Source organism: Amblyomma mixtum, chromosome 8, assembly GCF_055824585.1.
Source record: "Amblyomma mixtum isolate Tamu chromosome 8, ASM5582458v1, whole genome shotgun sequence".
In the NCBI taxonomy this organism is placed as follows: Eukaryota; Metazoa; Arthropoda; class Arachnida; order Ixodida; family Ixodidae; genus Amblyomma; species Amblyomma mixtum.
The window spans coordinates 127,545,797-127,617,885 of record NC_143019.1 but is presented as its reverse complement, the minus strand read 5'-3'; the positions used below and the strand labels follow the sequence as shown (position 1 = coordinate 127,617,885).

At 46.3% G+C, this 72,089-nt stretch overlaps 1 protein-coding gene across 1 annotated transcript; it reads left to right on the top strand.

Annotated features, from left to right (window-relative positions):
- Nucleotides 1-45,585: 45,585 nt before the first annotated feature.
- LOC149334269 (uncharacterized) lies at nt 45,586-63,430 on the top strand. The gene is made up of 5 exons (XM_089556229.1): nt 45,586-45,811; nt 50,962-51,091; nt 54,036-54,181; nt 58,522-58,654; nt 63,064-63,430. Exons 1-5 carry the CDS (start codon nt 45,760-45,762, stop codon nt 63,302-63,304), a joined length of 702 nt encoding a protein of 233 aa, XP_089412355.1. The 5' UTR covers nt 45,586-45,759; the 3' UTR covers nt 63,305-63,430.
- Nucleotides 63,431-72,089: the final 8,659 nt, after the last annotated feature.

Below are 72,089 nucleotides of genomic sequence, written 5' to 3'. Positions count from 1 at the left end.
TCCGTGGCGTTCAGATGTTGCCTTTACTGTTTCATCGTTTACTGAGCTGTGGCAACTCTAACCATCCAGCGATCTACTAATTTGGAGAACAGAATTCGCCACGTATACACACGAAACTGCGACTGAACTCGAAATGTAAGCATACAGGGTCTGTTCTGAAAGTAGTAGGACTGGTTTTTTCCTGGGTGAACGCGCGGACGAGAGGTGGTCTGCGCGTGCAGGATCGTTGAAGGGGGATATTGGGTATGCTGGGGAAAATCGGCAGTCGGCTCTCGGCCGTTGAAGAGAGGAGGTAGCTTGTACTGTGTACCCCTGTCGAAACGTCTCGTCACGCAGAATCGTCGAGCGTTTACTGGATCAGCGATGCGCGATCAAATTTTGAGTAAATCCTGGTAAAACGGGCTCGAAGTGTAGTGCATTTTTTTTAGTGGTGTCATGGTGATGTTTTTGGCGCCATTCAGAGTCGGTCGTGAACGATCGGGCAATCTGGCGGCATTCTTCGGCGTGCTGTGCACCTTCGGTAATGGTGGTACATTCAGATGTATCAGGTTTGTAAGGGAACACAGTATCAAGGGGAGCAGATGGATGCGGACCGTAAAACAAAAAGAACGGAGAGAAACCCGTGCTGGACTGCGTAGCAGTGTTGTATTCATAGGTGATATAAGGCGGGACAATGTCCCAGTCGGTCTGATCGGATCCAACGTACTGCGCGAACATGTCACCGAGGGTGCGATTAAATCGTTCAGTAAGACCCTTTGTTTGCGGGTGGTAGGCGGTGAAAGTGCGGTGAATGATATTGCACTGCGCGAGCAGGGCTTGAACGACGTCAGATAAGAAAGCACGGCCTCTGTCGTTGAGCAATTCGCGAGGAGCACCGTGACAGAGAATGAAGTGCGTCAATAAGAAACCGGCCACATCACGGGCTGTTGCTGCTGGGAGCGCAGCGGTTTCGTCATATCTCGTCAGATGGTCGACCGCGACAATGACCCAGCGATTGCCGGCAGCTGTGTACGGAAGATGGCCGTAGAAGTCAATGCCAATGCGGTCGAAGGGTCTAAGCGGACATATGAGAGGCTGCAACTCACCAACCGAACGGTGAGAGGCAGGTTTGCGGCATTGGCAAGCCAGGCATGATCGGACGTACCGAAGAACCGAGTTGTACATACCGCGCCAATAGTAGCGAAGACGGATTCTAGTGTACTTCTTGAGAACTCCAGCGTGACCGCACTGCGGATCGGCGTGGAAAGCTATACATATGTCGGTCCGTAGATGGCGCGGCGATCACGAGGAGCCACTTCCGTCCACTTGAATTGTAGTTGCGCCGGTAAAGGAGGTGATCCCGAATCTCATAGTCGGAAGCTTGGCGGCGAAGGACGCGTGAAGGGGCAATCTTCAAATGGTTGGAGAGGTAGTCAATAAGAGAGGCGATCCATGGGTCCTTTCGTTGTTCGGCGGGCATGTCACGGACGTCGAGCGTAAACGCCACGGGGTCCAAGGCAGAGAGGCTGGCAAGGTCGGCTGGAAGCGGCGAGCGAGACAAAGCGTCGGCGTCTGTATGTTTGCGACCAGATCGGCAAACGACACGGATATTATATTCTTGGAGACGAAGAGCCCATCGTGCCAACCGGCCGGAGGGATCTTTGAGCGATAAAAGCCAGCAGAGGCATGATGGTCAGTGACTACATCCAAAGGACGGCCGTAAAGGTATGGTCGAAACTTTGTGAGTGCCCAGACAACGGCCAAGCACTCTTTTTCCGTTACTGAGTAGTTCGTTTCGGTTTTCGTGAGGGTACGGCTGGCGGAAGCGACCACGTATTCGCCGAAACCAGCGGGGTGCTGAGCAAGCACAGCGCCGACACCACTGGCGTCTGCGTGCACTTCGATGGGCGCCTGGGGGTCAAAATGGCGCAGAATGGGCGGGGCTGTGAGGAGGCGGCGCAAGGTGTTGTAGGCGGTGTCGCATGCTGGTGACCACAGCGAAAAGTCTGAGTTAGTGCCAAGTAGCTGAGTCAGCGGGGCGACAATGGAAGCAAAGTTCCGTATAAAACGCCGAAAGTATGGGCACAAGCCCAAGAAGCTCCTCAGTTGCTCAATGGTAGTAGGTTTTGGGAAGGCAGTCGCAGCTCGAAGTTTGGCGGGATCAGGGCGGATACCCTCCTTGGACACAACGTGGCCTAAAATAGTGAGCTCACGAGCACGAAACGACACTTCTTCAAGTTGAGCTGCAGACCGGCATTCGCAAGACATGTCAAGACCTGCTTCAGGCGAGAGAGGTGGGTCGCAAAGTCCGGCGAGAACACCACGATGTCGTCAAGGTGACACAGGCACGACTTCCACTTCAGGCCACGCAGAATAGTGTCCATCATACGCTCGAATGTAGCAGGAGCATTACACAGACCGAACGGCATGACGGTAAATTCAAAGAGGCGATCGGGGGTGACAAATGCGGTTTTAGGGCGATCTTGAGCAGCCATGGGTACCTGCCAGTAACCGGAGCGTAAATCGAGCGAAGAAAAGAGTTCAGCGCCTTGTAAACAGTCCAGTGCATCATCTATACGCGATAGAGGCTACACATCTTTCCGCGTGATTTTATTTAGGCGACGGTAGTCATCGCAGAAGCGAGTAGAACCGTCTTTCTTCCTCACCAGGACTACAGGAGAGGCCCACGGACTGTTAGGAGGCTCGATCACGCCATTCTGAAGCATAGTGTGAACTTTGGCTTCATTAACTCGGCGCTTGGTGGCAGAGACACGATAGGGGCGCTGACGCAGAGGAGCATGGGAAACGGTGTCAATGTGGTGGGCGACAGTTGATGTGCGGCTCAAAGCAGGCTGATGAAAGTCGAATGAAGAACGGAACTGATGAAGCAGTGCGAGAAGTTCAGTGCTTTGAGGACCAGGAAGATTGGCGTCGATGGAGCGGAGGAAAACGTCGGGAGGCGACTGGTCCGGCGCAACAACAGGTGGTGCGAGTGCACAAACAATCTTCCCCAGTGCGGGGTCGCCCAACCAGAACTCCCTTATCGTTAACATCCCTGCCTACCCTGCACCTCCACCAAATGTAGAAGAGGGACGTCGGGGACGGCGTCGAGGTCGGCGGCGTCGAGGGAAGCGGAGCCATCAAGACAAACACGATCAGCGCGAAGGCAATTCCACAACAGCTTCTTCTTCATCGGCGTCCACCGAAGGGTCCCATCTTGTTCTTCACAGTTATAGTAGTATCTTTTATTGCACATGATACGTACAGTATAATGAAACGGCTTGAGGGACTTGGCCTCGCAAAGTCGGCAGACGGGCGTGCAATATAAACATAAAATATGACCATGATATCAACACAACATATCCAAACAATAATAACACGAAATGAATAAATGAAAAGTGACCAACGTGTAATAGTTTCGGAAAGTAACCTCAACAAGGAGTAAAAATAAACATTGAACCTACGTTAATAATAATAATAATAATAATAATAATAATAATAATAATAATAATAATAATAATAATAATAATAATAATAATAATAATGTTCATTGCCACTTTGTAGAAGATACAATATGGATCAGGCCCGTCAAAGCCAACAAGAGGCTTGAGTGTCTGGGCCCGGCAGTTACGGCCAGGGCTACAAAAAAGGCAACAGATATAGCAACGCTTCTCGTTACACCCAAGCGAGAGCAAAAAAAAATATTGGAAAACACAGCTTAGCAGCATAAGTATTCAGAAATTCAACTCTAAACCCAGAGTATACGTCAAAATAAAAATGAAAATAAATGAATCAACGAATATTTTAAGCATAACTTCACTCTAACAGAAGAATACAAAGATCAACACAGGGCTTTCAGATGCATCTTTAGGTCACGCATAGAAGGTACAGCAAAAATTTCATCGGTAATTCATTAATAAGCACAGCGCCTTGCTTTCCCGTATCTAGTTATTACACTTCGTGGCACATAATTACGAAATGGTTTCCTTAACTTCCGTTTAGGAGTATTAATAATTAAAAAGTCTGAATTCCAAAAATGCCGGTGAACAACTGTCTGCACAAAAAGAGAATGAAATGACGGAAGACCTAGGAACTGAAAGACGTCCGTGCCGGATGGTATGTGACAGTTGTACACAATGCTCTTAAACATGTTTTTTAATATTGCCGCGAATCTTTGTAGCGTTCCTTTGTTGTGTTTATTTGTTCATGCTTCAAGGCTGCCGGCACGCCGCTTTATCGCTTCGTTTGTGACGCAAGCCGCGCCTAGAATTATCTCGATTGATCGCATTCAGGCGGAGCCGATTCTACTTTGTGCCAGGAAGTTCTAGAACCTTCCACGCTTTATCTTGAAGGTTCGCTATCAGCTTTAAAAAGAGCACGGCCGACAGCGGCGGGGATTCTGTTCGACGACCGCCGAGCATGCTTGTCGCTACGCCGCCGCCGCTGAGTGATTCAGTTCTTTGCGGGCGCAAGTCAGCCCGAATAAAGCGTTTCGTTTCGAAGACGTTCTCGCTGTTTTCCTGTTCGCCGTACTGCAGTCACCACTACGTGACATCTGGCGGAGGTGCTGGCCTGCTATGCCCCCCAAGATGGAACCTGGTGCACAGCCAACGCCCGTCGTGCTTCGCCAGCCCCGTGAGCCACCCACTTTTCGTGGAGAAGCACACGAAGATGGGGAAGACTGGCAGGACATGTACGATCGTGTAGCAGCGCTGAACGCCTGGGACGACAGCGCTAAGCTTCGTAACGTTTATTTTGCATTGGACGGCTCCGCCAGAACGTGGTTCGAAAACCACGAATCTTCCCCCACGACCTGGGCGACCTTCAAGAAGCAATACTGGCTACGTTCACAAGCGTCGTACGCAAGGAAAGAGCGGAGATCCTGCTGCAGTCGCGATTTCAACGCCCAAACGAGACCGTGACAGCGTATGTGGAAGATATGAAACGCCTTTTCAAGCGCGCCAACCCTGACATGAACGAAGAAAAGAAACTCTCCTTCCTAATGCGAGGCGTGAAGGAGCAACTCTTCGCTGGACTGATCCGGATCCTCCAACAACCGTCGCCGAGTTTGAAGCTGAAGCTTCAACCATCGAAAAGACCCTGAACGCCCGGACCCGGCACTACAACTGACCACTTGAAGTGCTGTCGGCGAGCCCCCCAGAAGATACCCCTGCAAGTGGAGGTAACCTTCGTGATCTGATACGCGAAATTGTTCGCGAAGAACTTCGCCGACTGCTGCCATCGCCAACACAGCCGACGCAGCACACTCAGGTGGCGTCGTTCACGGACATCATCCGCGAAGCAGTACAGCATGTACTTGGCTCCCCGTCACAGACAACACCAACGGAAGTTGTAGACATGAACTACGCCGCCGCACTACGCAGTCCTGCGCCTCGACGAGACCCCCCAAACTCTCTTCGACGCGCACCAGCTCTAGAAGAAGGACGGCCCCAAGCACCTGCGCGCCCACATTACGACCGACGCAACAGCTTTAGGAAATGCGACGAGTGGCGGACTCCCGACAACCGCGCACTGTGTTTCCATTGTGGCCACGCCGGGCACATACTTCGCCACTGCCCGTACAGACGCATCGGGCTGCGAGGTTTCGCCATCGACGCCCCTCGACCGCTCCCCTGCCAGCGACCACAGGAAATTGACGACTACCTACGTAGAGGGGAGTACGTGTCTTCAAGCCGTTTTTCCCGCTCCCCGTCGCTGTCCATCGCACGATTTCCATCACCGGGCCGAAGCTACGCCGCGGCTGTCCGAGGAAGGTCCCCTAGACCCCGTAGGGGAAACTAAACAAAGCAACTTGTGGAGGTCAGGTTGCTTGCCGAGGAAACGACGAAGATCCTCCAGCGACCACGCCGTATGAAGATGCCGCACCTACTACACCGATGACGCATACAACAGCCTCGACTACGGCGCCAACCGCCTTCAAAACTACGCCGCCATCAAGAAAAGCTCCGACCACACGCCCCACCCACGATTCACATACCCGACGAAGCCTTAACCCAACGCCGAGGACGACGTGTAACTCCAGAGCCAGGACATCCGATTTAGAAGTGGTTATCGAAGGCCGGAAAGTCACCGCTCTAGTCTACACAGGAGCCGATTATTCGATGATGAGTGGACGATTCTCTCCACAGCTGAGGAAAGTAACGACCGCTTGGGACGGCCCACAAATTCGTACCGCAGGGGGCCACCTCATTACGCCATCAGGACCATGCACAGCGCGAGTGACTCTCAAGGGACATATCTATCCCGCAACCTTTGTAGTGCTACGGCAATGTTCCCGTGAAGTGATCTTGGGCATGGATTTCCTTAATGAGCATCAAGCGATCATCGGCCTGCGATCCAAGATGAACACACTTTCCACGGACGAGGCCATCCTGTCGATGAAAAATCCGTAACATCACGTCGCGCTGAGTGTCCTGGAGGAACAAGTGAGTGTCCCACCCCGCTCAAGCGTCATCATCACCGTAGGCACCACGGAAACGAATAACACTGAAGCCATTATCGAGGGGAACATGCAGTTGCTTCTCGACCGAGGAATCGGCATCGCAAGAGGCATCGCACATTTCCGCGAAGGACAAGCCGAAGTATTGTTGACTAACTTCAGCGAAGAATACCGGCACGTTAACAGAGGAACGACGATTGCATTCCTCGACGAAATATTCGACGTACGAGACTTCTTCACGCTCTCCGACCCATCCGTAGAAGATTCGCGTGACCAAGAGAACTCGCCCACTTTCGACATAAACCCAGCCCTGCCCCGGAACAGACAAGACCATTCGCAATCTCCTTCGAAGCTACAGCGAGTGCTTCTCGTCATCGCCAAATGTCCGACAAACGCCGATTGCCAAACATCGCATTATAGCCGACCAGCACGCCCGACCTCTCCGCCAGAGCCCCTACCGAGTGTCGCCGCGAGAACGACAAGCCATCCGGGACCAAGTGGAAGAAATGCTGCGCGACGACGTTATTCAGCCTTCAAAGAGCCCCTGGGAGGCACCTGTTGTTCTAGTGAGAAAGAAAGACGGTGCACTTCGATTTTGCGTTGATTACCGACGCTTGAGCAACATCACAAAGAAGGACGTCTACCCTCTACCTCGCATCGACGACACACTGGACCGGCTCTGCAGCGCCAGATATTTCTCATCGGTGGACCTGAAGAGCGGCTACTGGCAAATTGAGGTCGATGAAAGAGATCGCGAGAAGACCGCATTCATCACTCCAGATGGCTTCTTCGAGTACAAGGTGATGCCATTTGGTCTCTGTTCCGCACCAGCCACATTTCAGCGAGTAATGGATACAGTGCTAGCAGGCCTGAAGTGGCAGATTTGTCTGGTATATTTAGATGACGTCGTTGTCTTCGCCTCGAACTTTGAGGAACACCTAAAAAGGCTTCGAACAGTACTAGACGCAATCAAATCATCCGGCCTAACTTTGAAAGCAGAGAAGTGCCACTTTGCCTATGAAGAGCTGCTGTTTCTAGGCCACATCGTTAGCAAGGAGGGAGTACGGCCAGACCCGCAGAAAACCGCTGCTATGGCAATGTTTTCACCACAGGGCGATAAGAATAAGAAAGCTGTGCGCAGATTCCTCGGACTGTACGCGTACTACCGACGATTTGTGAAGAACTTTTCATGCATCGCCGAGCCACTGACTCACCTGACAAAGGCAGACGCGCCATTTAAATGGGAAGCGACGCAAGTGGAAGCCTTCAAGGAACTTCAGCGTCGTTTACAGTCCCCACCGATCCTCGCGCACTTCGACGAAAGCGCTGAGACTGAAATTCGTGCCGACGCAAGTAGTGTGGGCCTAGGCGCTGTCCTCGTTCAGAAAATTGACGGAGTGGAGAACGTCACAGCGTACGCCAGCCGTTCCCTGTCCAAAGCCGAAGTTAATTATTCGACAACTGAGAAGGAGTGCCTTGCCATCATCTGGGCTACGTCGAAATTCCGCCCCTACCTGTACGGACGACCGTTCAAGGTGGTCAGCGATCACCACGCACTGTGCTGGCTCGCCAGTTTGAAGGACCCCTCCGGCCGCCTCGCTCGATGGAGCCTGCGGCTCCAGGAGTTTGATGTAACCGTCGTTTACAAGTCCGGACGCAAGCACTCTGACGCTGACTGCCTGTCACGAGCCCCTGTAGATGCACCGCCCCCGGACGACGATGAGGACGCCTTCCTGGGACCCATCACCTCCAGCTCTTTTGCACAACAGCAACGCTCGGACCCCGACATCAAATGCCTCATCGAATACTTGGAAGGCAAGGTTTCTTCACCCCCAGCCTCTTTCAAGCGAGGATTGTCTTCATTCTGTTTACAGAACAATGTGCTCGTGAAGAAAAACTTTGCAGCGAACAAGACAGCCTACCTCCTTGTTGTACCTGTAAGTCTGCGCGGAGAAGTTCTTCAGGCCTCACACGACGAGCCGAGAGCTGGACATCTCGGGTTTTCCCGCACCCTCCGCCGCATTCAAGACAATTATTACTGGCCCCGACTGTCTGCCGATGTCGCACATTATGTGAAAACCTGCCGAGATTGTCAGCGAAGACCCCTACAACCCGACCAGCAGGATTTTTGAACCCCATTGAACCCCCCTCAAGGCCCTTTCAGCATATTGGCATGGACTTGCTTGCCCCTTTCCCGAAATCAACATCTGGAAATAATTATAGCGACCGACTACCTGACCCGCTACGCCGAGGCAAAAGCCCTACCGAACGGAACAGCAGCAGAAGTTTCCAAATTTTTCGTGGAGAACATTCTTCTGCGACACGCCGCCCCCGATGTGCTCATCACTGACAGAGGAACAGCATTCACGGCGGAACTGACGCAAGCCATCCTCCATTACAGCCAAACCAGCCACCGGAGAACAACTGCATACCACCCGCAGACCAACGGACTGACCGAGCGCCTCAACAAGAGCATCGCCGATATGCTCGCGATGTATGTCGATGCCGAACACAAGACCTGGGACGTCATCTTGCCTTACGTAGTCTTCGCCTACAACACCGCAGTGCAGGAGACCACCCAGATGACGCCTTTTAGGCTCGTCCATGGCAGAGAGGCCACGACCACGCTGGACGCCATGCTGCCGAACGTTACCCAGGAAGATAACGTCGACGTCGCCGCCTACCTACAACGCGCAGAAGCCCGAAGACTTGCCCGATTAAGGATAAAAGACCAGCAGCGGACTGACGCTACAACCTACGAAGACGCAGCGCGGAATACAAGCCAGGAGTCCGAGTCTGGGTTTGGACGCCCATTCGCCGCCGAGGATTGAGTGAAAAGCTTTTTCGACGCTATTTCGGCCCGTACAAGGTTCTTCGTCGGCTAGGTGAATTGGACTATGAAGTCGTCTCTGACCAAATGACTGCATCGCAGCGACGCCGCGTACGACCAGAAGTAGTCCATGTCGTACGCCTAAAGCCCTATAATGCACGCTAAAGGACGCCGTGTTTCCACATTCGGTGTTTATTTTTCCACAATCTGTTTTTGATTGTTGACAGCCGCATAATGTTCTAAAGCGTCGAGTCGATGCTTCTTTGAGAGGGGAGTAATGCCGCGAATCTTTGTAGCGTTCGTTTGTTGTATTTATTTGTTCATGCTTCAAGGCTGCCGGCACGTCGCTTTATCTCTTCGTTTGTGACGCAAGCCGCGCCTAGAATTATCTCGATTAATCGCGTCCAGGTGGAGCCGATTCTACTTTGTGCCAGAAAGTTCTAGAACCTTCCACGCTTTATCTTGAAGGTTCGCTATCAGCTTTAAAAAGAGCGCGGCCGACAGCGGCGGAGATTCTGTTCGACGACCGCCTAGCACGCTTGTCGCTACGCCGCCGCCGCCGAGTGATTCAGTTCTTTGCGGGCGCAAGTCAGCCCGAATAAAACGTTTCGTTTCGAAGACGTTCTCGCTGTTTTCCTGTTCGCCGTACTGCAGTCACCACTACGTGACAATATACTATCAATACGGCAATGCCAGCGTGAAGGACATGGCGGAAATGCAGTTATGCCGTATCTGAGAACACTGTACGAGTGTGCATGAATTATAGTTTTTTTTCACTGACATCGGCGGCAAGGACTTCATATTGAAGAGTAACCATGTAACCTTCCGTAGCTTAGCACACAGAAATGCCAAGTTGTCATGCCAAGATAAGCTGCTGCAAAAACAACACCAAGATATTTGATCGAGTTTACATATTCTATTGGCTTGCAACAACAGGGAAGCGAATAACGATCATGGAAGAATACTTGTCAATCTATAAGTAGCGTCTTTAAAGGATTTCTGAAACATATCATTTTGGTTTTGTTTATGTTCACTAAGATTACATGCTCGGAAAACCATTTCATGATATAATTAAGGTTTTCCTGCAACACATTCAGTGCCGTCTCGTAGTTTATATGCTTCGTGAGCAGAACTGTGTCGTCCGCGTACTGAAAAATCAAGCACTTGGTTGTTACTGAGCTGAGATCATTTGTAAATATATTAAAGAGCAATGGAGATGGAATGGATCCGTATAGTACACCCGCTTTTACAGGGAGCTTTCAACTGTGCTCCTTTTGGCTGTTAATTCTGACCACTTGTGAACGTCCGTATAAGAAATTCTTTAGAATAGCATAGAAAGGACTTCGAAAGCCGCGAAGGTACAGTTTTTCTAATAAAATAGCGTGATTAATCGTATCAAAGGCTTTCTGAACGTCTAGAAAAAGAGCACAGCTAAACGTGTTTTCATCGAGAGCAGCCTACAACTCATCAGCAAATTCCTCAAGGAAGAAAGTCGTACCTCTTTCCTTAATGAACCCATATTGACGGTTTGAAATGACATCGAATTTGTATAAGGAAGTCATACATTCAAATAGGAATTTCTCTAGAATATGTGATAAAATTGGCAGGATAGAAATCGGTCTGTAGTTCTCGATAGCGTTCTTTTGTCCTCCTTTGAACAGCGGCCTTACGATAGCAGTTTTTAAATCTTGAGGTATTACGGCGTTTTCCAGGAACCTGTTAATCAAGAAGAGCAGTATGTCCGAAAGAGCGTGAAAATTCCGCTGTACCAGTGCAGCCGATATACCATCTATTCCGGCGGCCTTGTTTCGTCGGAAGCTAAACACTAGCCTGACAAGATCGTCCTTTGATAGCCTGGGAAGATATGCGAAAGCTGATAAAGAATTTTTTAGTGTACATTTCAAGCCTTACCGTGCTGCTGCCATTTCGGCCGCTAGCTTGAAATACTTATTCAAATCGTCAGCTTTCGACTCAAGTTCGTCTACCAAAACGTCCGAACAAGAAAGGTTTCCATCATTTCCATGAAGGTGTTTAATCAGAGACCACATTTTTGTAGGATTTTTATAGGATCGTTGGAACTGCTGCCGAAAGTACAGCCGTCGTGCGGATCGAATAAGGGCCGCAACCCTGTCCCTGGCGGTTCGGTATTCAAAACGAAGGTCATTATTTTCAGGAACATGTTTAGAGCATTTCCAAAGCCAATCACGATTTGTGATTGCGCGCATAATTTCGGAGTTTAACCAGTTGTGATTGCGCCTTTTTTTACGCACTAGTTTCCGAGTACACGTTTCTTTCAGCTGGTCAAGTTTATTACACAATTTTGTGTATAGTATCTCCACCGGTTCGCCTTCAGTTAAGTGTGCCCAGCGAAAGGACCCTATCAGCATATCCAATCTTCTTTATTATTATTATTATTTCTATTTTATTTCTTGTACACCTCAAATGCCCCTGAATAGGGGTATTACATGACGGGAAACAATACACAAAATTATTCTGAAATGAATAACATGGGGTTTAAAACAGAACATTTTCAATGGATTTTTTTAAAATGGACGGGGCTGGTGTGGAGTGCGGCATCGGCAGGCAGGCCATTCCAGTATACTGCAGTCTGGGAAAAGAAGGAATGAAGGTGCGCAGTGGTGCGTGCGCGGGGGGGATAAACGGCTTTGCTGTGACTGGTGCGAGGAGACACGTGATGAGCTGGTTTTAGATCGGCAAGGGATGAATGATAAAACTTGTGGAAAAGGATTAGTCGGCAGATTTTGCGTCGCAGCTCGAGGTCAGGCAGGTTAGCTCTTGACTTTATGGCAGTCACACTAGAATGATAAGAGTAGTCTGAATGGATGAATCTAGCTGCACGGTTTTACACTGATTCAAGTGCTTTAGTTAGATAAGAAATGTGAGGGTCCCAAACTGCGCATGCATATTCCAGCTTGGGACGAACCAACGTTATGTAGGCGAGAGTTTTAATAGACGAAGAAGCTACTGACAAATTACGTCGTAAGTAAGACAGGACACGATTAGCTTCATTAGTAATGGCAGTGATATGGGTGGACCAAGAAAGATCATGCGATATGTTAATTCCCAGGTACTTGCATGTTGATGTCAGAGAAATAACGGAACCGCAAAGTACGTAGCAAGGAGTTGGGTAAGTGTGTCGCCGATGAAAAGAAATTAACGAAGTTTTTTTCACATTCAAGGACATTAACCATGTTTTGCACCAAGTTTCTATGTGTGAAAGGTCAGTTTGGAGGGCATGAGCATCGGCTTGATGGTTAATAGGACGGTAAATAATGCAATCGTCGGCAAATAGGCGAATGGAAGATGAGATGTTTGAAGCAATGTCATTTATATATATTAGAAAGAGTAGAGCACCAAGGACAGTACCCTGAGGCACACCTGAAAGTACGGGAGACCTGGAAGAGGCGGTATTGTTAACATACACAAACTGCTGGCGGTTAGTTAAGAAATCGCATATCCATTCATATATGCGCATATCAAGGTTAAGACACGAAAGTTTTAAAAATAGCCATTTGTGAGGAACCTTGTCAAAAGCCTTTTCAAAGTCTAAAAACATGGCATCAACGGGAATGTTATTATCGGGGCTAGAACTAAGATCATCAATGAATAATGCTAGCTGAGTGTTACAAGAGCGACCCTTACGAAACCCATGTTGGTTGGGATGAAAGAAATTATTAGATAATGGAAAGTTTACGACATGCGAGTGAATTACATGTTCCATTAGTTTAGAACTAACGCAAGTGAGAGATAGAGGACGATAATTACTGGGTGACTGTGAAGGGCCTTTTTTCGGGACTGGAATGACCTTGCCTACCTTCCAATCCTGTGGAACAGTGCTTGAAGAAAGGGACTGTTGGAAGATATGAGCTAGAATGATACTTGAGATGTGCTTGGTATTAACTAATATTTTGGCATTAATTCCATCCACACCAGCAGAAGAAGTAAGTTTGAGTGATTCAATTAGTTTCAGGATTCCGCGAGGTTCAAATATTAAGTCAGGCCTTAAAGGGTGATGAAAACACGGAAGAACTGGTATGGTGGTATCGGGTTCACGCCTAAACACAGAGCAGAATGTTGAATTCAAAACTCGGGCAGCGTCCTGGTCTTGTACAGTGGTTCCATCATGGTCGAGCAGAGACAAGGGCTTGGAATAAGTGGGGTTAATAAGTTTCCAGAATTTTTTTGGGTTATTACGTAGCATTGAAGGCAGGGTAGTTGAATAAAAAGATCGTTTTCTTTCTTTTGCCAAGGAATCAAATGTTTTTTCGGCATCGTAATACTTGTTCCAAGCTCCTGTATTACAAGACCCTTTCGCACGGCGGAATAATCGTTTTTTCCTCTTATACATACGGCTCCGAGTATTATCAAACCATGGGGATTGTGTTTTCTCGGCTATTGTGACAGTAGGTACATGCGCATGGATAAGAGCTTGCATTTTGTTCTTAAAGAGTTTCCAGTTGGTGTCAACGGAGCGCTGGTGGAAGTCGATTAGGAACCAGTTACAAAACTCACAGAGTGCTTCATTAATTTTTTCATAATCGGCTTTATCGTACAAGGTAATTTTATTCTTAATTTTATCGGAATGCGGAATGTGGCATTCATAAGCTGCATGAATCGTTACATGGTCGCTAAGCATGGGAAGCTGCGAAACCGACTAGAAGTTATCTGGGTGTGACGTGAGGATGATGTCGAGAATGTTAGCTGATGTATGCGTTTGCCTGGTTGCGAAGTGTACCATTTGCGATAAACCAAATGTGAGACATGAATTTACGAAATAACTTTCAGAACTCTGTTTCGCTGTTGTTAGCGTCATATCCGTCCAGGTTATAGCGGGGATGTTTAAATCCCCAACAATTATTATGGGGGCATGGGGGCGTAACCTAGTTAAGTCCTCGAGTGTGTTATGAAAATGCGCATTGAAGGAACTGTCAGCATCTGGCGGTCGGTAAAATGCTGCTATAGTTGTGGTTGGGAAAGTAGCGGAACATGAGATAAAAACAGCCTCAAGTGGGCAGGAGATGTCGAGGCTAGTGCACTGTAGGTTGCTATGTGCGGCGATAAGGACACCGCCACCACGTTTACCAGAACGATCACGCCGGAATACATCAAAGTTAGTTAAGGGAGAAAGTAATTCGGAATTGGAAACTGAAGAGTTTAACCATGTTTCAGTTAATACAACAATATTACTATCGGTGGTGTTAATGAGGCTGATAAGAGAATCACGTTTTGGGATGATGCTTCTAATATTGGCGTATAGAACAGAAAGACAGCTAGGATTTAATTTCTGGTGTGCTTTAGCCCGTAGCTATGCAGGTCGTAAAATGAAATTTTGGCTCACCTGGTCGAAAATATATGTTTTTCCGTCAATTTCTAATCTTTTATACTTAAGTTTCCATTTACCGGGTTGGCCTTTGCCGAATGCAATGAGCTGTTTTCGACCAAACCGAGTGCTGGGTGCTATGCTGGGTGCTATAATTGTGACAGCATATTAGCATCCCTGCCGTTTGATGCAGTGGTTCCAGACAGCTTATATTTCGGCCAAAAACGACAGGCAGTGAAATAATGATCTGTTAACCGCTGTGAAACAATACATGCGGACAAGGTGTGATGCAGTGCACGAACAGCAATGTCATCAAGGCAAGACCTCACCAGTCGACCATTCGTGAGATCTTCACGCGTAGGGGCATTGATCATGTTTTCTATTCCAAAAGCCGACAGAGGACAGGTAATCGGAAACAGGAATCTTATTTAGGCATAAAATATCGATGTTCAGGTCCCCTGCCACGCAGAACAAGTCATCTGCTTTGTGCTTCAGAAGTATCTCCGAGTTCAGTGACAAATCGTGTTATGCTAGCACATGGTGGTCTGTACACAGCCAATAATGTAAGGGAGGCATGTAATAGATCTATCTTTAAGGCTAAACATTCCGCATGTGCAAACAAGATGTCGACAACAGAAACATCGTACTTTTGGTTCACAAAGAAGGCAATGGCTCCACCACGGCGCACCGCGCGTGCGGCAAAACTAGCACGATAACCATTCACGGCGAAAAAATGTAAACAGGATTCAGATGAATTTGTCTCGGTGACAACAAATATGTCAACAAAACCTACCGATTCCTCTGCTAACATCTTGAATTCTTCCCAAAACTTGCGAAGACTACGAATATTGAAGTTTACCAACGTGAATTCCTGACCTTCATTTCGGCCAAGGTCTGCCTTAAAAGCAGCAAAGTCTGTAAACTCGAGTGGATTTGTGAAGGACCCGTGATTCATTTTATCTTAACGATGTCAGAGTCACAAGTAACTCGAATGAGAGCTGCGGTTTCGTCTTTCTTTGCGAAGATTTTGCCGCCTCTAACCCAAACAAATTTGCAGTGTTATTTCTTTCCTTTGGTCCTTGCTAGCCAAAACAACCTTCTGTTGCCCTCTGTCAAATTTTCATTGAAGTAAAGCTGTTCCCATGATTCCGGATCAGAAAGGCTCTGGAGCTTGCCCCTCGCTGCGAACCAGCGTTCTCGAACAGCAACAGAAGAGAATCGCACTAAGATCGGAGGCGGTGATTTCTTGCTTGGAAGACGCTGGATAGCCACCACTTCCGCATTGCAAGGTTTTAGCAGTTCAAATTTCTCAGCCAGCTTGTCAAGGAACTTAATCAGATTTTCACCTCTTTCCATCTCCAAGCCATGAATTTATATGTTAGCGTTCCTGCTATGCTGCTCGGAATCGTTAAGTTCATTCTGCAGTCGCTGAATCAAAAATTCCTGAGCGAGCACCTTTTCCTGCAGTTGGCATATTTCTTCACTACGAGCCGAGGCTTCTTCCTTATCAGCTACAAGTTGCTCGGCTGCTGCGTCATACTTGGCAGAAAGGAAGCTTACCGATTCTTCCACCTCATGAACCGTTGTGCAAAGCTTAGTGAATTCTGCTTTTAGCAGAAGCAAAGAATCCACTTTTACATGAAGCTCTGGCATGGATTCAACATTTCGTTTAATGTGTTCAATCTCTCTCATAGGTGCTGCAAGTAGGTCAGAGCTGTCCGCTGAATGTGTCAGCTGCTGCGAATTCGAGCCACTGCGTTTTTCGCTAGTACGCCAGGTTTTGCACACCCAAATGTCTCTTTTCTGCGGGCCCATCGTACTGAACGTATTTGGAGCGATAACTGAGCAGTTCTGTCCAAAATGATACGGTTCTTTACACTCCATGCATCTCATAAAACGGCCGTCATCCGGCAATGTCTTCTGACAGACAATATATTCCTCGCTGTCACCCATATCAACGCAGCCAAGTTCAGAAATAACACTCAGCAGTCGGCGGCATTAAAAAGGAAATTAACAAAGGAACCGAAAAACAATACTTTTTACAAACACATGCAGGGGATCAGTGTTCGTTAGGCGGTGGGTGCGCTCACCGGACGGAAGCAGTTGCAGTTACCGAAATCCCGCCGCCGCCACCGCTACAGCTGCCAACTTGTGCAGCTGCCCCGCTGAATGAAGCCAGCTAGCAGTGACGAGAGTGACGAGCAGGGGCGGAGCAGGCAACTTTCCCGTTGGGAGGTAGCTAGCAGCGCACAGCTTTCACGCGCACCAACGCAAGCCAGGGATTACCGGCGTGCAGGGCAACTCTCGAAAGAATGAAGGGGTGGGTGCGCACACCGGGCGAAGCAGTTGCCGTTACCCAAGTCCCGCAGCAGCACCGCTACAGCTGCCAACTTGTCAATAATAATAATAATAATAATAATAATAATAATAATAATAATAATAATAATAATAATAATAATAATAATAATGTTTATTGCCATTTTGTAGCTAATACAATAAGGTTCAGGCCCGTCAAAGCCAACAAGAGGCTTGAGTGACTGGGCCCGGCAGTTACGGCCAGGACTACAAAAAAGGCAATGATACAGTAACGCTTCTCGTTACACCCAAACGAGAGCAAAAAAAAACAAACAAAAATTGGAAAACACAGGTTAACAGCATAAGTATTCAGAAATTCAACTCTAAACCCAGAGTATACGTCAAAATAAAAATAAATGAAATAACGAACATTTTAAGCATAACTTCACTCTAACAGAAGAATACCAAGATCAACACAGGGCTTTCAGATGCATCTTCAGGTCACGCATAGAAGTTACAGAAAAAATTTCATCCGGTAATTCATTAAAGATTTCAGGTACATAAGCACAGCGCCTTGCTTTTCCGTATCTAGTTACACTGCGCGGTACATAATAACGAAATGTTTTCCTTAATTTCCGTCTAGGAGTATTAATAATTAAAAAGTCTGAATTCCAAAAATGCCGCTGAACAACTGTCTGCACAAAAAGAGAATGAAATGACGGAAGACCTAGGAACTGAAAGACGTCCGTGCCGGATGGCATGTGACAATTGTACACAATGCTCTTCAACATGTTTTTCAGTATACTATCAATACGGCAATGCCAGCGTGAAGGACATGGCGCAAATGCAGTTAAGCCATATCTGAGAACACTGTAAGCAAGTGCATGAATTATAGTTTTTTTCACTGACATCGGCGCCAAAGACTTCATATTGAAGAGTAACCATGTAACCTTCCGTAGCTTAGCACACCGATATGCCAAGTGGTCATGCCAAGATAAGCTGCTGTCAAAAACAACACCAAGATATTTGATCGAGTTTACATATTCTATTGGCTTGCAACCACAGGGAAGGGAATCATGATCATGCAAGAATACTTGTCTGTCTATAAGTAGCGTCTTTAAAGGATTTCTGAAACATATCATTTTGGTTTTGTTTATGTTCACCGAGATTCCATTCTCGGAAAACCATTTCATGACATAATTAATTTTTTCCTGCAACACATTCACTGCCGTCTCGTAGTTAATATGCTTCGTGAGCAGAACTGTGTCGTCCGCGTACTGAAAAATCAAGCACTTGGATGTTACTGAGCTGAGATCATTTGTGAATATATTAAAGAGCAATGGAGATAGAATAGATCCCTGTGGTACACCCGCTTTCACAGGGAGCTTTGCACTGTGCTCCATTTGGCTGTTAATTCTGACCACTTGTGAACGTCCGCTTAAGAAATTCTTTAGAATAGCATAGAAAGGTCCTCGAAAACCCAGAAGGTACAGTTTTTGTAATAAAATAGCATGATTAACCGTATCAAACGCTTTCTTAACGTCGAGAAAAAGAGCACAGCTAAACGTGTTTTCATCGAAAGCAGCGTACAATTCATCAGCAAATTCCTCAAGCAATAATGTAGTACTTCTTGCCTTAATGAACCCATATTGACGGTTTGAAATGACATCGAATTTATCTAAGAAGGAAGTCATACATTCAAATAGGAATTTCTCTAGAATCTGTGATAAAATTGGCAGGATAGAAATCGGTCTGTAGTTCTCGATAGCGTTCTTTTGTCCTCACTTGAACAGCGGCCTTACGATAGCAGTTTTCAAATCTTCAGGTATTACGGCGTTTTCCAGAAACCCGTTAATCAAGAAGAGCAGTATGTCCGAAAGAGCGTGAAAATTCCGCTGTACCAGCGCAGCCGATATACCATCTATTCCGGCGGGCTTGTTTCGTCGGAAGCTAAACACTAGCCTGGCAAGATCGTCCTTTGATAACCTTGGAAGATATGCGGAAGCTGATAAAGAATTTTTTAGTGTACATTTCAAGCCTTGCCGCGCTGCTGCCATTTCGGCCGCTAGCGTGAAATACTTATTCAAATCATCACCTTTCGACACAAGTTCGTCTACCAAAACGTCCGAACAAGAAAGGTTCCTATCCTTTCCCTGAAGGTGTTTAATCAGAGACCACATTTTTGCAGGATTTTTATAGGATCGTTGGAACTGCTGCTGAAAGTACAGCCGTCGTGCGGATCGAATAAGGGCCACAACCTTGTTCCTGGCGGTTCTGTATTCAGAACGAAGGTCATTATTTTTAGGAACACGTTTAGAGCGTTTCCAAAGCCAATCACGATTTGCGATTGCCCGCATAATTTCGGGGTTTAACCAGTTGTGATCCCGCCTTTTTTTACGCACTAGTTTCCGAGTACACGTTTCTTTCAGCTGGTCAAGTTTATTACACAACTTTCTGTATACTATCTCCACCGGTTCGCCTTCAGTTAAGTGTGCCCAGCGAAAGGACCCTATCAGCATATCCAATTTTCTTTCATCTATAATTGTGACAGTTAGATAGTTAGATTGTGACAGATAATAATAATAATAATAATAATAATAATAATAATAATAATAATAATAATAATAATAATAATAATAATAATAAGTTTATTTCCCGTCAGGCAATACAATACATTTCCGAGCATGCCAAAGCCATCAGTGGCTTGTTGGGCAAAACCCGGCATCAGGCGGCAAATCTCTTTTTTACCTACTCAGGAAAAACATTTCAAATTGACAATGTAAATAATAATACAAAACCATACAATAATAATAATAATAATAATAATAATAATAATAATAATAATAATAATAATATTAATAATAATAATAATAATAATAATAATGTTTATTGCCACTTTGTAGCTAATACAATAAGGTTCAGGCCCGTCAAAGCCAACAAGAGGCTTGAGTGACTGGGCCCGGCAGTTACGGCCAGGACTACAAAAAAGGCAATAGATACAGTAACGCTTCTCGTTACACCCAAACGAGAGCAAAAAAAACAAACAAAAATTGGAAAACACAGGTTAACAGCACAAGTATTCAGAAATTCAACTCTAAACCCAGAGTATACGTCAAAATAAAAATAAAAATAAATGAAATAACGAACATTTTAAGCATAACTTCACTCTAACAGAAGAATACCAAGATCAACACAGGGCTTTCAGATGCATCTTCAGGTCACGCATAGAAGTTACAGCAAAAATTTCATCCGGTAATTCATTAAAGATTTCAGGTACATAAGCACAGCGCCTTGCTTTTCCGTATCTAGTTACACTGCGCGGTACATAATAACGAATTGTTTTCCTTAATTTCCGTTTAGGAGTATTAATAATTAAAAAGTCTGAATTCCAAAAATGCCGCTGAACAACTGTCTGCACAAAAAGAGAATGAAATGACGGAAGACCTAGGAACTGAAAGACGTCCGTGCCGGATGGCATGTGACAATTGTACACAATGCTCTTCAACATGTTTTTTAGTATACTATCAATACGACAATGCCAGCGTGAAGGACATGGCGCAAATGCAGTTAAGCCGTATCTCAGAACACTGTACGCAAGTGCATGAATTATAGTTTTTTTCACCGACATCGGCGCCAAAGACTTCATATTGAAGAGTAACCATGTAACCGTCCGTAGCTTAGCACACAGATGTGCCAAGTGGTCATGCCAAGATAAGCTGCTGTGAAAAACAACACCAAGATATTTGATCGAGTTTACATATTCTATTGGCTTGCAACCACAGGGAAGGGAATCATGATCATGCAAGAATACTTGTCTGTCTATCAGTAGCGTCTTTAAAGGATTTCTGAAACATATCATTTTGGTTTTGTTTATGTTCACCGAGATTCCATTCTCGGAAAACCATTTCTTGACATAATTAATGTTTTCCTGCAACACATTCACTGCCGTCTCGTAGTTAATATGCTTCGTGAGCAGAACTGTGTCGTCCGCGTACTGAAAAATCAAGCACTTGGATGTTACTGAGCTGAGATCATTTCTGAATATATTAAAGAGCAATGGAGATAGAATAGATCCCTGTGGTACACCCTCTTTCACAGGGAGCTTTGCACTGTGCTCCATTTGGCTGTTAATTCTGACCACTTGTGAACGTCCGCTTAAGAAATTCTTTAGAATAGCATAGAAAGCTCCTCGAAAACCCAGAAGGTACAGTTTTTGTAATAAAATAGCATGATTAACCGTATCAAACGCTTTCTTAACTTCTAGAAAAAGAGCACAGCTAAACGTGTTTTCATCGAAAGCAGCGTACAATTAATCAGCAAATTCCTCAAGCAATAATGTACCTCTTCCCTTAATGAACCCATATTGACGGTTTGAAATGACATCGAATTTATCTAAGGAGGAAGTCATACATTCAAATAGGAATTTCTCTAGAATCTGTGATAAAATTGGCAGGATATAAATCGGTCTGTAGTTCTCGATAGCGTTCTTTTGTCCTCCCTTGAACAGCGGCCTTACGATAGCAGTTTTCAAATCTTCAGGTATTAAGGCGTTTTCCAGAAACCCGTTAATCAAGAAGAGCAGTATGTCCGAAAGAGCGTGAAAATTCCGCTGTACCAGCGCAGCCGATATACCATCTATTCCGGCGGGCTTGTTTCGTCGGAAGCTAAACACTAGCCTGGCAAGATCGTACTTTGATAGCCCTGGAAGATATGCGGAAGCTGATAAAGAATTTTTTAGTGTACATTTCAAGCCTTGCCGTGCTGCTGCCATTTCGGCCGCTAGCGTGAAATACTTATTCAAATCATCACCTTTCGACACAAGTTCGTCTACCAAAACGTCCGAACAAGACAGGTTCCTATCATTTCCCTGAAGGTGTTTAATCAGAGACCACATTTTTGCAGGATTTTTATAGGATCGTTGGAACTGCTGCTGAAAGTACAGCCGTCGTGCGGACGAATAAGGGCCACAACCCTGTTCCTGGCGGTTCTGTATTCAGAACGAAGGTCATTATTTTTAGGAACACGTTTAGAGCGTTTCCAAAGCCAATCACGATTTGCGATTGCCCGCATAATTTTGGGGTTTAACCAGTTGTGATTCCGCCTTTTTTTACGCACTAGTTTCCGAGTACACGTTTCTTTCAGCTGGTCAAGTTTATTACACAACTTTCTGTATACTATCTCCACCGGTTCGCCTTCAGTTAAGTGTGCCCAGCGAAAGGACCCTATCAGCACATCCAATTTTCTTTCATCTATAATTGTGACAGTTAGCATATTAGCATCCCTGCCGTTTGATGCAGTGGTTCCAGGTAGCTTATATTTCGGCGAAAAACGACAGGCAGTGAAATAATGATCTGCTAACCGCTGTGAAATAATACATGCGGACAAGGTGTGATGGAATGCACGAACAGCAATGTGATCAAGGCAAGACCTCACCAGTCGACCGTTCATGAGATCTTCACGCGTAGGGGCACTGATCATGTTTTCTATTCCAAAAGCCGACAGAGAGGACAGGTAATCGGAAACAGGAATCTTATTTGGGTATAAAATATCGATGTTCAGGTCCCCTGCAACGCAGAACAAGTCATCTGCTTTGTGCTTCAGAAGCATCTCTTCGAGTTCAGTGACAAATCGTGTTATGCTAGCGCATGGTGGTCTATACACAGCCAATAAAGTAAGGGACGCATGCAATAGATCTATCTTTAAGGCTAAACATTCCGCATGTGCAAACGAGATGTCGACAACAGAAACATCGTACTTTTGGTTCACAAAGACAGCAATGCCTCCACCACGGCGCGCCGCTCTTGTGGCAAAACTAGCACGGTAACCATTCACGGCGAACAAATGTAAACAGGATTCAGGTGAATTTATCTCGGTGACAACAAATATGGCAACAAAACCTACCGATTCCTCTGCTAACATCTTGAATTCTTCCCAATACTTGCGAAGACTACGAATATTGAAGTTTACCAACGTGAATTCCTGACCTGCATTTCGGCCAAGGTTTGCCTTAAAAGCAGCAAAGTCTGTAAACTCGAGTGAATTTGTGAAGGACCCGTGATTCATTTTATCTTATCGATGTCAGAGTCACAAGTAACTCGAATGAGAGCTGCGGTTTCGTCTTTCTTTGCGAAGATTTTGCCGCCTCTAACCCAAACAAATTTGTAGTGTTCTTTCTTTCCTTTGGTTCTTGCTAGCCAAAACAACCTCCTGTTGCCCTCTGTCAAATTTTCATTGAAGTAAAGCTGGTCCGATGATTCCGGACCAGAAAGGTTCTGGAGCTTGCCCCTCGCTGCGAACCAGCGTTCTCGAACAGCAACAGAGGAGAATCGCACCAAGATCGGAGGCGATGATTTCTTGCTTGGAAGACGGTGGACAGCCACCACTTCCCCATTACAAGGTTTTTGCAGTTCAAGTTTCTCAGGCAGCTCGTCAAGGAACTTAATCAGATTTTCACCTCTTTCCATCTCCAAGCCATGAATTTCCATGTTAGCGTTCCTGCTATGCTGCTCAGAATCGTTAAGCCCATTCTGCAGTCGCTGAATCAAAGATTCCTGAGCGTGCACCTTTTCCTGCAGGTGGCATATTTCTTCATTACGAGCCGAGGCTTCTTCCTTATCGGCTTTAAGTTGTTCGGCCACTGCGTCATACTTGGCAGAAAGGAAGCTTACCGATTCTTCCACCTCATGAACCGTTGTACAAAGCTTAGTGAATTCTGCTTTTAGCAGAAGCAAAGAATCCACTTTTACATGGAGCTCTGGTATGGATTCGACATTTCGTTTGATGTCTTTAATCTCTGCCATAAGTGCTGCAAGTAGGCCAGAGCTGTCTGCTGCTTGTGTCAGCTGCTGCGAATTCGAGCCACTGCGTTTTTTGCTAGTACGGCAGGTTTTGCACACCCAAACGTCTCTTTTTTGCGGGCCCATCGTACTGAACGTATTTGGAGCGATACCTGAGCAGTTCTGTCCCAAATGATACGGCTCTTTACAATCCATGCATCTCATAAAACGGCCGTCATCCGGCAATGTCTTCTGACAGACAATACATTCCTCGCTTTCACCCATATCAACGCAGCAATGTTCAGAAATAACACTCAGCAATCGGCGGCATGAAAAAGGAAATTAACAAAGGAATCGAAACACAATATCTCTTACAAACACATGCAGGGGAACAGTGTTCGTTAGGCGGTGGGTGCTCACCGGGCGGAAGAGGTTGCCAAAGAGGTATAATAATAATAATAATAATAATAATAATAATAATAATAATAATAATAATAATAATAATAATAAATGTTTTATTGCACATAATGATACACAGATCAAGGAGCGGGCCTGACAAAGCCAGCAGTAGCTTGAGGGACTAGGCCCGGCTAAGTCAGCGGACGAGGGTGCAATAATTCAAATCGGCATACAAAAAAAAGTGTTGAATGATGGTTAACAGTTGGGACGATTAATGTCAACATGTGGTGAACCGCATACACATATACAAAAAACCAACAACATAAAAACAGACAACGCGTACAGATTACAGAAATGAGAACATACACATTACTTTACAAAGAACCAAGCATGCTTTTTAATACATTTTTTGATGTTACCGAAAATACCTTACCTGGTAAATCATTCAAAATTTTCGGCACATAAGGACAACGCCTAGCTTCGCCGAATCTTGTTGAAGATATCGAAACAACAAAACGAACACTGTTACGAAGGCTTCGGGGGGCAGTGTAACTTATTTTAAATTCACTAAACCAGAGATGCCGTAAAACCACAGTTTGTACGAACAGATTCCAGACGCATGGAAGACGAAGTGCAGAAAAGATGTTAGGATTAGCGATTGTCGCAGTATTGTAGGCTATATTTCTTAATATGGTCTTTAACAAAGAATCAACACGGTTTTGCCATCGAGTGGAGCAAAAAGCAAAAACAGTGATCCCATATCTGAGAGTGCTGTAGACTAGAGCATGCGCAATAGTTTTTTTTTTATTTGAAACGGAACGATAGATTTAATGTGGAAAAATAACCAAGCAGCGCTGCTAAGCTTAGTGCAGATATGCGATAGGTGATTGTGCCATGACATATCACTATCGAAGAATACTCCCAGGTATTTCACCGAGTTCGTGTAGGCGACCGGCGTGCATCGACAGGGATGACAGTTGTTGCTATGTAGAAAAACTGGTGCGTTTATTACTGTTAATTTCAAAGGGGATCTGAAGCAAACAAGTTGAGTTTTTGAGGCGTTAACCTTTAAACAGTTATCACTGAACCAGGTCATGGCTTTGTGGACACTGTTCTGCAGATTAAGGATGGCCATGTCGTAGGAAAAATGTTTTTAGAGCAAAACCGTGTCATCGGCGTACTGAAATACTAGACATTTTGAGATTACGTGCGTAAAATCATTAATAAATATGTTGAAGAGTAAAGGTGATAGTATAGAGCCCTGAGGTACACCAGCCTTCAAAGGAAGTTTACCACTTGCGTGTCTAATTTCGTCTAAAACAACCATTTGCAGTCGCTCGGTGAGATAGTTCTAAAGGACATCGTAAAATGGACCCCTGAAACCGCTAGAATAGAGTTTCTGTTGAAGAATTCCGTGATGAACTGTATCGAAGGCTTTAGATATGTCTAGAAACAAAGCAACGGAAAACAAATATTAATCAAAAGCCGAAAACAGTTCATCCGAGAATTCCTCCAGAAGGGCTACCGTACCACGACCAGTAACGAAACCGAACTGTCGAGTCGACGGAATCAAATATTTTTCAACAAAGGATGACATGGTTTTCAAAAGAAATTTTTCGATAACATGGGAAAGTATGGGCAACATCGAAATGGGTCGATAGTTCTTCATGTCATCTTTTTGTCCCCCTTTGAAAAGCGGCTTAACTATCGCAGTTTTAAGCTCTTTCGGGATGCACGCGGTATCGAGAAAGCCGTTTAACATGAAGAGCAAAATATTGGATATCGCTGCAAAGTTCCTCTGTAGTAGACTAGCTGATAAACCATCAATACCAGGAGGCTTATTGCGCTTAAAGCTGGAAATTATTTCATAAAGTTCATTGTCTGAAATTCTAGGAGGGAAAGCGGACGCTGGGAGTGAATTTTCAAGCGTGGAATGGACGGCCTGACACGAGGATGCGTTTTCGGAAGGAAGTGCAAACAAATGGTTGAATCTATTTGCGACCTCGACCGAATCGCCTGGAAAAAAAGAAACCGGGGAAAGGTTTGCAGCGTTTTTACCACGAAGGTGGTTTATTAGGGACCATGTTTTTGCGGCATTCCTCGACGACTGGCGAAATTTTTGAACAAAGAATTGGCGCTTCTTGGACCTTAATAAAGCTACTACCCTATTTCTTGCAGCCTTGTACTCTAGACGTAGGTTTTTATTTTTTGGGACATGTTTACATCGTTTCCAAAGCATGTCTCGGTATGAAATGGCATGCATTATGTCCGCAGTCAACCATTTATAGTCCTTTCTACGTTTCTTAATTACGACACACTTGGCACTATCTTCGAACTTCTTTATTTGGTTACAGAAGATGGTATAGACTACTTGCGGGGAATTAGAATTAGTTAGGGCCATCCAATTAAAACTGCTAATTAGGTTATCTAAGACCTTCTGGTTGATTACAGTAAGGTAAATTAAGTTATTGGGTGTGGGGGTTCGCTGAGCATTTGGCAGAGGGAAAGATGGTGATGAACGGCAAACGGCAAGATAGTGGTCCGCAAAACGTTGCAAAATAACACAAGAAGCAAATGAGTAGTTGGGGGCTCGTAAGGCGATGTGGTCTAGACACGACGTTGTTAAATGGCCACCAGCTATGTATTCACGAGTGGGAGCTGTTATCATATTTTCAACACCATACGATGACAAGAGGGACAAATAGTCGGATACGGAGCCCACTGCAGGACACAAGGTATTTACAATATATTCAGGTCTCCTACTAAGCATAGTTCCTCCACGGAATGCCATGACCGCAGCAATTCCTCGAGTTCCAACAGAAAATGGGTAACACTGTTGCAAGGTGGCCGATAAAAAGCTACGAAGCTCAGACATCGAGAGCCACAAGTTATCGTTAGCGCCAAGCATTCGGCATGAACAAAGTTCACGTCGATGGGTGCAATGTCAAACGTGTCTCTTACAAAGATAGCAATTCCGCCCCCTCGTCGACGAGGCCGCGTTACGAAACGGTACTGATAGCATGGTACTGAAAACGTGTGCATGCAGGCATCTGTAGCATTAATTTCTGTCAGGACGAAAACGTCAACAAAGCCGATTCCTGATGTGGCAGTTAGCTTAAATTCTTCGCAGTGTTTTCGGAGGCTTGTAACATTTGTGTTCACAATAGTAAATTCATTCTCAGAGCTGTGACCAAATTTATCCTTGAAAGACTGAATGTTTGGGAGTTGGCAGCACGTACTGTCCATTGCAGTTAGACAATTCGATCCAAGTCGGCTGGTCTGATTATTCGGAGCAGAGACGAGGTTTCGGTCTTCTTCGCGAAGATCTTGCCACGTTTAACCCAGACAAATTTGTACTCATTTTGCTTAGCCCTGGTCCTTGCACGCCAGAACAGATCTCGGTTCAGTCTAGTCAAGTTCTCGTTAAAAAATATCGTTTGGGTCTTTCCAGGCTCGCAAAGATTTCCAAGCTTCCTGCGGGCTTCGAACAACTTTTCTCTCGAAGCAATAGAACTGAAGCGCACAAGAATCCTGGGGATAGAGTCACGTCTGCCCGGTAGACGATGAATTGCTTCAACCTCCGACAGAGAAAAATTTTGCACTTACAATTTTCCAGCGATCTCCCCAAGCACTTCCTTCAGATTTTCGTCCGCTTCTTCTTTGAGGCCATGAATTTCCATGTTCATCTTGCGACAGTATTGTTCACTGTCATTTAGTTCCGCTTGTATCCGCTCCAGCTGTTCTGCTTGAGCCTGGACAGTTGTTCTCAGTGCGGATATTTCTTCATCTCGAGAAAGTGCTTGTTCCTTGGCTGCCTTCGTTTCTGCGAGAACTGAATCGTACTGTTCCGACAAGAAGGTCACTGAGCTCTCCAATTCATGAACTGTTTTGGTTAATGTGACCACTTCGGTTCGCAAAAGCAGCAGTGAATCAACCTTCGAATGTAGCTCCGGTAAGCATTCTAGGCTCTTTTTGATGTCTTGTAGTTCCGAAAGCAATGCCGATTCCACCCCCGTACCCTCATCGGCCTCGGCAGCATCAGACTGAGAGTGGGAACCACCTACGCGTTTTCTTGCCGCTCTGCATGTCTTGCATACCCACACGTCCCGTTTTGCGGTACCCATTGTGTTAAAGGTGTTTGGCGCAATTCCAGAACAATTTTGGCCCAGATGGTAAGAGTAATTACAACTAGTACAGGTCATGAATTTTCCATCCACGGGTAGTGTCTGGTGACAGGTGATACAATCTGCATTGTTATACAGGGGAAAGCGTACACAGGGTGCAGACAGGGTGCAATACATTGGGTGCAGTCAGCGGCAAATCAAAATTTGAGCGATACCAGCCAAAAAAATGACACGCTACCTTTCAAGATACAGAGTGTCAGCGTTGGGCCACGCACTCGCCGCCGACTGCAGATGATCCCCGTTGTCCGCTGGCTTATGTAGTTTGCTGGCGAATCCTTGTTTTCAGACGAGTTGGCCGCTTCTCGCCAGAATCAGCTGAATGGCCAGCTCCGATTAAGGTGATAACAGCGTCCGGGGCATCACGAGGGCAGCATCCAGGTCACCGTCTGTCAAGATACAGAGTGTCAGCGTTGGGCCACGCACTCGCCGCCGACTGCAGATGATCCCCGTTGTCCGCTGGCTTATGTAGTTTGCTGGCGAATAATAATAATAATAATTTTTATTAGTCCTCATAGTATACACATCATAACTTACCGGGCCTGCCGATAATAATGATAATAATAATAATTTTATTTCCCGTCAGGCAATACAAGACATTTCCGGGCATGCCAAAGCCATCAGTGGCTTGTTGGGCAGAACCCGGCAGCAGGCGGCAAATCTCTTTTTTACCTACTCAGGGAAAACATTTGAAACTGACAATGTAAAAGGAAAAGAAAATACACTTCAAGGAAACACAATAAAGTCATTAACAACAGAAATGATCAAGTGGTTTGCTTTGGGTTACTCACTAAAACCGAGAAAAAAAGAAGGCAATGAGAGCGTTATACCCTAAGAACACAAGAAAACACATCTGGAGCGCTTCTTCCTTTATCCCCACCTATTGTACGCATCATTATCCCGAGACAGTGTAGGTTATGAGGGCTTTCTTTATTGCCTTCTTATTCCTAAATACCTTTATATCATTAGCGAGACTGTTAAATATTGCGGGGACATGAAGGCAGCGCTGGCTTTAATAATAATAATAATAATAATAATAATAATAATAATAATAATAATAATAATAATAATAATAATATATTTTATTGCACATAATATGTTAAGTATAATGAAACGGGCTTGTCAAAGCCTCTAGTTGCTTGAGGGACTGCCTCTGCAAAGTCGGCAGATGGACGTGCAATATAAACATAAAATATGACCATAATATCAACACAATATATCAAAACATTAATGACACGAAATGAATAGTGACCAAGGTGTAACAATATGGGAAAGTAACATCAACAAGAAATAAAAATAAACAACAATGAACCTACGTTAATAATAATAATAATAATAATAAATGTTTTATTGCACACAATGATACATAGTTCCAGGAGCAGGCCTGTCAAAGCCAGCAGTGGCTTGAGAGACCTGGCCCTGCAAAGTCGGCAGACGGGCGTGCGATATAAACACAAAATAGGACCATAATATCAACACAACATATCAAAACAATAATAACACGAAATGAATAGTGACCGAGGTGTAGCAGCTTATGAAAGTAACATAAAGAAGAAATAAAAATAAACAGCAAGGGAACTACGTCAATACAAGAGTAATTTAACACTTCGTGCCTCATGAAGAACATTTACAGTCAATCAGGAACCATGTTACAATGAGTGAACCATGATTTTCAATGCTTTTTTTGATGTGGCGGAAAACACCTCCTCTGGCAAATCATACCTTTTTGAGGAGTGCGGCACCTTAAAACGATTAGTACTACGCAGGCTTCAAGAAGCTATATGATGTATTTTGAAATTGCTGTCCCAGAAATGTCCTACCACTACAGTCTGTACAAAGAGTGTTCGAAAACATGGAAGACTCAAGTGTTTTGAAAATGTTATCGGATGAAGTAAAGGCGGTGTTACATGCTACATTTGTGAGCATGTTTCTTAATAAAGTGTCGACTCTGTTTTGCCACCTGGCTGAGTAAAAATCAAGAACAGTAATTCCTATCGGAGAATGCTGTACACCAGAGCATGCGCAATATTTTTTTTTATGTGGAAAGGAGCAGCTGATTTTACATGAAAAAACAACCAGGCCGCGCTCCGAAGGTTATCGCAGACGTGTGATAGCTGGCTGTGCCAAGACAAATAACTGTCGAAGAAGACTCCCAAGTATTTTACCGAATTCACATAGGTGACCGGCAGGCACCGACAGGGGAAGCAGTTGTGAATACGTAGAAAAACCGGCGCATCGATAGCTGGTAGTTTAAATGGGGATGTGAAGCGAATGAGTTTTGTTTTTACCGGGTTAACCTCCAAACAGTTATTAGTGAACCAAGTCATTGTTCTGAGTATGTTATTCTGTTATTAGTATTAGATTAGTATTGGCCATGTTGTAAGAAAAGTGCTTGGGAAGCAAAACAGTGTCGTCGGCGTATTTAAATATTATACCTTTAAAAATTACTTCAGATAAGTCATTAACACACAAATTGAACAGAAGAGATGATAATATGGAGCCCTGCGGAACTTCGGCTTTCAATGGAAGTTGACTACTTACATTTGTCATCCCGTCTAACACAACATGTGATTGACCGGAACGATAATTTTTGAGCACATCCTAAAACGAACCTCTGAAACCTATGGAATACAGTTTTTCTAATAAAATACCGTGATGAACAGTTTCAAAAGCTTTAGAAATTTCTAAAAACAAAGCAACATTGCTTGATCGACCGCTGAGAAAAGTTCATCTTGAGAACTCTTCCAGAGAACTACAGTACCACGACCGAAAACGGAATCTGACAGGTGTACAAAATAGAAAATTTTTCTACAAAGGATGACATGGATCTCAGAACAAATTTTTCGATTCTGTAGGAAAATATAGGCAAGATCGGATGGGTCGATAGTTTTTCATGTCGTCTTTTTGTCTTCCTTTAAGTAGCGGTTTAATTATAGCAGTTTTAAGTTAATCCGGAATAAACGCAGTGTGCAGAAAACCGCTCAGCATGTAAATCAGCACATCAGACAATGCCTCGGAATTTCTTTTGAACAGATTTGCTGACAAGTCGTCAGTAGCAGGAGATTTATTTCGCATGAAGCTAAAGATTATATCATGCAGTTCATGTTTTGTAATCCCGGCTAGAAAAGCAGGCGCAGAGTTTGATTCTTTCAACGTGCAGTGGTATGTTCGACTGGAAGATGCTTTCTGTGAGGCCAGTGCAAAAAAAAAAAAGCGATTAGAACTTTCTGAGAAGTTCGATGCAATCTCCCGGAAAGAAAAATAGCGGAGAGGTACTTGCGAATTTTTTGCCACGAAGATGGTTTATCAGTGACCACGTTTTAGCGGTATTCCTTGTCAACTGGCGAAATTTTTGGAAAAAGGTACTGGCGCTTCGTGGACCTTAGTAGAGCGACCACCCTGTTTGCTGCGGCTTTATACTCCGGATGTAACGCTTGATTTTTTGGTACACGTTTGAATCGTCTCCAAAGTATGTCTGTATGAAATGGCACGCATTACGTCAGCGGTCAATTAGTCATATTCTTTTACGAGCTTTTACACGTTTAGAATTGCCCTCAAACTTTCTTATTTGGGCGCAGAAGATACTATAGACCTCCTCCGGTGAATTTGACTCAGTTATGGCTACCAATTAAAAGTGCTAATTAAGCTATCTGAGACTTTTTCGTCATCTATTGTGATATAGATCAGGTCATTTCGAACAGCGTTTCTTGAAGCATTTGATAAAGGAAAAGAAGGAGACGAACGACAAGCAACCAGATAGTGATCCGCGAAGCGCTGTAAAATAACACAGGAGGCAAAGGAGTAGTTAGGAGCACGGAAGACAATGTGGTCTATACATGAACTAGTTAGACGACCGTTAACCATTTCCTCAGGAGTGGGAACTGTTGTCGTGTTTATTAAACCACATGAGGACAGGAGAGACAAGTAATCGGAAACGGTGCCCATTGTAGGGCATAATGTGTTTATGTTTAAGTCACCACCAAACATATCTCTTCCACGGAATTCCAGAGGATCAATGTTTCCTCGAGTTCTAATAGAAATCGCGTGACACTAGAGCACGGCGGCCGATATAAAGCCAACAAATTTACACACCGGGCGCCGCAAGTTGTCTTCAGCGCTAAGCATTCGACATGCGCGAAGTTCACGTGCATTGATGAAACATCAAACTTATCACTTACAAAGATGGCGATTCCACCGCCTTGACGACGAGGCCTTGTCAAAAAACGACTCTGATAGCCTGGCATTGAAAATGTGCGCAAGCAAGCATCTGAAGTGCTGATTTCTGTCAGCACGAATAAACCGACGAAACCTACTCCTGACCTAGCGACAAGCTTGAATTCTTTTCAGTATTTGTGAAGGCTCCTGATATTGGTATTTACAACAGTGAAATCATTATCAACGCTCACACGAAAAGTGTCCAGCTTCTAAGCTGGTAGCGCGTGTTAGCCGTGATAGCTACACAATATTATCCAAGTATGCCTGTCTGATTATTCGAAGAAGAGACGATCATTCGCTCTTTCTCACAAAAATCTTGCCACGCTTCACCCACACAACATTTGATTTCCTCTCTTCTTAACAGGCCAGAACAAGTTGCAAAATATCTTTTCGAGCAAATAACCTTCGGAAGTTGTGGAAGCTTTCCACGGGCATCGAACAAATTGTTTCTGGCAGCAATAGAAGTGAAGCGCACAAGGACCCTCTGAAAAGAGTCACGTTTTCCCGGAAGACGATGAATTACCTCAACCTCCGACCGGGAAAATTTCTGAAGGTTTAGTTTTTCAGCGATATCACTTAGACCTTCCTTCCGATTTTCGTTCTCTTTTTCCGGGAGACCGTGGCTGTATTACTCGCTCCCAACCTGTAGCCGCTCCAGCTGTTCGGCTTGTGCCTGAACTGTTGCTTGGAGGGCGGTTATCTTCGCTTCTCTAGACATGGCTTATTCCTTGATGGTCTTCATTTCGTCAAGAATGGAATCATATTGTTTGTCTAGAAAAGTCACCAAGTCCTCCAGTTCATGAACTGACTGGGTTAAGCTGAGAACTTCGGCTTTCAAGAGGAACAATGAATCAACCATTGGGTTAAGCTCCGGTAGACATTCTAGACTCTTCTTTATCTCAAGCAGTTCCAAAAGCAGAGCTGAATCTACGCCTGCACCTTCATCAGCATCGGAAGCATCCACCAGAGAGGCGGAACCACCAGCGCGTGTTTTTGCTGCTCTGCATGTTTTACTCGCCCACATGTCCCTTTTGGCTGAGCCCATTGTATTGAAGGTACTTGTTATAATAATAATAATAATAATAATAATAATAATAATAATAATAATAATAATAATAATAATAATAATAATAATAATAATAGTAATAATAATATTAATAATAATAATAATAATAATAATAATAATAATAATAATTTTAATGCCACAGCACATCGTGATACATACAGACTCAGGCCTGTCAAAGCCAAGAGGAGGCTTGCAGGACTGGGCCCGGCAAAATCGGCGAGCGAAAAGTAAAGGCAATAAAATATGAGGGTAACTGCACAAACACTGAAATACAAATACTAAGGAAGATACATTGTATGAAAGAGAAAAAAAAAGAAAAAATTACATTGGAACTTACAAGTTTCTTGCATCTTTGAGAATAAAAATTCGCAGATTTGAGCATTTGTTTTACGGTGGCTTTAGAAGTAGCGGACAACACCTGATGAGGAAGCGTATTGAATATTGTAGGGACATATACACATCGTCTTGCTTTGCCGTATGTGGTTGCGTATCTGGGGGCGTGTAGCGTTGACAATTCCGTAGTGTTTTGGCAGAAAATGCTCTCGTCTTGAAAGTAGGATTCCAAAAGTGCCGAAGAATAACAGTGTGCTTATATAAAGTTTCAAAGGACGGAAGATCAAGAAAATTATTCGTGGTGTGTTCGCGTGTCAGAGCCCTCTGCTTGCGTAGTTCGTCGAAGCTCTGACATAGGGTGACAACTTCGGCGACGGTGCGCAGGTCTCGGGCCACCAACATCTGAAAGGCGTCGTCATCAATTCTCTTGAGGATGGGCCTTATCTTGTCGGCTTCGGACATCTGTAAGTTCACCCTCTTGCACAGGTCCACGACATTCTCTATGTAACTCGTGAAGTTCTCTCCTACCTGCTGCGACCGCGCACGCAACCGCTGTTCGGCACGAAGTTTTCTGACAGCCGGGCGGCCGAATACCTCTGAGAAGTTCGTTTTGAAAACGGACCATGATGTAATGTCCGCCTCGTGGTTCTGATACCGCAGATTTGCCACGCCCGTCAGATAGAAAATGACATTGCTCAGCTTGGTTTCTGCGTCCCACTTATTGTATGCGCTCACCCGCTCATACGATGTGAGCCAATCTTCAACATCATGGTCGTCCGTGCCGCTGAAGATAGCGGGGTCCGGCTGGCGGAGAGAACCAGCACATACGACGGCGGCCGGGCTACTTGTACGGCCTGGTGGGTCGAAGGCATCTCGGTAGGGGGTAGCGTTCGGCTGCGGAGTTCCAGGGCGAGAGGATATTACCCAGCACCTCCACAAAATGTAAGGTGGGATTTTTACAGTGAAGCTTCTCAACGGGAGCAGGGCTAATAGCAGTCCGAGGTCAGGCAGTGGAGACAGTAGCGTGCACCAGGCGATCGAAATGCGGCTCGTGCGTATGCCCGTCATCTTCCTTACAAATAATATTAATATTATTAATAATAAATACTTTATTAAAATGAAAGTTTTCATCATTAATAATGCAAGCTAGGCTTGCCAAAGCCGCATTGGGCTTCAAGGGTAGAACCAAGAGGCAGGAGTTCACAATCTGAAATAGTGCACCACAGTACATGCAGAAACATTTTTCAGCTTATCCTGAAGTGCTGTGTGGGCAAGCATTCCTAATACCGAACAACCAAGCAGTGGGCATGCTATTATGGTAAGCGATGGTTTCGCGGTGATTGGTGCCGCTCAGGTGCATAACCTCCTGCATAGGGGCCGAGGTGAACGTTGTTTGTTCCCCTGTCAGAACGATGATGGGTGTATCACGAAGCACAATGGTTGGAATGAAAAAAATCGTTATTTCGTCATCGGGGACAAAGAGAAGAGCTCTAGTCTCGCAGTATTGGCTGAGGTAGTCTTTGGCGACCACAATGTAGCGGTTACCCAGAGAGGACTCCGCAAATGGACTAAGTCCATGTCGACTTTTTATAAGGGGATCTGTGGCAGATCAGTAGGCTGCAGTAGGCGGGATGGCCTATTCGGTGGCTTCTTGCGACGGTGGAAGGCGCGGCAAGTTCTGACGTAACGCTTCACAACTGCAGCAACCCTGGGCCAGTAGTACTTTTGCCGTATTCGTGCCAATGTTCGGGAAAAGCCAGGTGACCAGAAGATGGGTCATCATGACACGCCTGCTGGAATTTGTCGCGAAAGGCCGTAGGCACGATGAGTAGATATAGTTTCCGCCAGGCTGTAGTTTTTCTTATACAGAACGCCGTTGCGTAAACAACGACACAATCCGCGCGAGAAGTTTCGCGAAGACGACTTCGCGCTTCCCTCCAGGTACTCAATGACGGGCCGTAGTCCACTGTCGTCTCTTTGGTGTTGTGTGAGAATGGACGTGGAGATGAGAACCGCGAAAAACATAATCGTCTTCGGGGTCTGCTCGTGTGTCTTCTCTAGGAGAACGAGATAGACAAAGAATAGGTTGGGGCAACCGAAAAGGAAATAAAAATAATAAGCCCCTGCCGGCAGCACGTACGTACAATAGGCTTAACCCAATTCGAAAATAAAAGAATAGGCCCAGAGGCAAATTGTAATTTCATCACCCGTAGGTGGAAAAGTAAAATAAAAGGGAAAAGCTGCTATAGCGACCCACAGCCGGGGGAGCGGGCCCTGGGAGACTCCCCTGATCTCCCCTGGGAAGTAGCGGAAGGGATGGGCAAATAGATGGAAAAAATGGTGGTAGGGAATAGGTTGGGATAAAGGCTGGGAATGGGGACAGCGAGGTTTTTCTTCATTGTCGATTGTCTCGACTCTATTAAGGCCTGCCTAGACAGGGCAGGGAGAGCATCGATATTGCCCAATGGTGCGGCCCCACTCACGGGATGCCCGACCACCCACCATACGCAACGGGCTCCGACCGTCGGAGACAGGAAAACCTAACACGGGGTCAGTAGCTACCTGGGGCTCCTCCACGACACTACGAGGGTTTTCCAACCTGCCGGCTACTCGCCGTCGAGTGCTTTTCGCGGTTTTTCAGACACCGGAAGTATGTGTGATGTGCTCCAGCCAGTATAGGCTTAGGTCTTCGGCCTAACGGCCCCCCGGGCCTCAGCGTCATGACTTAACACCTCCGCGGGGACCCATCAGTGTTTCCCTCCATCCAACCATGCACTTATTCCCTCCCCTAGCTTGCTCTTCTCGTACTGAGGAGAGTGTTCAAGGCCGGGCTACCGGGCCACTAACCAAGAACGTGGCTTAGGGTGAGATGGCCCGGGCCTACTCCACCGGTACTCCACAACATCGACGGTTTTTGCCAGACACTTACGACGTCGTACTAGGCCCCCATCCCCCGGCGTCCCGCAAGGCCGTTAAGCCTGCGGCTGGCCATGAGGCCGCTTCAACGAGGCGCCGTGTACTCAGAGCCTGGCCACTATAAACCTCCGCGCGGACCTGGTTTCTCCGTAACCAGAAACCGATGCGTTGGTAGCCAGACTTGGACGCCCCCGCGTGCGGAGGAAGGTAGCATGTATTTGAAAACCTTTCGTTCTTTGGACATGCCTTCCAGGCCGGCTTTCGTGGGTCCAACCTGAGTATAAACCCAGGCCTGCCGCCGCTCAGGCATCGGACCTCACGCGCGCGACTGGCCCTCACAGTCGCCTGGGAGTCGCTGCCACTCCCATGGGGTTTTGCATCCCCAGAGGATGGGTCCCGGCCTTACCACCCCCACTGCTGGCATTGCACCGGAAAAAAGCCTGATAGCCGAAACTACACCGGCCCGTATCCGGTGGCTCGGGGGGGGGGGGGGGGGGGGGCACGAGCAGGCTGCACAGTCAGATTCCCCCCCCCCCCCCCCCCCCAACGTGACAGACAGCCGATCGCATCAACTGTGCTTCCTACCGGAATTATAGACGATGGTGACATCGAATTCCTCAAGTCGAAGGCTCCAGCGTACAAGCCGTCCCGAAGGATCTTTGAGATTTGCGAGCCAATCCAGCGAGTGGTGGTCACTGACGACCATGAAAGGGCGCCCATAAAATAGGAGCGAAATTTGGTTACTGCCAACACAATTGCCTGGCATTTTGTTTCGGTGCTGGAATACTTCGCCTCGCTTTGTGACAAGGTGTGACTAGCGTATGCGATTACGAGTTCGAGACCATCCTTTCACAGAACAAGGACTGCACCGAGGCCAATGTCGCTGCCGTCGGTGTGTAGTTCAGTGTCTGCTGACTCGTCGAAGTGTCCAAGAATGGGCGTAGTTTTGAGAGGAGTAAGGGGGTCTTCAAAGGCCTGCTGTTGCTGCAGGCCCCAGAAGAACGATTCGGCATCTTTCGTGAGGCAGGTGACGGACTCAGCGATGTGGGAGAAGTACTGCACGAAATGCCGAAGAAGTAAAAGTTTAATTTCAGATCGGCATGAACGGTGTCCATCATCCGCTGGAAGGTTTAGGAGCCGAGCACAGGCCGAAAAGGAGCACCTGGAATTCGTACAGACCGTCCGGTGTAATCAAGGCAGTCTTCCCGGTCGCGTTTGTCCTCCTCGATTTGCCAATAGCAAAAGCGTTTATGTAGCGATGAGAAGTACGCGGCGTGTCGCAGCTGGTCCAGAGAGTAATCAATGCGCGGCAGAGGAGGAACATCTTTTTAAGTGACTTTGCTGAGAAGTCTGTAATCAACGTAGAACAATAGGGCTCCATCTTTGCGAATAGAACAACAGGCGACGCCCACGGGCTCATGGACGGCTGTATCACGTTGTGTTGGAGCATTTTCTAGACTTGTCGGCGAGTGGCATCACGCTTTTTCGAAGAGATCCGTTAAGGTGGCTGACAACGATCGCTGGCTTGTTTCAACTACGAAGCGGTACTTTGTGAGCGGGCTCTGCCAAACCTTGGAGGCACGGTGAACGAAAGTATAATCTTACAACGTGCTTGGAGGTCGCGGCAAAAGGGTCGCGGAAAGATTCGATAACGACTAGATGGGAGGTTCGGGTTCTCGTCAGTTTTTATGAGAGGGGTCGGTGCCTCCAATGATGCCGGGGTTCGGACAATACGTGCCATCCCGTGCATTTGCTGAGTTCTTCAAAATGCGCAATAGCTGTATTGCAAGGAAAACACTGAGGTTCGCAACCAAAATGGGTTACCAAAACTTCGGTTCGCCCGTTGCTCAATTCAATAATTCCGCGAGCAACACAAACTTCCCGTCTAAGAGCAGCGACATCTTCGTTTCAGTGAGGCCGTAAGCACCAGGGCTTCTATTGCACTCAACGGTAACAAACATGCTGGCTCTTGAAGGGATCAGTAAGTGGTCGTCAAAGACGCACAGGAAGTTGAGCGCAAAACGGCACGACTAGCTCCTGAAGGTTGATGATGGCACCGCACTCCCTAAGGAAATCAGAACTGAGTATGCGGTCCTTGGAGCATTAGGGCAGCCCAGCAAAGCAACCACGGAAAGCAGCACCGCGAATCTGTATTCGTGAAGTGAAGAAGTCAAACTGTGTAACCACATGGCAACCGTTGATGCGGATTGGTGGCCTAGACCAACGGGTAAGACCCTTTTTGAGGGCCGTGGCCAATAGACTGCTGATTATTGAAAAATCAGCCCCGTTATCGACGAGTGCGGTCACGTCGCGGTTGTCAGAGGTTGCTGGGGTTTCGACAGAAACCAATCTGTCACAGCAAGTTGTTGTCGTTGAAGTCTTTGGGTCAGTTCGTCGCAGCGAATGACATATTTCAGCAGAAACTAGTCGGTCACAGCGTGTCGTTGTCGTCGAGGTCGTCGGGACAGGTAGTCGTCGGTCGGATCGTTGCCGTGGGTCATCGGGTGGAGGCTTTTGGCTTGGCCCAGTAGCTGCGGCTCTGCTCCCGTTTTGAGTTTTCCCGATGTGCCTCTGAACTAGCCACAGGACGACGGGCGGCTGGGCGAAGAGAACTGTGATAGGGATGGCGGCCGGGACTGGCGTCCCTGCGAGGTCGATTGCTGCACGTTATCGGACAGGTACAGCTCGATATCCTGTGGCCGTTCACCGTCGTGCGGTCGAAGGGCGTCAGGTGGAAACATCCTTAAGCCCATTCTGCGGTAGGGGCAGCGGCGGGGGATGTGGCCGGGTTCCCCGCCGTGGTAGCATAGAAGCCGATTGTTTGGCGTACGCCAAACGTGCGCTTTGCAAATGGTGGGCCGGGCCTCCTGTGGCACGGCGGGTACAGCTGCAATTGGCTACCACAGAGAGGCACAGGAGCGATTGAAGGAAAACGACTTCGTAGTGCTTCACTGTAGGTGATCACGTAGGGCGCCGGCTGTGGAGCTGGTGGGGGCTGAACAACTCGCCGGATTTCATCACGGACCACGTCCACTGCGGCAGCAACGTTTGGCTGCGCACCTTCAGAGCGAAGTTTCTCTAGTTCTTCGCTCACAAGGCTCCTCACAAGCTCTCAAAGCTCCTCGGTGGGCAGCGACGTAAACGCGCAGTGGTGAGCGGCTGCTGCGGTGGCCTGACGACCGTGTGCGCGCCCCGTTCCTGCAGAGAATGATCCGTATTCGTTGCCTCCTTGACAAAGCCGGCCATAGTTCTTGGCGGGTCACGGACTAGCCCAGAAACTGCTCCTTTACGCCGCGCATTAAGTAGCGTACCTCCTTGGCCACGGGCATAGCAGGGTCGGCGCCATTGAAGAGGCGCGTCATGCCCTCGATGAACATGGCGACGCTCTCGTTCGACTGTGGGGACGTCGAGTGCAAGTCGATTTCAATCTTTTATTTTCTCTCACTGGTATTGAAAGTGGCTAAGAGTTCTCGACGAAAAACCTCCCGATTGGCGAAGGAAGTTTCGTGGTTCTCAAACCACCTCTTGGCCTAGTCTTGTCCACCATGTAGCCCCCTACTATCTGGCCCCCTAGAATGCCCAAGGCTTGGCAAGTGTTAGGTAATACAGTTTAGCCGTGGTATGGTGCCACTACAGGGATTAATAGTATTGCAATATGCTGAACAACTTTAGCGCATTGGCATAACACGAAATTATTTCATCGCAGTTACATTCAATTGCAGTTGCATCTTTCTTGGGCGTAATCATTGTCGAAAGCCAGCGAGCACATGCATTTCCGCATTGCCCCTTGTGTGATCGCTATTTAACTTTTCTTCTAAGTATTTCTACAACCTCCACAAGCCCGCCTTTCCTTGTTTATTTTCGTCGCGTGCAAGAAAGAATACTCGGATTCTGAAAAAGTGTTGGCCAAGTTATACATTCTTTATTTTGTATTATTAGTAGTAATGTTTGGAGTTTAACATGTCGAAGCGATACAGGGTCAATCAGGGACGCTGTAGTAGAGGACTCCAGGTTAACGTAGACAAGCTAGGGTTGTTCAGCATGCGCTGTACTCCAATGGGTGAAACTCGGGGCACTGACTGGTAAAAGAGCATCTTCAGCTACCCACTCTTATCCCCCCCCCCCCTCTTCCCCCAACTCCAGTCAATCGAGCCGAGGCGGATTTCTGAGAGTGCTCCACAAAAGTAGTCGCCAAAGTGTTCTACGAATGACCGCCCAAGCAGAAGACTCCCGTCGCAGACACCAAGAACATTAAGTTCGATAGCGAGAAACGGATATGAGCCACTCGACCGAAACTATAAGCTCCGTTAGCCAAGCGCCAGGGCCACTGAGCCATCGTGAGTGGTAGTTTAGGTATCTGATGTCTGAGAGAACTTACGATTTCGAAAGTAAGCGCTGCAAAACGTGGTTGGGTCGTTGCACCTATGTTTTACATATTTATGGTACATGTCACAAAGAGGGGAAAGCTATTCTCAGTGGTTGCTTCAGGAGTTAGAGCAGTGCTCACAATTCGATTAAAACCACACGCCAAGGTGTGAAAGGTGGAGGAAACTAATAAACTCATGATGTGGGATCAGTCTTGCGTACAGTGCTTTAGAATTCTCGAACGCACATTACAGAAGAGCTAATAAGGATTTTCCTAGACACAGGACTTCCTCAAAATTTGTTTTTTCTCAGACTGGGTGTAATTTGCGCAGTGCCCAACGTAGATAGCTTCCGGTGGGCAAATCTGCGTGCTAGCACGACTCATTATGTCTGAAAAAAAGTACCCCGTGTTGCAAAAAAAAAGGTGGGGCTGTACCGATGCGGTTCCTTTCAATCATTCCGGTTGGAGTTCAGTTTCAAGATGGCGAAAAAAATACGGGTTCGGTTCAGTTAAGGGCAGAAGTACGGGTTCGATTCCGGTTTCGGATTTAGGTTCGGTTCCAGTTCGACACCCTTGTCGAAACCAAATTATCACGAAACATGCACCTGAGAAAAGAAATTCCTGCTTCTCCAGTTCTTCCGTTCATTCTAGATGCATCGCGTACGCTTCCCCACTTTCAATTATTCAAGAATTGGGGAACTCAAGTCGCAGTGGCCGCTCTGCAGTCTTCGTCTGGGTCGCAGTTTTAGCCTATAGTCAACCTCCGATATACTTCGGAGGTTACTGAAATATGGAAACGGCATACAAGCTGCACCTGTCATAATCCGATCAAAGTTCAGTTCACTGCTAGAACGTTATATTGGTTTGTGAATGTAATCATTTGGTGGGCTGAGACAACAGTGAGCAATGACGCCAATGAGCAATCACTGCCCAAGACCACCACGAACAATTACTGCCAGAAATATTGTGCATTCGGCGGCTGATATTTGACGGCATATTCGCAAACGTTCACAACACTGACACATTTTATGGTTATTTAAAAACAAATCGCAGGCCTACTCTTAACCGTCACTAGATGTACGACAGAACGACTGAAGAACAGAGACGGAAATAGCCCAATTTCCTCAAGAATGCTTGTGACAATAATCATCAGCAAACCAGAATATCTTGCTTTAGTTCCTCAGGAATAACCCTAAGTTCCTGGAACTGCTAAATAAAGCTTAGCAGATGGTAGAATAATTATCAAGGGAAAGGAAACAGGGATCCAAATAAAACAATCAAGCGGCAAGGCGGTCATCATCATTGTCATCCACCTATCTACACCCACTGCAGGGAAGCGGAATCTGCCATGTCTCTCCAATTTACCCTGCCCTTTGCCAGCTGCGGCCACCGCATCCCCGCAGACTTCTTAATCTCATCCGCCCATCCAACTTCCTGCCGCCCCCTGCTACGCTTGCCTTCTCTTGGAATCCACTCCGTTACTCTTAAGGACCAGCGGTTATCTTGCCTTCGCATTACATGCTCTGCCCTAGCCCTTTTCGTCCTGTTGATTTCGACTACGATGTCATTAACCCGCGTTTGTTCCTTCACCCGCTCCGCCCACTTCCGGTTTCTTAACGTTGCACCTACCATTTTTCTTTCCGTAGCTCACTGCGTTGTCCTTACGTTAAACTGAACCCTTTTCGTTAACCTTCACGTTTCTGCCCCATAGGTGAGTACCGGTGAGATGCAGCTGTTGTAGACTTTTCTCTTGAGGGATGTTGGCAAGAAGGTAATGACAAGACGGTAATGTCACGTTGTAGTGACGGAAGTCCAGCGTTCAGGAAGACAGGAACAAAACTTGCAAACGAAGCTCTTTATTTGGCCTGACTTGCGACCGCAGAAGAACTGAATCACTCGATGGCGGCGTAAGCAACAAACGTGCTCGTCAGTCGTCAAACTATGAATGCTTGGCGCTCGCGGCATCGCTCAGTTTAAAGCCGGCAAGGAAACTTCGAGCAAACAGGTCAAGATCATCCACAGTAATCTGGAAAAACGTAGACGGAGCTCTTCATGGCTGTCATCAATCGAGATTAGCCCGGTCGCTTCTCGCGTCACGAACAAAAATGATAACAACCCTTTTCTGCGGCCTTGAGCGTGAACGAACGGACACTACAATGATACGTGGCAATATCAGATATCAGTAAAGTCTACACTTCAAGGCATAAGCACGAGAAGGCAAACAAAAAACGCTAGAATAACGATTTGACTTATGAAGAAGGAAGAATCTCAGTGTCTCACTCAGGGATTACAGAATGTAGGGTGAGGTTGTTGAGGGCAACCTCTCCCGCTCCACTAATGCACCGCGGAGGAAATAAGGGAGGACAACAAAACTGCGCGAACGGAACTGCGCCTTTAGGGCATGGTTGAATTAAGCGGAAACAATATCGAAGGGGAAAATGAGCACGCCCAGTTTATTTCGACCGCTGGCGTTGTTAAACGTGCACTGACAGAGCTCAGCACACGGCCGTCTTTAGCGTTCCGTCACGCTGGAAATGCCGCCACCGAGGCCACAATACGACCACACGACCTAGTGTTTAGCAGACGACCTTCATGCATACACCCATCGCAGTGGGCCAAGGCCAGTGGCCGTTGTGGCATGCCCGTTGGTGGGGCGGAGTCACGAAAATAATCGCTTTTCTTCTTTCATTTAGCATGAAGATGCCGTGGGAGCAACTGTACTTACAATCGTGGGGAAATTTTTGGGAGAATCCGGATCCCGTTTCAGAGGTGCCTCTGCGACACTACGCGGCGCAGTGCACACGTGGAAGCTGCTGTTTGTGATGAATGGTCGCATGTGCGTCCGGTATGCGCCCGCCTGGCCGCTCGTTCCGGGTGAGCGGCTACTTTTTTTTTTCTCGCGCGGGCGGTCGCTTATCGCTGATCGCGCTGGCCGCAAACCCTGCCGGCCTTCAAGCTCGACGAGCGGTCAGTCGACTGCGATAACGGCGCGTATTCGCAGAGCCCGCTGCCTTAATGTCGCGTCTTTTTGTGGGTAGGCAAATGAATCTGCTGTCTCCTTTTTTCATCTCCTTTCCTAATCATTTATAATTTTCTGCTTGCGATGGCCACCGAATGGGACAGATTTGAACCACATGAAATATGTATAGGGCCCGATGAAGACCAACCAAAAGTAGTCCCAACCTTCGGGTTTCTAACGAAAACACGCCGTGCACAGCCATAAAAACAAAACGGGAACGGCTTTGTGGAAGCCACGTGTCATTTCCCTGTACAACTCAATGAAACGCCGTTTGGCAAGACTGTGATCTGCAAGAAGTTTCTTGCTGCGGAAAACCGATGAGCCTATTTCAGTGGGTGATTTGTATTCAGATCCTCAGTTGTGACTAGACCGCGGTGGTGTGGTCCCTAAACTCTCAAGACATCCTGCTCCTTCACAGATGCGGAGAGCTGCTCCGGATAACCGATTCGAATACATCACAAGTACGAGCAAGCCTCCTGCGCGAGTGTGGCAAGGGATGCGTGGGTCGTGTTTTCTTTTTCCCTGCTTTGTTTTATATCTCATAGCAGTAAATACGTTTCCCGAGAATTGTTTCCTCTTTCTACACTTCGCATCGGCAAGATAAACATGGGTGGGTTAAGCTAGACTGAAACGTTCGCAGTTGAGACGTACGGATTGAACTTCTTCGTCGAGAAGCGCTTTTGGTTGCAGGAGGCAGTTTGCAGAAACTAGCCTACCAAACCACGCAGGGGGAGGAGGAGGAGGAATTAGAGGAAAGGCTGGGAGATTAACCGAAAGAATAATCGGTTTGCTGCCCCACACTGGGGGAAAGGGGTTAGGGTTAGGGGACAAAAAATGAAAGATAAAGGAGAGTAACGAACATTGAAGTCACGTGAAAGTTAGCATACGGGAAGTCACAGCCTATCATGCAGGCCAGAAGTCCGCAAGAAGCGGAGCAGTTCCTTGGAGGCCTTCACCGCCGTCGATCGCCGCGGCGAGTGGTCGAGGATCTTCATTTCCGTCAGAGGTGTGGATCTAGACGCTCCATAGCACGCAAGACATTGCAAATGATTAGTGAAAGAGAAAATAGAGAAGATATTAAGGAGGCATCGCATCGCAGTCGAATGGCAGCACGCCGGGTTTCACGGCCAGCATGGCCGCCGCCGAGCGCGAGGAGCGAAAAACGACCGCCTGCGCCCGAGGAAGGAAAAAACAAGGCCTCGCACAAACCGAGCAGCCAGGGCAGCCAGGCGGGCATGCGGGCGTATAATTAATGTGTCTGCGGTCACTCATTACCCAGCACCGCCTCGACGCAGACAGCGCGCCGCCTAGCGTCGTAAAGGCATGTTTTGAGCGGAACTCCGGCATCAAGAAAAAAAATTGTCCATGACTGTACGTGCACGCTAATCGTGAGGCCTGTGCACGGTCAATGCCAAAAGCAACGCAGCGCTCCCTTTTCCCGGGTGCTTACCTTCCTCGTTAACCTTCACAGAAAGAAAGATTTCGCTTACGAAATGTCCGCGGTGGTCCGTTAAAGTTGGCCGGACTTTTCTCTGCGCGCAGATCAGTTGTGGCTGAATAGCGCAACGCAGTCAGCAACGAGTATGCTGTCCAAAGGTGTATTTGGCTTTGTGCTGCTCGCAACGTTCCTCACAGGTAAGCCTTATTTGCTGAATCGCTTGCTAGCAGTTGCTAGTGTGCTAGAGCAGGTTCTGCCAACTATCGCACCTTAGGTTTAACTCAGGCGCAGTTGTTGACAACTCTGTCTGATAGGTTCTGTACCACAAGTTTTCAGCACAGCCTTCCTTGTGCTCCTCTCACGTCTCGTCCCGAAAAGTGATCTAATATTTCTTATTGTGCGCGAATAAGCTTCCTTCAGTGAACAGTTGTGGCAAAATGATATCTCAGAAGCAAAAAAAAAATATTTACATAGTTTCTGCCGCTTTGCCACAGAGGAGTGTTGGCAGCTTGGCTGCGTCCTTATTGTTTCGAATGGTATGACATTGCAGCTATAGAAACGCTCTAAGTGTGGCGCCCTTTGCGGTTAAAAAGTTCTTTTCTCTGTGAGCAACGAATCTGTGTTGTGAATATGCGATATGTTCCTTTACGACTTGCATGAAGGCCACTTTACGAAGTAGAACGTTCGTGCGGGCTTGTTGGTCCATTGCAGAAAAAAGGTTAGTACTGCGCGAATGGTGAATTACAGTGATTGTTATGAGCATAGTTTCATCCCCTTTTTCTTTCTTATCGGTCTCAAATAAACTGTTGCAAATCTGCGCCTGTGTTTTCGTTTGTGTTCCTCGTTCTCCTGTTCTGTCCCATTCGCGCAGTACTAATCTTTTTTCCACTTTACGCTTTATAGTTATAAACGCTAGTCTAATTTATGGCCCTCACTGCATCTTGCGTTTCAGGGGTAGTGTGCGTGAGCAAAATGTCAGTATTCCGTTCGCCTTTCCAGCTCCCTGCTCAATTGCATAAACGCCTGGGCGATGCAAGTGAATGTCTCCCTGCGTTTCGAGCAGAACGAAGCGTCTGAAGCAAAGCGCGTGGCTCACTATTCGCCTGGCCAGTGGGCCACATAACAACTTGCACACTGCTATGCTGTGCAGTCAGTCATAAGAATAGCTGAAAAGCTCCCACTTTTATCAAAAAGCCTACCTCTACTGCAGCAGAATTGGCCGCACTTCTTGCGGCGGTACAGTATATCTCACAACAATCACCTTTATTGGGTGATCCAATAGCCTTTATTGGGGCTATTGGAGGAGTGGGGTTAACCATTTGTGTAAAAACGTCAATGTACAGCACACACACAAAAAAAAGATTACATCTGACTTGCTTGAACACATAGCGTGAGCAATGGAATAGGCTGTAACTAATAAATTGAAGCAATGCACAATGAACACACCACAAAGAAAACATGATGTCGCACCGATAGCTGTTAAAAATGAATTGTCTCGAATTTCCCAGTAACGCCACCTGGTGCCTTTAGAGCAACATGAAAGCATATTGGGGTCATTGTACCAAAGAAACAAAACGCAAAAATATAATCATTCGCCGAAGAGCACGCACCCATTAAGGCGATGAATTTAACCGCATAGTAATGCGTGGGATTTATGTTCCTTTTGAATGGTACCTGAGAAACTTCATTAAACAATAGCACTTTGTTATATTTTTATTTTTTTACAGGAAAAGTTATGAGTACAGGGGGAATGTTAATTGCACTTTCAACAATTTCATGTCCCTGTTGGGACGGCCGTCGGCGGCGACGTCTAACACGCATCAATGATGACGGCTTCAGATTGCTTATAGATGTTAGTGTTTAAGCTGAAAAGATAAACTTCATTAGAATGTTTGCCATGGACCTCATGTAAGTTATTTTTGCACTTGAATAATAAAGGCGAATTATTTCAGCGCCACTGTGTGCACTTCGTAGGCTTCTCTTGTACGCAGATCTACTGACGTTGGCTTCTTATTTCCTGTGCCTATTTTACAAGGCCGCTACAGCCGTGCGTCCACGTTGAGAAAAACTCGGAAGGATCTTCAGCCCGAATCATATGCAACCAGTAGACGTCACTGTCTGGCTTTACCGTCCTAACTCCTAGTATAACTCCGAAGAGAAAAAGGAAAATTAAGCTTGCCCGGATGCACCCTGGCCAATCCCCCGCCGTGGGTATGTGCCATTCAGCCCGAGGTCATCATCATCATCATCATCATCATCATCATCATCATCTTCCTTGAAGGTCCCGTACCGCGTAATCATCATTTAATACTGCAGCCGGCGTCGTTTGACACAAGAAGGGAGGGTGCAAGGGTGGAGTAACACCAGGACTAACTGGCGCCCCAGCCTCGCAGGCTGGCGGTGGACGATCATTTGCTGCGCGCTGCGACGCTAGATGTAGCATCTGAACAGGGAATGCTCTACCGGCAGCGAAAGTCGAGGAATAGAAGGTGCGCAATACGCCGGCTTAATTTAGGCGCCAAAAATGAGCATTGTACTACAAGGCCATATTGAAACGACAATACTCGCTACTTTTTTTCAGAATGTGCAGCGCGATGTCGGTTCGTTGCTGGCTGATGAACACGCAGTTCATAAGAGCGTTTGAGCGCCCATGTCGCCCGGTCAGGTACTGGCTGAAAGTTAACGTGGTGAACCAAAAAGTTTTTTTTTCAGATATGATGCTCATTTTATTGTAGCCTGATTGTGCAGTTCGTCCGCAGCTATACGGCGTTGAATGTACCTTTCTGCAATCCCAATTTCAGCAGCGTGTTAAAAGCTTTTCAGAGATAAAGATGGAAATGTATTAAAGTGAAAAATCTAAAGTAAACAAATTTTAAATCTTTGATTCAAAGTTTCGAAGTTTTTTGTAACTACTGCTTCTGCGCATTACTTGTGCCAACTCTCATAAACGCAGTGCTGATTATACTAATGTTACAAATTATTTTATTTTTACACTGGGATTATGCCACGCCAACTGTCCAAAACTTTGCGCACGGCCACCTCGATTCCTAAAACAAAAAAGAGGTATGGTTTTTTGAGTTGACATCAGAAATATCCCACGTTATATTTGCCGAAGAAACTTTTTTCGGGCTGCAGCCGCCATTCATAGTTCGCAAACGGTAGCAAAACTTAATCAGAACGAAAAAGTTGTAAAACTGAAATATTTTATGCAAAAAACGAAAATTTTTTACCTTGAATAAAATACTTTTTTCTGGCATTGAGCTTTCAAACACAATTATTTGGAACGAACTGATTCTATTTGTCCTCGAATATAAAACACGGAAAACGGGGCAAAACTGTGGTATTTTGGTACTCTTATAAAATTTTGTGCTCTCACAGTGGTCATTGTTACTATTTCTCCATGTTTTCTAGAAGAAGAGCAGCCGGTAAAACTTTTCCAGAGATTAGAAAGCACTAAAAATGTTAAAAAAATCTCAAGTTGAGAAAAGAAACTTTTTGCGACATCTGTAGCCATGAATTGTATGGCTATCCCTTGATAGCAAAATTATTAAATGTAATATCTTGCAGAGTTCCATTGAATGCCATTTATGTCAGGACGTTTAACCGGAACATTTTCTATTTTAAGCAAGAAAAACATTCTGCAAGTTGCCCACCCACACACTCCTCCAGCTGTGCTCCATACACACATGCGCGCACGCACATGCGCACACACACTTCCAAGCAATATGTGTAATACTGTTATCTCTTTCGCTCTGTGCAATGTAGAATTATGCGCTTCGTATAGAAATTGAGTTTTGGATTTATTGTGAAATAAGTGTGACAGTTTCTCTATTGCCCGTCGCCATGGTTACTGTGTCCTTCTCTACCGCGGTTGGTTAGAATACTGATGCCCGCAAATCGTGAAAAGAACTCAGGTTCGGCCGGTTGTGCGGTTGCCGTACATGTGTGTAAACTGTACTCTGGAAGTGACATGTGAATAACAGGATTCTACATTGTTGCAAGTTCAGGCACGTTGGTTTTATGTAGTACTGATAGGGAAACCAGTGCTATCTTAGCCACGAATGTAGCGTTAAGGGTAGGCATGGCCCGGCCGGCAGGTAAGTGAACGATAAACACAAATACAAGCCATTCGCTGAACGTTCGCGCATGAACAGCACCGGCCAGAAGTCGCACGAGAGTGTTGAAGCCTATTGTACTATCGAGAAGAACAGTAACTGATACCCCTCTTGGCGTCGAGACCGGCGAGGCGGAGAGACGCTCGCATCCAGTGCTGCACGGTTGAGAACTTTGAGGGGGAGTCAGTTACATTTCTCCCCCACAGTACGTGCATATGGAATTGCAGGTGCTGACACTCGCTGTCGCAAGTACGATAAGTCTCACGGTAGTTGATGTCACTGATATTGTAGAAGGTTACATGGACGCTACTTAAAAGCGTGCATATGTAAATGATACAGAAGTATCAACTTCGCTTGCATCCCTTTTAGAGAGTGAGCTCGCAATGGCTCGTTCTTGAGTTTAGCACCGTCGTTGTTGTCGTCCCCAGCACTAATCTTGAAGTAGAGTTCAGGCTGTGGCGAGTAACCACACGTTCCTTTGAAAAAACGCCATGTCCTGGCCATGCACACGCGGGGCCTACAGTCTTTTGCGACAACGTTGGTGCCTGCTGGTATCTGTAAGTCTGTAAGCCTGCTGGTATCCGTAATGAAACCTAGCGTCCGCAGCGCCACCTGTAATTTGTCACCTCTCCCCTGCCTCTGTTGGCAGGTGACAAAGTGGAGCGAGAGAGAGCAATCCCCTCTCCATATTTAGGGCAGAGGAGGCCTAGGGTGGCCTAGTGGCTTGGGCGTCCGCCTCGGCTGCAGAAGGTGTTGTGTACAAAACACAGCGAAACCCACTGCATACTATCACTGCAGTCCTGGGCAAGTTGGATCATCCCTTGCTGTCTGACTTCGGGAGAAAAAAGACAGAACTGTTCTGCAGAAAACTCTACTTTCACACTCACACCACAGTTAACGCTCGAACATTCATGTTACACACTCGTAACCGTCCTGTGACTTTTTTTTATTGAGAACGTTTCGTTGAAATTAAGCACAACTGCGGGATCTCCTGGCTTTCACAGTACAGTCCTGTGAAAATCATATTCACAATACTGTATTCTTTTCGCCCCTCCTGCTAGGGCGCACTTAGGGCCTACAGTAGACGTTAAATAAATAAATAAACAAACAAATAAATAAATAAATAAATAAATAAATAAATAAATTGAACATCACTCATTGAAAACGCCACAACTTGAAGACCCTGTTCTCGCTAGGCTTATACGCACTGTGTTTCGTTATTGCTGCCGCAGGGGGATGCTGGGCTCAGCTCAAGGCCGGCTGTAAAATGGAGACGCTGCGAGCATGCGGCGACGACTACTTGCCCTACGCGAACCGGACCCATCTGCCGGACTCCGGGAAAGATTTCGAGGACATATGCGCGTGCGTGCAACATCCATGCATTGTGCTGCTTCATTGCGTGGCGTACCCTGGTGGCCATTGTACGCCGTAATGATGGCTGAGAAGTTTGGGGGCCTGTACGCAGAAACGCTTCACGACGTGGCAGCAAGACACGGATATAAGAGGACTTAGCAAAGGTTGTGCGGCAAAATTCTGAGCCACCAATGTTGCGTACACGCTAAACAAAGCCAGGAAAGGTTCACATGACTCAGACTTCCTTGCTTTGCTGATAGAACTCCTACTAAGCGCAGAGTATAGTGCAAACCCTTCATCTAAAGGTTCCATTCACCAGTATTCGTTTACTCAGATTGAAACATGGTTACGTCCTACTTATATTGGTGTCTAGTTTCAGTATGGGCCTTCGCTAGTTGGTAAGCTCTTTCACATAAAGCACTTGAAAGACTCTCTGCACGCATTATACAGGACATATTTAACTTCCAGCTACTGATCTTACCAGGGTGACTGAAAATTCGTAAACTGCAAGCTCAGCAAACACAATGATCATCAGCCTGACTGAGACCACTGCAGGACATAGGCCTCTCCCAACTAACGCGAGAGCTTAAATAGGACGTGAAAGGCAGGTTTTTCAATTCCCAAAAAGTTGATGGCTTTATGGGGTTTAACGTCTCAAAGCGACTCAGGTTATGATTGACTCTATTTCCTTAAAATCTTGAAATTGTTAAAGACAACTTATGGAAAAAAGTGTTTCTTTACAAAAGCTAGCTAGATGGGCCTCGATCACTCAAACTTGACCGTCGCATCAGTATAAATTATGAAAATTAATTTGTGCAAATAAAGAATATCGTTGCACGGCCTAACTAGACATTTACCAGCCGTAAATACGCGACGACAGTGTGTTGAGGTGGGAAGCAGATCTGCTGACAGGCAGGTGCAGACAGAGCATCTAAAAGTCAAAATTCCACTTGAGCACAAAGGAATTCAGTTGCACGTTACAGTCAATTGACAGCTCACGGTAAAAAATACTCACAATCCGCGCCGTTCAAGGTTGTGGAAAGTTATCACAGAGCGAATAATGGAAGCAAGCTGCTTGACAATAATTTACCGAGGTTATTAAACTTATTACATGCACCCAGGAAGTCACGTGCTTGCCCTGAGGAATTAAGAATTTAAGTCGCTTTTAGGGTTCTATTACTCACGGTGACTAGACCGTCGAGTTTCTATGCTGACGGGAAACTGCCGCCCGAACCCCCTGGCGCCTATCTTGGAACCAAGCACAAGGCATAGCGACGCGAGTGATGTTTTTTACAAAGCAAGGATGAGAGCGCTGTAATCGCTGCGCACCCGAGCGCACGGAACGCGCTGTCACATGAAATTTTTTAAACTCCGCGGGCTTTAGTTTTTCCCGACTAAAAACGGCCACGCTAAGCCTGTCTCGTTGGAAGTGCCTGGGTTGTATAATGTTTGAGGAGCTCCACAACTTTCCTATTGACGCCTGGACGTTTCAAGCTATACTTGAAAGGTAAATTTATTTATCTCAACTAATTATTGAAGTTGGACGAGCAAAAAAATGGTACTGAAACTTTAGATAAACCCTAACAACAGCCAGGCGATTTAATTTCTAAAGAACGCTTAGGTTTTTCCAAAATCTTGGTCCAAGTTAGCTGGCGCACCCTGTATATGACTCCTATTAAAGAAATGATTTCTTGCGAACCGCAAAAGTACTTTTCCAAATGTTTGATGTATGAATCCAATGAAATGTCTTGACCATCGGGCTACTTTTGTTTTGTCATGTGCCGTGTTCGCAGAATTCGAGGTATCTGCATTTAAAGAACAACGCTACGGTAGTAACTTTAACGCAAACAATACTATTACGAAGTTTCAAAATATATGCAAAAATTTCTGACCAGAATTTACACTCCATGTATGCTTTAAGTGCACAAACCTTGAAATTTCCTCCTTTTAAGAACGTCTACTTTCAACGAAAACGACTTGATTCCCAGCTTATCTTTTTGTGCCCGACAGGATGTCTCAATACCTGGGTCCGTGCTGAGGTAAACATTTGGAGCAAAAATACCCAAATTAAAATTCCCAAAAATACCCATATTAAGGGTTATATCTTACATTTTGGAGCGTGCATAATGAACACTCTCGGACAAAAATTTTGAAAATGGGAAACTGTAAGATAATGTTATGGAAATATTTGAGGTAATGGTTTATTCTTCAGATATCTAGGAAACACTTTCTTTTGAAGTGTTTCCTTCGTTCGCATCGAACAGTTAAGACTGCCATAGAAAGCCAAATGTGAAACACTTCACACGATTGCAAAAATGTCATTAGAAAAAAAATACAAGACTGCCGCCGAGTGGCTGCGGATATATTGATTTGTATTGGGAAATCTTACACAATAACGAAAAATTGCGTTCATAACCAATTTCCCGCTCAAAAATGCTTTCCTCCAGAATTGTTGGGTATGCTATTTGCAGAAAATTTTTGTTCAAAAGAAGGTCCATGCTTCTGTTTGGACTTGCCTGAACTGACCTGAATTTTTGCTGGCAAATCTCAAATGTACACAAATTGGCGCATATTATTTTGCGTGGAATGATTCTGATCCTGGATGCAAATTGGCACTACCACCATTACCCTCTCCTTCTAAAACATTCGGTCTCTTGGCGCACTTTCAGCATATTGTTCTTCAAAGCACAGATACATATTCAGTTAGCACACAGAGGTTATACTTTGCAGTTCTGCTTAAGTTATATAGAAACGTGGATTGTAATCTATAATTTATTGCAGCAATATAAAGTTAAATACCGCACTTTTTCGCTACTGCTTTCGGAACAGGCTATTCTATTGAAATACTGTGGCACAAAAGGCATATGTTGAGAGCCCCAGTGAAAAATATGCTTTTTGGTTGCTCTAGATGGGTTTGTGTTCCCTAACTATTCGGTCGCTTCTTATTTTTCAGGAAGCACAAACAGCAGATCGCTTGCTCACTGCAGTTCACAACTGACTGCCTGGACGGTCTCTCAAAGACCGCCGGAGAGCATGCATTAAGACCAGTGGAAGGGGTTGCGGACGTCGTTTGTGTAGTCAATTCGGACGCGCACAAAGGTACGTTTAATAACACACGGGCATGCCCAGAACGTGCTGTTACTGCACTCACCTTGCGGCCTGATTTCTGGCTCTCAAGTTTAGTTCTGTGTCACTTAAGTGTATTTGTTTGAGAATAATGGGCCTATGAAAGTCAGATACGTCAGTGTTTCTCGGCGTTACTTTTTTACATAGAGATAGCAAAGTCAGAGCTGCATTCAGCATGCATTCAGCAGCCTCTGTGAAGACCAAGGCGCAGGCTATAGCCAGAACTTTGATGATAGCGAATGTGCTGTCTATTGCACACCCTATATTATCTTGTTTTTACCCCTCCAGAAGGCACATACTTCTGTCTTCTTGTATTCGTGACCTATATGAAATGGCCAGCGCAAATACTTTGATGCATAGCCATGCCACATTACAGTACTTTACGATGCGCGCGTTTGTATGTAGTACTGTTGGATAACACGCAATGTAAAATGCTCACAAATCCTCTGCCTATAGTCAGCAAGAAAAGCGAGAATTAGCGAAGGCGCAAAGCCTTGTTTGCTGAAGCTTCGCACATGAACAGATGCCGTCGGAATAGAGCCTGTGGAACCTGTTGTCTCGATACAAGCACCCAGCTATTCGCTGTGGCAAGTTGTCGCTCTACATTTGTGAGGAAAGGTTGCCTGTGGGGAGCAGGCGGAAAAATAATAATGCACAAACCATTGAAGATGATCATGTAAGTGGATAGCTTGCTTGTCCAGCTGAATCATCCACAATTACCAGTGGATCACTGAATCCAGCGCATGCAGCAGCAAGACTTGCGTTGGCGTCCTATCTTGGCGCGTCACCTAATGTGTTCTTCCATTTTTCAGGGTGAGGACACGTTTTGGTGGCATGTTTTACTGGTCTTCATTCAGGTCAGCCAGCCTCCCAGTGCGAACTGGCCGAACTTTCTTTTCTAATCATTTACCTGTCAGCCGTCGACGTGGTCGCGTAGTTATGATGTTCGGTTGCTGACCACCCGAAATATGCAGGTTCGATCCTGGCAGTGGCGGTCGCTTTTCAGTTGAGGCGAAATAACAGAGGCCCGCATACTTCGCGATGTGAGTGCGTATTAAAGAACCCCAAGTGATAGAAATTATCTGGAGCTATTCACAACGGCGTCTCTGATCGTGTGAGTTCATTTGGTAGGTTAAAACCCACAAACCATACACCTTTTTCATTTAGTGCGGACATCAACGTTACCCCCCCCCCCCCCCCCCCCCCCTTCAAGGCACGAGGTGAACATTACCAGTGCTGCACACCGTAGTCGAGAAGTCTCAAAGTCTTTCCCTTTACCGCATGACCTCACTCGCTTCTACGTCATATTCTCCTCCCCCAAGACCCTTGCCCTCGGCGCTCTCTCTTGTCTCTTGGTGCCGTCATTCGGTCAGTTGAACAAATCTGTCATTGTAGCATAAGAATTCTGTGCGGTTTAAAAAAAAAGCGTTTGGCGACACGGAAGAGGGGCGTTTATTTTGTTACAGCAATACCGAGGCCGCTGTCCAGCCGTTCAAGGAGATTAAACCTCCTTTAAGCAGCTTGAATAATATCAGACTTGAACAAGCGAATGGATGAACTCGAAACGCATTACCAAACACTCCTTCACCTCAGAGACGGCGTTGAACAAATGCAGACAAACAGAGTGAACATGTCTAAAAAGCTTCAGGAGCTTGAAACATGCCTAAACAACGCGGAAAATAGATGACGCCATAATATCCTCATTTTCTATGGCACCCCTGAACCTACTAAGAATGAAGCATGGGCTGAATCGGATAAGCTAATTGGTTTTTGTCGCAATAATTGAGAAGTCCCACCTAACGAGACTAAAATAGTTCATTGTCTCGCGAAGCATTCAGTCGAAAGAACATAATCGTGAAATCCCTATCTCACAAATCCAAAGACGTACTTTTATCAAATGGCCGCAAACTAAAAGACTCAAACTACAGTATCGGAGAGGACTTCTCCCAACCCGTTCGACACGCACGGAAGCAATTACTTGCATTTGCCTAAACACATTCCGACCGGTCCTCCTTGCGTTTGAAAACCCTTCACATTGGCTCGAAATGCTATGCATAGGACATATCATCCGATACGATTATGGAAAAAGCATAGCGATTGCCCGGCCACTAAGCATAAAAAACAGCCGACCTTCTTCGTCCTGCAGCGTTCATTCGTTTTCAACAGTATTCACTAATATCCACAGCTTCCTCCCAAAGCGTGAAGCGTGTACGACGCTAGTAAAAATTTGCCTGCCTATTCCGTAACTGCGCTGCAGGTTCGCTCTAAGGCTCGCCGTAGAGCACAGGTACCTGAATGGGAGGAGTGACCTTGCTTGACGCAGGATTTCTTGCTTGTACGTGCAAACCCGCGCCACAAAACCTTCTCCCTTCATCGAGTCAATTAAAATGTGACAGTGAGGATATGCTTCTCAGATATTTCAAAGCAATGCTGAAAGCAGACGGACAGCAGCTGAGGGCTGATGGAAGACCATGCCCTTACATTGCTTTGCACGACGGCGTGAATGTGTGCGTACTAGAGCGCGTGCTTGCCGCCGGAATCTACTGCCGTTCTTGAGAATTGCGCTGAACTCCATCTTACCAATCTGGCGAATGGAAGTGACAGCCTTCATGATAATACATTCGCATTAGAACCACGCCTTCGAAAAATCAGTCCGCGCGTCCGGCTGAAGCTTTGGTTTCGGAAAAGTAGGGAGAGGAACATCCGCCTCTCTGCTGTCAGAGGAAAGGATGAAGAGGCAAGAAGAGAGGGTGGGAGACGACGGGTGGCGGGTGGGAGGAGTAGAGAGAGTGCCTGGCGTGTGATGCAGTGATTGGTTGATTTGATCAGGAAAGTGCAGCGTTGGTGCGGCCTGTCACACACTTATTGGACCACGCCATCCGCTCGCACGGTCTGAACCCGTGTCTGGGGTAGCGGCTGCTTTCTCCGCTGGGGGGGGGGGGGGGGGGGGGGGCAGTAATGCTGACGCGTGCTATCCTGGATCAACCACAGTGATTGCCATATACATAGTAACGCTACAAGCTTTTCATGGTTTCACCTCTGGCTCGCTTCAAGCTCAAAACTTGAAGCACGGCGACCTTGGCATTACATGGCCTAGTGAAGCTATCGCTTCAAAAACGAACGCCCGGCTTCATGCTCTTGCAGCCTGTGGGAAGTCGGAGGCCGGCAATGAAATAAGACCTTTGTCGCTGACCATCGATAGACGGCCTCGTTTGCTCCTTGTGTAACTATTTTTGCCTCATTTCAGCCGTAACTTGCCAGTGGGACATCTGGTGCGGTGTAGCTCAATGCACGAAGTGCTCATAATACTAAAGACACTTTCACGAAAAATCGGAGAAGCCTGAGGTAATAGTCAACAAATCGAATAATTAGCAAAACGTGCTTGAGATTAATTCCCTTCCGTTCTTTATATTCACATCGGAATTAGTACACAACCACAGACCGTAGCTTTTGCATGGTTAATTGGAGAATAAATTTCCCCTGTGCAGGGTAGCCAACCGGAACCCTTTCTGGTTAACATCCCTGCCTTTCCCCTATCTCTGTATCTATTTATCTGGAGAATAAATACGCACTGCGGATAACTTCTTTTCTAATGATCAAATCTCTTGCTACGAGTCATTTTTATTATCGTGCATTTGCAGAAATTTGTATATTGTCTAAAGATTACTGCGTAATGAAGTAGTTTATCATGCTTGTAAGCACTCACTTCACTTAATGCGCTTAGGCGTTATTTATGAAACTTATTTCCAAGGATTTTTTTGCAAATTATTGTGTATTTTGCGAACTAAAAGCCACAGTGCAGGAAGAGGCCTTTTGTTTTTTAAAAGATTATTCTCTGCATGCGTCGGTCGGTATAGTTGATAGTCGCCAACTTCTTTTTGCGAACAGATACATTGGTCGACATCAGGAAAATAAAGCACAGCGTTGCCACTTTGGCTTTAGATAAAAAAAAAAAAGAAATGCCGACAGAATGAAAGCAATGTCGGTTGTTATCATCATTAGCGGCATGATCACATGACGTAAAGCCAGTAATCTAGCCGATACCACGAATTTCGGACCACGCCAGCCAGTGCGCTGAGGTAAGGGGTCTGTCACGTTCTGTTCTGTAGCCACTCTGTTATTCTCTTTCATTCTTACGCAGGGATGATGTCAAAACGCTATTTATAAATGTTGAAAGATCAGCGCCACCAGGTGGTTACCAATAGAACTAGAAGCTCTTGTCCTTGATTCCTCGTAATGTAAGCGACACTACAACGCCGAGGTATTACGTCGCGTTCATTTCTGTTTGCATGTTCCCGAATTGCTGCGCTCAGACTACCAGAAGGTCGTCCCCTGCATGAACTCCGCCGGCGTCAAGCTGAACGCCTGCTTCCTGGATCTGAAGAGCAGTGTACAAAAAGCCGTGGCCAAGGCTCCCACCAACGAAGTCATTCCGCACACCTGCTGGTTAGTACATACGAGGGGGTGCTGAAAAGTTCCTGGCTTTGCCCTCTTTCATGTCGAACTGAAAAATTAGTTGGATACCATAAAAAAGTATGATATCTTTTTATGTAACTGCGCAAGTATCAGATGTTTCTTGTTTTTGTAACTATTTTTAATTTCTGGTAGAACGTGAGATGGCAGAGGCACAAGCAAGTTTTACGCCTGTGGAGTTACGGGTCGTGATGAAGTTTTTGTTTCTATAGGGAAAGTCTGCAAAGGACATTCACAGTGAGATGTCACAAATACTAGGGGAGAAGTGACCCTTCTACAGCACTGTCAAAACCTGCGCTGCTTGTTTCAAGACCATGGGCATTTCACTGTTGAAGATGAGCCCTGTAGTGGGGTCCCCACAACCTCAACAGAGCCGGCAACAAATGATTCTCTCCGTAAGCTGATCCTTGAGGGTCGGCGAAATCCGCCATAGAGATAGCCCAGATACTGGACATCTCCCGCGAGCGCGTTGGTTTATTATTACAGATATCCTAGACATGCGCATGCTTTCAGCGAAGTGGGTGTCGAAATGTTTGAACAGTTAACAGAAGGAGGCTCGAGTTGAGGCATCCAGAGCTGTTTTGACCAATTTTGATACTACAAAAGACTTTTTGATTAGATTACTGACTGAGGATGAAACATGGTTCCACATTTATGATCCAGAAACCAAGGAACAGTCAGAGGAATGGCGCCACAGTGGGTCCCCGCGAGCGAAGAAATTCTGCGCCCAGAAATCGGCAAATAAAGTCATGGCGTCCATTTTTTGGGGCAAAGATGGAGTTCTATTGGTAGACTACCTACCTCAGGGCTGTAGTATAAGCGGAGCATATTACGCCGGCCTCCTCGACAAGCTGAAAGAGGCAATTAAGAAGAAAAACGCCGGAGAAAGCTGAGCAAAGGAATCCCTCTGTTGCAGGACAATGCATCTGCGCATTTTTTCAAAGTGTTGACTGGCAAACTGAAGACCCTGGGTTTCCAATTGGTCCACCATCCACTGTATTCATTTCACCTGGCCCCTTCTGACTACCATCTGTATCCTAACTTGAAGAAACATCTGAAGGGTCGTCATTTCGACGACATTGCTGATGTCAAACTTGCTGCTGAAGGCTGGTTCCACGACCTGTCACATAATTTGTTGTAAATGGACTAGAAAAGCAGAAAGAACGATGCAATAATTGCATCAGACTCAGGGGGGAATATGTTGAATAAATGGGCACTTTCAAAACTCTGGCTACATTCTTTCTGTGCAAAGCCAGGAACTTCTCAGCACCCCCTCGTACAAGACCCCTAAGCGTTCAATAGTCTTTTAGTTTAGGGTGACCCTGTCGGTTAGGGGCATAGGGAAATAGCGGGGCACCAGTGCGCATGTGCAGAACAGTAATGCCCCTCCCAATATTGTCCTTCTCTTGCGCACTGGCGTCCGCTACTCCGCTATGAGGGTCACCCTATTCTAACTATCCTTAATGCGTACCTGAGCTAATCGGATGAAATATATGCGTGTTCCTGGGAATTCCGCCGCTGATTTTTGCAAGTAGTGTTTTTGATGTAAACAGGGGCTTTCGGCTGCAAAGTAGTACCAATTTGGGCGGACGTATAGCAAAAAGCGGACTATATTAAGTAGTAAAGTTATTAACTAAATTCTGAAAGTTAGCTTTTACTGATAGGCGCCTGATAGCAATTAGCGACTTATAGGAGGCTGTTAGTAAGAGGCACATCTGTTTTTAGAATTTTGCCCAAATCTGTTGAGCAGCAAAGGCGGGGGTAACAGCGTTTTCGAAATTTTTTATTAAAAGCTGATATGTCCATTGCTAACGGCAGGATAGAAGTAACTAATTGGTATCAGGTGCTTATAGGTAGTAGTTAAAAATGGAGCTATTAAAATTTATTTACTTTACTAATTAACACAGTTCACCTGTTTTTTGACGTCCCCCAACACTGCTACTGCTACGACTCCTAAAACTTCGCTTCACCTAGAACACCCTATTTTTAGAATTAGTGACAGGCTTCTTTGAAACACTTGCTGTTTCAGGACTATTCAATAGACGCAACGCTGATTAGGCGAATGCGCTTGAGAACAGGGCCCGAGACAAGCGGAATGTAAAATTCGAACCCTGGCTTCTATGGTGGCCTTTTGTTGATACCCTGTACTTTCATTTCAGGCAACCCTGCTGGATGGCAATCATGACTTTAAGCATATGTGGTGGCCTTTTGTTTTATTATTATTTGTAGAGGGGTAAAAAGACGCCAAGCTTTGAGTTGCGTCCTCGTAATTGGCCAAAGTGCAGCGAGTCTGGGAGCGTGCCATCGCATGAACCGAATACAGAAAGCCAAAGAAAGAAAAATGAAGTGGAATGAAAGGGCAATAGCGATATTATTACAGGGCTTTGATATTCTTGTAGTATGCAACAGTGGTAATACTTAAAACTAAATGGTAACCAGTTTACCTTTGTAGGGTTCAAATAAAAGGGAAATATAAGTTGTGCCTAGTATTTCGCACGGTAGCAGCGATAGAAATACAAAAGTATTACCTGCGCGCATTGGAATGTTGGAAATGTTCCAACTCAAGTTGTGCTGCACCATATTGTGGCACGCCGCCAAGTACAGTGGGATTTCCCAATGCTACTCGAGGGTTGTTTTTTTGAGCAAAGGCTAATACCAGTGATCACCTCGCTTGCTTCCATAAAGCAGCTGAAATAACGTAGTCGCTCCAATCAGTGCTGCCAACCTCCAGAGCCGCTTCTCCTCATATATGCAACCAAAAATTCACTAAACTTCCCTAGATATGAAAAAGAGTGTTCAATTGTGAAAAATTGTATATTTATGCGTAGTTCAATAGTCAGTTTTATCCTGCAGCTACCCTATTACCAGACGTCGGTAAGAAAATTAGCTGTAAATTTGAAATGAAGGATCTAAAATGAAGAATTGATAAATGAACACTGCAAGATAAACCGTAGCGCTCTTTAGAAATTGCAAATTAAAGGCTCTATATCGTGTATGTGTTTTTTTTCACTCTACGGAAGATGTTAGGAAACATGCATCGGCATGTGGAATTAATTAAATTTTTTTCCCTCACGCCTGGAGGTCGCTCGAAGAGTGTACGGAAACTGCGATATAAAAGCAGCTGCTTGCTCATTTGCTGCGATTGCTCTAGAGGGGGCGGCTGACGTAACAGTTTGAGGCAATTAAAACAATGAAGCAATGATTGTTAAAGCTTTTATATGCCTCATGTGACCTCAACTCACTTTGTTAGTCGTGATGGCACTGGGAATTATTGTTTATGGTTTATAGAGGTTATAAATAGCGACTCAGGCTGTGAGGGACGCCGTAGTGAAGGGCTAAGGAAATTTCGACCTCCTGGGCTTTTTTTACCGTGAACTGACATTGCACAGTACACGGGGATCTAGAATTTTGCCTCCATTGAAATTTGACCGCCGAGACCGGGATCGACGCCTCGTCTTTCAGGTCAGCAGCCGAGCGCTATAATCACCGAGCCACAGCGGCGGGTGAACTGGGAATTGTTCCCCTAGTTAGACTAGCTAAGATTTCCAACATGGCGCTCCTTTATAAAAAAAATGGCGCCCCTGTTCATTCCTAGTTATCCAAATAAACATGCAGATATGCTTGCTAAATAGGAACTTCACGTCGTGCAGCGAGCTCCAAATACAGCGTGAGGAAGTGGCGCACGTGTTGAGAGAAGGCGGTGGCGCGCCAGATCACAGCAGCGGGTGCCACTGGCCACGACAGGGACCATACACGTCCGTCTGCGTCCGTGTAAACACTGGTTCACATGCATGCAAGTGACTGAAAACTGAGCAGCGCAGTGCGACGAAAAATTTGTAACTTGTTGGAACATCGCGGCTATGACTGCTGGAGGCGCCGCGATGGTTCTAAACAGCTTTTGCGCCGCAGCAACAAAACCTTTTCCCTTGCACGTGAAACAGGCTTCACTCGAGCGCGCGGTGTTGTGCAGGCCTGTTGGAGAGAAAAACAACCAAAACCTTGTACTTTCTTCCCAATTTAAGAGAGAGAAAATGAACTCTCCGAGCAAATGAAATTGCTCTAGATTATACAAATATCCCCTTTCCCCTAAATTACGCCCAAAGTTTTAGATCTAAGAAAAAATCCCCAAGGTTGGCAGTACTGGCTCGAGTCCTTGCACACGCAAGATGTGCTCTTAATCAGACAGTGGCTGCGACCTAAGAAGTGATCAGCCGACAAGGTAGAATAAGAACAAAAAAATCAGCTCCTAAAAATGTCTCATAAGAGTAAAGCGCACGAGAGCTTGTGCAAATTCGACTGTTTGCGATAAGAAGCCGCTGTCTGCGACTGCTTTGCAGCTGTAGTTTGCCAATTTGTATTTGTCGATACTTTTTTTTTTGCAGCGCGTACGCTGAAATGGTGGACTGTATCGGCCAAGCGGTGGGGCCATGCGAAGGAGGCAAGGGTTTCTTGTTGGCAATATTCGAGCGGCCGTTCGGCGAGGCACTGGTGTGCGGCGAGCACACCCTGGGATCCGAGGCCTGCGGAACGTTGGCGAAGTTGCCCTCACTGGGCCCGGAGGATACAAAGATCGACAACTACCTCGAGCTCCTTGCTGAAGCAGCCGCAATGTCAGAGCAGTAGAGGCAACACTTACCCCAGCAGAGTTGGTGCTCAGCCTGTATCTTCTTCATCTCTCTTTTCCGTTCATAGCAGGTTGCTTCATTCAAAACCTCTTTATGCTCGGCAAGTTGTCATGTAAAAGTGTTTTATTGCCACACACTATGTAAATGTCGCCATAAAGTTCAGTAAACCTTTGGAGAGACTTTCAGAATCTTCTTTGCCGTCTTTACTCGGACTTAAGGTCAACACCTACAACATTAGGACCACCTCGTCAGTGACCCCACCTTACAACATTAAGACAATTTCGTCAGTGACCAGTGCCTCTGTCATGCAGCTAACCGAATTCCCACATGAGAGCGTGTGTTCGTCCGATTCTAGGAGCATAATCGATCACAGCCACTTCAGCACTCACCCAAGCAGGAGCCCTCGATGGCCACCGTGCCTTCCGTAGTCAGGAACGCAAACTCTGGCGATCCTAGATCGTCGAGGCCGCCTTTGAACGGTTGTGCTTACGCCTCGCCTTCACGCTGCTCTGCGACGAAGGTGACTCCCCTGCGCCATTTAGCGGATATCCGTTGATCCCAGATCCTCGAAGACGCCCACTGACAGAAATGAAGATTCTCGGCCACTGGCCGCGGCGATCGTCGGCGGTGAAAGCCTCCAAGGCACTGCTAACCTTCTTGCGGACTTCTGGCCTGCATGATAGGCTGTGACTTAAGGAACGGTGACTTTCCACATGACTTCAATTTTCTGCTACTCCCCTTTCTCTTTCATTTTTTTACCCCCTCACCCCCTTCCCCCCGTGTAGGGTAACAAACCGATTATTATTCAGGTTGATGATGATGATGATGATGTCCTCGGGCTGAATGGCACATACCCACGGCGGCGGATTGGCCAGGGTGCATAGCGGATACAAATGCACTCATGTACAGGGAATGGAGTATAATTAAATCTAAAATTTGGGACGCAGAGCTAGAATTTGTACTCTCTGCCTTTCCTCTTCTACCTCTTCCTCCTACTCCAACCAGTTTGTTGCGAGGTACGGGCTGCGGACTCGGTGAAGGTTAGGAATTGGGACTTCATTTAAAGAATTTCACCCCCCCCCCCCTCCCCCATAGTCCAAGGTTCGACGGAACACCGTCTGGTCAGGGTGAAGCATTATTTATTCACAATGGAAAATTGGGTCACTGACCAAGTCAAAAAATGAAAAAATCACTTTTCGGGTCCCATACGGGGCCCTTGTTCACAATAAGGCTGTAACAGAAGAAGGGATGGTTATATATGCTTCAGAATCTTCTGCAAACTTTTCACGTAGATATGATGTAGCGTGCCCTGATTCTTGTTTAGCGTGTTGGCCGTTGTCTGAATGATAAGGGATTCTAGATGTAGTCTTGCAGATAGGTTTCTTTCCGTCGCCAGGATTTCCACCTCATCCCAGCCTATCTCATGGCCAGTGGACAGCACGTGCTCTGCAACTGCATTTTTTGCAGCGCGCTTGTTTCTGACGTCGGCCTGGTGCTCCTTAATGCGCCGGTGGAAGTTCCCGGTTTCCCCGATGTAGGCAGAGGGGCAGTCGCTGCAAGATATCCGATAAACAACGCCAGGGAACTAGGGACGTGGTAGCGGGTCCTTCACGTTGACCACATCGGCTCGAAGCTTGCTGGTTGGCACGTGTGCGATGTGCACTCCGTGTTTACGGAAAATCCTTGAAAGGGCCTTGCTGATCTGACGCACGTAGGGAACCGCGGCACGTTTTATCTTTCTTGTCAGCTCTTGTGCTCCTCGTGTGTAGGTGACTTTCTTGGTCACTTTGCTGATAAAATTTCTGGGGTAGCCATTTCGCTCAAGATCCTTCTGAATAAGCGCCATCTCGTTGCCAAGGCTGACCGGGTCGGAACAGATGTTTTTAGCACGGTTGACAAGGGACGCAACCACTGAACGCTTGTGAGCCGTAGGATGAGCGGAGTCAAAATCCAGGTATGTTCCCGTGTGCGTTGCTTTTCGGAAGACGCTGAAGGCTAAGCGATGCGCATCACGTTTGACGAGCACATCCAAAAACGGGATCATGCCGTTCGCTTCCTCTTCCAAAGTGAAATTTATGGATGGCTCTACGGCATTCAGGTGTTCAAGAAAGCTGTGAATATGCTGCTTGTTTAAAATGCAAAAGCAGTCATCAACATAACTCAGAAACACCTTTGGACGATGAGTGAACGAGTTCAGGGCTTTCTGTTCAATAGACTCCATTGTCAGGTTGGCAGCCGTGACTTAAATTGACGCTCCCATTGCGGTTCCGAAGATCTGCTTGTACACTGCTCCGTTGTAAGTAAAGTACGTGTTGGCTAAGCAGAAATGAAGCAATTCGCTGATCTCGCTGACGTTGAACGGCGTGCGATCGGGAAAAGAGGGGTCGTTTTTTAGGAGCTCTTTGCAGGTTTCCACAGCAAGATCGACCGGGACACTTGTGAACAGGGAACATACATCAAAGGACAAGAGCACATCGCTTTCTTCGAGGACGATATCATTGACTTTTTCAATAAAGTCTTGCGAATTCTTGATGTGCGTCGCTGTTTGTCCCACCAACGGAGCCAACACTTTGTGCAGATAACTAGACAGACGGAATAGAGGAGACCTGGTGAAATCCACGATTGGCCTTAGCGGAATTCCACTTTTGTGAATTTTCGGCAAGCCATATATTGCGGGAGCGGATCCATTAGTGCAAAGAAGCCTGTAGTACAGCTTTCTTTGAGAAGGCGGAAGACCACTGAATATGTCAGACAGGATCACTTGCAAGCGGGACTGTATTTTCGACGTAGGGTCCTTAATGAGCTTACAGTAGGTTGTCGCGTCCTCGAGCATCTCTGACATTTTTGAGTGGTACGCAGACCGGTCAAGCACAACAGTCACATTTCCTTTGTCTGCGGGCAGAATTGCAATATCCTCCTTCTTTCTCAGCGACTCGAGGGCCTTCCGTTCACCTTCGGAAAGAATGTGCTCACGGTGCTGTTTCCGCAATCCTTTAAGAACACCGACTGCATTCATTCTGACATCTTCTTGTACGTCTTTATCAAGATGACTAATGGCTCTTTCCACAGCGCAAATCATCTTCCGCGGGGAAACCGGGAACTTCCACCGGCGCATTAAGGAGCACCAGGCCGACGTCAGAAACAAGCGCGCTGCAAAAAATGCAGTTGCAGAGCGCGTGCTGTCCACTGGCCACGAGATAGGCTGGGATGAGGTGGAAATCCTGGCGACGGAAAGAAACCTATCTGCAAGACTACATCTAGAATCCCTAATCATCCAGACAACGGCCAACACGCTAAACAAGAATCAGGGCACGCTACATCATATCTACGTGAAAAGTTTGCAGAAGATTCTGAAGCATATATAAGCATCCCTTCTTCTGTGACAGCCTTATTGTGAACTAGGGCCCCGTATGGGACCCGAAACGTCATTTTTTCATTTTTTGACTTGGTCAGCGACCCAATTTTCCATTGTGAATAAATAATGCTTCACCCTGACCAGACGGTGTTCCGTCGAACCTTGGACTATGTGGATATTCGCCATCAATTTGCTCAACAAGCTGTCACAGGAATAAGGCGCTTCATAAGCTTGTCTGCACGTCTAGCAGCCTTCAGCACCCACTTGCGCTTCAGCCTGGAGTGCAAATCGAACAACGTGACCCCAAGATCCCTGAAACTTCGTCCATCTGTGAACACCGCCTTTGGACGCCACGTCGTGACGAAGGCAGAGCGACAGCTTGTACAAGCCCGCATCGATGAATGTAAGTGCACCTTGAAGCGCCTAGAACAGGAGGCTTTCTTTGCGAAGCGGCAACTAGAGTTCCGCATGCCGGAAATCTACGCCGAGGTGCAACTAGCTGCCAACCAAGAAGCAAGGCGCACCACAGAGAAGCACGAAGTTTCGCAAAGAAGCAAACTATGCACTTTGCTGGGGGAAAATAAAAGGAACGAGTCTAGAGGACCAGTCTTCAAGGTTAAAAATTTGTCGTCGTACACCATGAGTGCCACCGAAGAAATGGTGCTAAGCCGAGGCTTGAATTTCAATATGGGGAAACCGCCGGATACGCGGAAGATGATTTGCGCTGTGGAAAGAGCCATTAGTCATCTTGATAAAGACGTACAAGAAGATGTCAGAATGAATGCAGTCGGTGTTCTTAAAGGATTGCGGAAACAGCACCGTGAGCACATTCTTTCCGAAGGTGAACGGAAGGCCCTCGAGTCGCTGAGAAAGAAGGAGGATATTGCAATTCTGCCCGCAGACAAAGGAAATGTGACTGTTGTGCTTGACCGGTCTGCGTACCACTCAAAAATGTCAGAGATGCTCGAGGACGCGACAACCTACTGTAAGCTCATTAAGGACCCTACGTCGAAAATACAGTCCCGCTTGCAAGTGATCCTGTCTGACATATTCAGTGGTCTTCCGCCTTCTCAAAGAAAGCTGTACTACAGGCTTCTTTGCACTAATGGATCCGCTCCCGCAATATATGGCTTGCCGAAAATTCACAAAAGTGGAATTCCGCTAAGGCCAATCGTGGATTTCACCAGGTCTCCTCTATTCCGACTATCTGGTTATCTGCACAAAGTGTTGGCTCCGTTGGTGGGACAAACAGCGACGCACATCAAGAATTCGCAAGACTTTATTGAAAAAGTCAAGGATATCGTCCTCGAAGAAAGCGATGTGCACTTGTCCTTTGATGTATGTTCCCTGTTCACAAGTGTCCCGGTCGATCTTGCTGTGGAAACCTGCAAAGAGCTCCTAAAAAACGACCCCTCTTTTCCCGATCGCACGCCGTTCAACGTCAGCGAGATCAGCGAATTGCTTCATTTCTGCTTAGGCAACACGTACTTTACTTACAACGGAACAGTGTACAAGCAGATCTTCGGAACCGCAATGGGAGCGTCAATTTCAGTCACGGCTGCCAACCTGACAATGGAGTCTACTGAACAGAAAGCCCTGAACTCGTTCACTCATCGTCCAAAGGTGTTTCTGAGGTATGTTGATGACTGCTTTTGCATTTTAAACAAACAGCATATTCACAGCTTTCTTGAACACCTGAATGCCGTAGAGCCATCCATAAATTTCACTTTGGAAGAGGAAGCGAACGGCATGATCCCGTTCTTGGATGTGCTCGTCAAACGTGATGCGCATCGCTTAGCCTTCAGCGTCTTCCGAAAAGCAACGCACACGGGAAGATACCTGGATTTCGACTCCGCTCATCCTACGGCTCACAAGCGTTCAGTGGTTGCGTCCCTTGTCAACCGTGCCAAAAACATCTGTTCCGACCCGGTCAGCCTTGGCAACGAGTTGGCGCTTATTCAGAAGGATCTTGAGCGAAATGGCTACCCCAGAAATTTTATCAGCAAAGTGACCAAGAAAGTCACCTACACACGAGGAGCACAAGAGCTGACAAGAAAGATAAAACGTGCCGCGGTTCCCTACGTGCGTCAGATCAGCGAAGCCCTTTCAAGGATTTTCCGTAAACACGGAGTGCACATCGCACACGTGCCAACCAGCAAGCTTCGAGCCGATGTGGTCAACGTGAAGGACCCGCTACCACGTCCCAAGTTCCCTGGCGTTGTTTATCGGATACCTTGCAGCGACTGCCCCTCTGTCTACATCGGGGAAACCGGGAACTTCCACCGGCGCATTAAGGAGCACCAGGCCGACGTCAGAAACAAGCGCGCTGCAAAAAATGCAGTTGCAGAGCACGTGCTGTCCACTGGCCACGACATAGGCTGGGATGAGGTGGAAATCCTGGCGACGGAAAGAAACCTATCTGCAAGACTACATCTAGAATCCCTAATCATCCAGACAACGGCCAACACGCTAAACAAGAATCAGGGCACGCTACATCATATCTACGTGAAAAGTTTGGAGAAGATTCTGAAGCATATATAACCATCCCTTCTTCTGTGACAGCCTTATTGTGAACTAGGGCCCCGTATGGGACCCGAAACGTCATTTTTTCATTTTTGGACTTGGTCAGTGACCCAATTTTTCATTGTGAATAAATGATGCACCCCCCCCCCCCCAATCCAAAAAAAGAGAGGGCCAAAGGCCCTTGGGAGGTACTGACTGGCTCCCCGAGCAGCCACTTGCTTCCGCTCCAGGAAGAAGAGTACTGGTCTGTTGACGGACGAGTTTTCAAACGCTGTGTTCACGTGACCAAGCTGCGGGTTCTCGGAAGAAAGCGACCTTGGCCATTGACAGTCCCGTTTTCGAACGCCGAACATGAGCACCGCGGCCGCGAAGAGGGCGGAACGCTCGCGGCACAAACAGATTCTGGAGTTCGAGTGCCCACAGGCCAGTAGTGTTTTGCGACGCTACAAGCTATTACTTACTTTACTTTTAAGGGCTGTTTGGAAACTGCCTTTCATTATCTGTGAAAAATTCCCAAATGCCATCCACCCCATTCTTGTTCTTCTAGTCACTTCTCTCTCGTGATCCGGATCTGCGATCACCAGCTGCTTAAGTAGGCACATTCCCTTAGACTTTCCAGCACCTCGCTAAGGATTTTAAGCCGCGGTTCCCTTGGGAGTTTTTTATTACTTCATTTTTCTGCATTTAAATTTTTGGACCAACCGACCGCTCTCCTCCCCTTGTCCAAGTCACTGATCGCGCTATGCTATTCATCTTTTGAGTGAGTTAGCAAGGATATGTCATCAGTGAATCGCAAATTACTAAGGTATTCTCTTTTCACCCCCGTCCACAACTGTTCGCAATCAGGACTTTTGAATACCTCTTTTAATCAGTCGGGGAATAGCACTAGCCAGATTGTGTATCTCTGCCTAAAATCTTTGATGAATAGAAATTTATCGCTGACTTTAGGAAGGACTATGGTAGGAGTGCACCTGCTATACATCTTTTCCAATGCTTTCACATCAGGCTATTTTGTACCCGGTTTCCAAATGCGTCCACGACTGCTGAATTTCGGCTCAGTCAAATGCTTTCTCGTAATCTATAAAGGCTGTGTATAGGGGTTGGTCACACTCCTGCGTTTCTGTACCACCTGGTCGGTAGTTTAAATAAGGTCTATTGTCAAGTACCCTTTACTTGACAACAGACTTTACTTGACAAAGGTCGCCTAACCAATCATTTGGCTGACCGCAATGTGAGGTCGTTCGGACTCTATTAGCGATTACCCTAGCAAATACCTTATAGGCAACGGACAGTAAGCTGATCAGTGGGTAATTTTGCAAGCCTTTGATGATTCCTTTTTAATGGGTTAAGGTTACTTTAGCGTGCTTCCAAGCCTATGGCACGCACGAGGTCACAAGGCATTGCGTATACGCGGTCGCTAGTTTTAAAAGCACAATCTCCCCTCCGCCTTTCAAAAGATCTGCTCTTATCTAATACTCACCAGCTAGTTTCCTTCTTGTCATTGTTATCAAAGCTTTCTTTACTTTTCTTTTTCGCTACTGGCGCGATGTCCCAGTACTGTGCGCGACCGCCTCTTTCGCTAACATCCCGCTTCTATTGGCTTCGGTATGGATATGTATAGAACTCTTCGGCTACCTTAGCTATCTTATCCATATTGCTACTGACATTGCACTTTTATCACACAACAAATGCATCTGCTTTTTGTGTATGCCCAGTTTCCTCTTCACCGCACTGAGGCTGTCTCCGTTTTAGGGCGACAGCTTTACTCGCTGCATCAACCCCTCTACACACCATGGGACTTGTCCGCTGCCTGAAATCGACCTTCGGCCTAGCCAACGTTGAATTGTGCCGTGACAGAAAAAAGGAGAAAAATTAATCGCATCTACGAATGGGAGTCAAACCCGCGGCGGCGCGAACAGATCAGCTTAACAGGAAACTGCGCAAGTCCATTAGAAGGTTGCGCCGTTTTTTTGTTGCCTTAATGATGTGTTCAAATGGAATTGACTATGGACACAGCCGAACAGGTCTCGTGTTAAACTGCGCCACACCCTTGCGCTGGGCACTATAGTCGCGCTGTGCATTGTAGAGCGTCGTCTTCGTGAACTTCTATCCGGTGGCACTGCCCGCTCTTCGTCGTCTTCTACATTGCACAAATCCGTGCTTCCGCACTGATTCAAAGTAGTAAATATTCTCTATAGTCTCCAAAATTCCAAAATTTCGTTTGGTTCACCCCGCAAATTTGGCCTTGGCCGGTTTGGACCATAATCGACGTCGAACCAGAATTCAGCGTGCTCGACACGATGCCGACCTCCAAATTTAGCCCGACGCATTGCAAAAGCGCTACCGCTCGACCTTCGGGTTATAACCATGGTTAAACACTGTCGAATAAAGGTCTCGTACTGCTAAACACTGCATACCGTTTTTAGAGCACGCTCGATTCTCTCCATTTTAAATTTTTTTATATCGGCTACCTTGCGTTATTTATCTATGCGGACATGGCCCATTGCCTCTTCTATTGCCCGGCTGCTCAGCAGTCGGGTTCCTACCCCCCACTTTCTTTATCCATCACCGCCTGGCTCGACTGGCTTGGCGCTGAAGGGGAGGAAGAACAGCGACTTCTGGTCGCCCAGGCGGTCGACTTGCTCGGCCTGTAAATTAGGGTCGAATAAAGGTCTTGTATTGCCACACTGCCTAACGTTTTATGAGCGTGCTCGATTCTCTCCATATTAAACCTTCTAGTATCGGCTACCTTGCGTTATTTATCAGCTTTGATAGCTCTACCGGTTCTATTCCCTCTGAACAGTTAGACGCTTTCATGCTCTGGCGTTTCTTAAGCACATCTTTCATGTCCTGAGATAGCTTGACGGTATTTTATAAAACTAACTTACCTCCTACTAGTTCAGCG

Bases quoted from the DNA above. Each gene is read 5' to 3' on its own strand.
- LOC149334269 (XM_089556229.1), top strand. From the start codon at position 45,760: ATGCTGTCCAAAGGTGTATTTGGCTTTGTGCTGCTCGCAACGTTCCTC. The intron at 45,812-50,961 runs GTAAGCCTTATT...TTGCTGCCGCAG, and splicing joins GCTCGCAACGTTCCTCACAG to GGGGATGCTGGGCTCAGCTC. The intron at 51,092-54,035 runs GTGCGTGCAACA...CTTATTTTTCAG, and splicing joins GATTTCGAGGACATATGCGC to GAAGCACAAACAGCAGATCG.